Source organism: Abrus precatorius, unplaced genomic scaffold (genome assembly GCF_003935025.1).
Source record: "Abrus precatorius isolate BTA unplaced genomic scaffold, Abrus_2018 Scaffold7, whole genome shotgun sequence".
Lineage (NCBI taxonomy): Eukaryota > Viridiplantae > Streptophyta > Magnoliopsida > Fabales > Fabaceae > Abrus > Abrus precatorius.
This window is the reverse complement of record NW_020874417.1, coordinates 10,015,902-10,087,990: the sequence shown is the minus strand read 5'-3', so window position 1 is coordinate 10,087,990 and position 72,089 is coordinate 10,015,902. Positions and strand designations below refer to the sequence as shown.

The window sequence follows — 72,089 nt, the reverse complement described above, 5'->3', positions numbered from 1 at the left end:
CTTTCCCATAAAGCATAGAAATGGTTAATCCACAAAAGTACACAAGAACTGTTATACTTCCCCTATTACTAAGGATAAGCACGATCAATCTTGTAATACAAAAAGGGACTCAACTCACACAAAGACATCACCCATTGCAGCAACATTATTTTAATGCTAAGCAGCTAAAAGAATAGCAATAAATCTTTCTATTTGTATATACATAATAGAATGTCCTGAAGTATGGAAGTGTTTTAAAATGAGCACTTGAGCTAGAAATCTATTTCAAACTGTATACTTCCTGTTTTAACACAAACAATACTGTAAGCAATTAGAATGCATCGTTCACACCCTAAGCAAAATGAAGCCTTTATTGTTTCTTCCAACTTTCAGTGGATGATCAAAACATGTTTAATGGCAAATTAAAGATCAAGTAGCAAAATATATGACATGTCAAGAACATGGTTTGGGAAGTTAGTTTAAGGTTCAATGCACAAATAAAATATTGTCATAGTTAGCAAAGATTGGGTTACAAAGACTTTTCAATGTAAAAGCATATAAAACTTGTACCCAGAGAGTCATAAGGTAAATGGTTGTTAATATAGCATTTTTCCCAGGAGATGTTTGGTAGCTATTTTACATAGCTAGATAATGATGATCTTAGCCTAGAACATGGAAGTGAAAGTCAAACATGGAATAGAAGACCCTTTCTTCATAAGTGACTAACACCAACTGTCACAAGAAGTTCTTGCCAAACCACAAAATTTAATATCAGTATTGTTCAACTACCATATCCTTGTAAAGACCAAAGTAATGCCAAGATCATGACTGACTGAATAATCAATTAGAAAAGCCATATTTACATAGTACTTGATGAGCAGTCAGCCGCCTTCTGGGATCACGAACAAGCATTTTCCTCACTAAATCTTTTGCACTTTCAGAAATTCCAGGCCAGGGATCAGAAGAGAAATCAAGATCACCACGCAGAACCTGTTCAAATATTCCTTGTTCGTTTTCTACACAAATATATGAACCATACAAAAAGGGAGGGAAAATTAATAACGAGTAAATATATGCATAAAATTATAAAAACAGATTTCAAAATTACACTCAATAAATCCAAGAGATCTCACCAGCCCAAAATGGAGGTACTCCACTCAGAAGAATGTAAAGGATAACACCAGCACTCCAAACATCTGCTTCAGGACCATAACGCTTTCGCAATACTTCTGGGGCAACATAATACGGGCTGCCAACCACATCATTAAATATATCACCTGTAAGAAAAATATCATCAGTTTACCACAGAATCAAATTACTTAAAATTGTATGAAGCTTCAGTTAGTGCACAGGTTAATGACACAATTAAACCAATACAATAATTGAAATCTGATAAAGTATATATAAAAGATATTATCTTCAATTCAAATGAATTTACAGTCATATTATATATACTAAAAATAAATGAAGAAAGAATTTGAAAATTAACAGCAACTCAGATCCAACCTAACATTAGTAGACAGAATACAAAAGTCTACTAGGATGCATACCTACAAAATTGCAGGCTTGGCAGCACAGATCAAGGACACGCACATCCAAAATTTAGAACTCAAAACTAGATAGATAATCTATAACATTGCTTTTTACCCAAGAAGTTATAGCACTCCAGCAATAGTATTGCATTGCTTATCCTCAAATGCCAAGTGCCTAGAAATATTAATCCAGTTTTATAAAGAATATGGCATACAAAACATTCAGTAAATCATGAAATTCAAAAGCCTGATTCATCTGTCGATGATATCTCCATCCCCACCCCTGCTCCAATCCTGTCTAAGTGTATGTTTCTGATCATATAAAAATCTATTGAAAGATACTATTTTGGTCTTCAAAAGATATGCTTTTACTCAATTTGGCCACTCAACTTTTAATTTTACCCAGTCTTTATAAATATTTCAATTGATTGCAACAACCATGTCCATCGTGCCTTTAATGTTTTAATTCACCTCAACATGTTTGTCCATATTTCAATCTCATTTTGTAGTAATTGCACCACAAATTTGTGGAGCAAGACCAAATTGAGATGAACTAAAACTTTTAAGGAACAAAATGGTAGCTTAACTGTTTCTGTTTAACCTTAATACTATATAGTAACACCATCCAAAAATACCTGGCTTAAAGAACACAGATAATCCAAAGTCAATGGTTTTGAGAAGTGAATCCTCTTGCTGATTGACAAAGAGAAAATTCTCAGGTTTAAGGTCTCTATGCATCACTCCAAGCGAATGACAAGCTTCCACAACCCCAACTATAGTCCTAGTAAGCTCAGCAGCCTGTCTTTCAGTATAATGCCCTCGTTGGATAATCCTATCGAAAAGCTCTCCACCTGCACATAATTCCATCACAACATGAACAGCCACTGCATCTTCATAAGCACCTTTGATGGATATAACATTAGGATGGCCAGCCAAGTGGTGCATTATCTGAATTTCTCGTCTCACATCCTCAACATCCTCATCGGTTACCAGCTTCCTCTTTGCAATAGATTTACATGCATACTCTCGTCCCGTTGCCTTCTCCACACACAAGAATGTTGTACCAAACTGACCCTGTCCAAGTTTTCTCCCAAGTGTGAAGAATTCCTTGAAGCTTTCAGTCTCTCTTTGCAACACGGAATCAACTCGAAGTCCAGCACTAGAAACTCTCTTCACCGAAGCAGGCTTCTTGTGTTTCTTCTTCTCATGTTGCAGCTCTGGCTCTATTTCTGATTTTTTCTGTTGTTTGGTTTCCGGTTTTGGCATAGTTATCTGCTCAGGAGGTTTGCTTTGGACAGGCAAGGGCGATTCAGGTGCATTAGTCATGTCATCTTTTACAGATTCTCTATTAGACACTGATCCTTCAGGCAATTGGGACCGCCAAATTGCTGCAGAAACTGATTGAACAAAACCATTTTTTGAAATGCTAGGACCAACACATGTGTTCCCCATATTGCTTCACACTGAACAAATTTGTGCTACTGCTATCAAATGCCCAACTTTCATAACTGGGATCTAAGATCCTACATCATCTGTTAACACAAGATACAAGATCTGAATATGAACTTCAAGTCCTTAAATCGTAAGCATCTTAGTCAAACCCCATATACGGAACCAAAAATTTAGCATAAACAACAAATCCAAGGATTCAATATCATCCAACATAAAGAGTGATAGGTTGAACTAGAAAGCAGGAAGAAAAAAACTTTTTAAAAGAAAAAAGAACCTATTAAAAAAATTTAATAGCTAAAGATTGATTTTAACAAAAAGAAAGGAAAAGTGCTAAAAATTTAAAAATTAGCAAGAAAGTAGAAAAACAATGAACACACAAGTTCGTAAAAAGAACAAAGAATAGAACTTTATAGAATTCAAAAGCACTCCTTTTGAAAAAATAGCATTAATCAGAAATTATACATACCAAAAATGACGTTAGCGAAAATAGAGAGATTCAAACACTAGACAGAAAATAAAGGGTAGGAAGTAGAGAGAGAAGTTAGAATGCTGCATAAGAAAGTAGAAGAGGTTGGAAAAACCTTGAGTTTACCTGGTCAGTTGAGGTAGATGAATGGCATAGATGGATAGAAAGTTAGATATACAAATACAACTTTCTGGTTTGGTTTTTGGTTGTGTTGTATCTAATGGACTATGTTCAAGCACTTCCTTTCGTTTATTTCCAAGCTAGCTTGGTTTTTTTTATAGAAAATTTTATTTATTTGTTTTTTTATACATATAAAAAATAGAAAAAAAAAACTTTAACAGAAGACAGGACTCTTTGGTTTTTTTATTTATGAGAAAACAGAGCAATTAAATTTGAATTCCACATTTTTATTATTAAAAAATGAAATGTGAAGATAGTGTAAGAAACGTGTTACTTTTTTATGTAATAACGAAACAATAATTGCACATATTTTAACAATTTATTTTTTTATTATTATTACACTAAATTTTGTATTAACGCATATCAAAGAATTTATCTTGAATCTACTTTTAATTTCTACGAAGAAAGTTAGCACAGAATTTTATCCAACAATAATATACAAATTATTCAAACTAAAATATTTTATTAATATAAAAAATAAAAATAATTAATATAAATTATTAAATTTTATGTAAATAATGAATACTAAAAGATAAAAACACATTCTTTTAAGTATTTGTATAATTGTTAATTATCTTTTAATTTTAATATATATATATATATATAAATAATTGTATAGTCTAAGTTTTAAGTTAATATCTTATTAAGAAAGTTGCTTAAGAAAATAAAATAAAATATTTATTAAAATATATTTAAAATTATGATAAAAAAAATTTTTAACTTTTTTAACACCTTCTCGTTCCTTCTTAAATTTCTTTTAATTTATTGTATTTTTAAAATAAAAATTACTTTTATAATGTACATAATTAATAATAATATTTAGAGTATTGTTAGTTATTGGTTAAAAGATTAATATGTATAATAAATTTGATAAAAATAAATATATTAAAATCATTAAAAATTACATAGATAAGTAATTTTATATTTTAATAAAATATTTGTATTTTTAATTCTTAATTAGTATATAAAGGATATTTATTAATATATTTTTAACAAATATTTTTGTTTCTACCATGTTATATCATTTGTAGCATCTTTTATTTTTAATTTGTTACTGAATGTATATAGTTCTTATTTTTTTATTTGTTTATGTAAAAAAATTAAAATAATATTAATTGATATTTTTATTAGTTATCCTTTATTTATGTTAAAATTTTAATTGTAATAAATAAATAAGACAATATTAATTTTTTTTTTACTAATAATCTTTTATTCATATTAAAAGATTATACTGGTTTAATAACTGAAAAGTTATAAACATATTTATTGATACAATGATATATTAAATAATTATAATAAAATGATTAAATTTTTTAGTTTATATAATTTTTTCCTCTTTATACAAATAAAGAAAATAAAATTATATGTAAAATTAGAATTTATATATATACATATATATATATATATTATAATGATAATTTGTCACATATAATAATGTGCTTAAGAATCTACTTAAGTTGAGATATGTTATATAATATCTTTAATGTAAGTTTAATGATATATAATAAAAATTATTGAATATTATTTTTTATTAAAAATATATAATTTAATATTAATTACATATTAAATTTAATAATTTTTAATAAAAAATTATTTTTAAGTTAACATGTAGGATACAATATTTAAGACGGAGCATGTTTGTGCAAGTGAATGGGAAAGCGCGTTTTAGTCCGAACAAATGCGCTAATCCCGGTTTTTGCGCATTGACACAATTAGCCTTGGTTTTGTTTTCAGTTCAGGTATAGACCACTGTGCTATAAATTATTATAATCACATTTGGAATCAGTCTACTGCTATTTTAAAATGCTTATTATTAATTTTTAAAATAAGTTCTGTACATTAAATCATTTATTAATTAATTAATTAATTTAATAATAACAATAATATTTAAATAAAGAGTGACAATAAATGTATAATAATAACAATAGATACTCTTCATTAATTAAATATTTAAATATTCCATTAATGAGTTGATAATATAAAAATATTTAATCATTTAACTAATTAGTTGACTGACAAATAAAAAATAATAATTAAGTAAATAGATGAATGACAAATGGTGATGGTACAGTTCTAGTAGAGTTTTGTATGGCATATGCTGTAATGGTGTTGGTGATTAGCAATGGCTTAGGGAGCCACCACCATGGTTGGTGATGCACAAATGGATGCCACCCACAAACCTTCAAAACTTGTCAATTGATCAACCTCAGACACAATTTAGAGAGAAGCAAACCAACATTCATATGGTTAATTACTTTCCAATTGAGTGGTGTGAGCACAAAACTATCCCAAAATGACTCATGCTCGCCCCTAATTATATTAATATAATGTTTTAAAAAGTAGCTTAAATGTAGTGGTTTTCCTTTCTAATGATATTTTACTGGTTTATATGTAAATTATTAGCAATTTTTAATAAATGATTTTGTTTTTCTCTGTGTATTTGCACATATGTTACTATGTTTAGTCTATAATAAATCTGTCTAAAATGTGTGTTAAATTAATAATTTCCAATGTTTTCTTAACCATTGGTAATTAACCAGTGTTTTGGTTTTCTTCCACCGGGTTATTACTCTAATTCATGTTAAAAAGATTGATGCTGAAATAATTAACTTAAAAAGCTGAATAATCTAAAAAGCTTATTTTATGTTTAAAATGTTTTTAAAAAATAGTAGAATCAAGTTTGTTAAAATACCAAAATACTTGTTTGAAAGGTTTTAACAGAATTTTTAAGCAATTTTCATAATTGATACACGCCCAAGAATGTATAGTTATAAAACATCCCAATTTTTACTTTTTTTAAACTCTCGTCTTTTAGAAAAAATATATCTTCAAGAAATGAGTGTTTTTTCATGTATTTTTGTTTAAATTATTTTCCTTTTGACTTTATTATATTATTTTATACTGTTTAGAGACCACAAATATTTTTAAAAGATAATCTTGTTTGAAATTGAATAGTATCATAATGAATGACAAAATTTTATTTTTAATTATTTAACACAATTACATTATTAACACTCAAATTAGAATATGCAAATTAAACTTGAACAATCTCATACTATTTAATCTATGTACTTTGTGGTAACTAAATTTTTTATTCTTTTGGTATAGTGACATAATGTATATAATTATAGTCATCCTTATTTTCTTAACAAAATAACTTTTTTTTTTACTTTTAAAATTGCACAGATTTAATTCCTTTGTAGATTTTCTTACACCTTAAATACTCAAATTCTTATTTTTTTCAAAATATTAAAAAATTAAATCAATTAAATTATTTTAAATATTTATTTTCTCAAAATGCATTGATTTATATGTCAAATTTCAGTCAAAATATAAGGAAAATATTTTTTTATTTTCAAACTCTAATCTCACATATTAAAAAATTATTCAAATCTTATTAAAAATTCTCTAATTTTTTTTTATTTTAATATTTTAAAATGTTTCTTTTAATAAATTGATCATAAGCCCCTTAAATATTTGGACAACAAAAATAATTTGAAAATTTTAAGTAGAATAAAAAAAATTAAATTTACAATATTTCAAAAATAAAAAAATTAAACAAAAAAAATAAAATGACTAGAATTATAATTAAATTTAAAAAATTTCAATAGTACAATTTATCTTTAACTTTTTTCGGTATATAATTTAAGTTCCATTAATCTCACAAAGTATTCTACAACGCGTTTGGTTTTGGTTTATTCTACCATTTATGATGTACCTTAATTTGTTCACAATCAATGCGGGCCATTGATCATTTCAATGGGCAACAATAATCCTTGCTATTGGAGAATGAATGCCATTCTGCAAGCCACTACAGAAATCTTCTTCTTCTTTCTTTCATGAACAAATCCATGGACATCATTCCCCTTTTGGACTAAACTATTCCAAATATGAGGTTGTAGCTTTGGAAATTGGTATTAGTACTTTTTTTGGTCATTTATTCTATTTATTAATATTTTTAAAATGTAATTTTCAAAAATTATATCTGAATGAATTTAATTTTTGAAAATTATTTTATATCTATCAAAAATTAATTTTTAGAAGTTGAAAATTTTAATTCTTTTTGAAATTTAATATATAAAATATAACTTACTTTTTAAAATTTAAATTTTGAAAGTGATTTGTTAAAGACCTTTCAAATTTAATTTTGAAATGTTAAATAAATACAGCTAGAAAAATGAATAGTCAAGAAAACAAATCACACCATTTTGGTTTCGGGGCTGTGCATTATTTGGGTCTTGTTTATCATGGTTCAACCTATTTTTTCTTGAGAGCCCCACTAATGAAATGTTACACTGATTCTGTACCATGAAAACAGAAAACACTGGCATAGTCATAACCAATTATATACCACTAAAGTACAATTAGTTAGCTTGGATATTTATTAGGTGGTTATGTGTGTGCCTTGTAAGGTCATTTTTCAGTGTTTGTTAATACTTCCATGTTTTTCTTTTTTTAGGTCAAATACTTCTGTTTAAGATAGAGAATGATGCTTTTGATTTATATTCATGAAGATCTTTAATTATAGGGCACAATTTTGTCTCAAAATATAATAATGACAAGCTATTAAATTTGCTTAATATGCAAGGATTCTGAACAGGTAACACTTGAAAGGTGCTGGTCACCAATTTAGCACTGTATTTGAATGTAGGCTATTAAAAAATGAGTTTTGTAAGGCTGAGGTGAGTTGAAAGCATTAATGATCTCTTTTACTTTTAATGTGAAATATTTGTGGATTGATTAATAATTTGTTAATTAATTGTTCAATTTTTAATTTTTTACTCTCACTTTTCTTTCTCATAATATTATTAATTTTCTTCATATTTAATTTTTTTTCTTTGAAACTACCTTTTTTTTTTCTATGAAAAATTTGACAGTTGCTTCTAGTTGAAATATTAAATGGAACAATAGATGAATGAAAGATGCACAGAAAAATTGTAGATGAACAGTGAGTATGTGACTTTTTTACCGTAATATTTAAAAAAAATTAAAATATTAAAATGAACCCTGCTGCAATTTATTTACAAGACTAGAACATATTTTTTAGCTATCATGAGAATCGAATTTTGAGTCAGCTTTTGTTTTTTTTTATTTTTTATAAAAATATAATATTATTAGTTTAATTATATTTATATATTTATATTATTTTATTTTGTTAAAAAAAATATTTATAACATGTTATTTTAATAAATATTTATAAATATTTTGTTAGTTATATATAATAAAATAAGTTTTATTATTTGAATTATGTTTATATTTTTATTTTACTTTAAAATAAATAAAAATAATATTAATTTTAAATGTTTATTAAAATTTATTTAACATATTTAAGATAATAAATAATATTTTTAGAAAAACTAATTAAAATAATTAAATAATAAGTGAATTATTTTAGTTAATTTTTAAAAACTATTTAAAATATTTAAATAATAAGTATATTATTTTAGATAATAATGTTAATGCTTAAATTATTTATAGTTAAAAAATACTAAATATATTTTTCAAAATTAAAAAATATATATTAAATATTATTATGTTTATTTATTTATTTAAATATGTAATTTTGACTTAATTTTTTTAAATATTAGTATGATAAAATGATATTTTGAATAAAAATTTTATTTTAATTAAATTCTTTTTTTTAAAACATCATTATTTAATATTATAATTTTTAATATCCTAAACCCTTAAACTTTATTATTATAATTTTGAATAAATTTTATTTGAGAAAAAAAATTATTTTTAAAAAGTAAATAAAATATTAAATTATAAGTAAATTATTTATTGTTGAGATAAATATTTTGAAATTAACGTTTTCATATTATTATTAAGGTAACATTGATGAAAATAAAGTGCATTAATAAAGATGATAACAAATTCATAACAATATTAATAATTAACTATCTCCGTAATGGTGGCCAGTTCCACAACGAGGGCAGCGTCTTTGACGTGGTGGGTTTCGTCATTGTGGTTGTTGCTGTGGGATTTCAAGATGAACTTATGAAAAATTTAGATCATCATAAAGGTCTAGTTGTTGGAATGCATTTGATGAATTACCAGGTTCATTAGCAAAATCTGGTTGGTAAAGAGACTGCATGTAAGTTTGTGTTGAAGATGGAGTTGTAAAATCAACTCCAAATAAGTTTGTAAAAAAATTTCCCGATGTTATTGCAAACGAATGTCTTGTGTTAATTATGTTTACTTCTGGCATAATGTTCAGAGGAATTGATGCAGTTTCGTGGTACGACGGTGTGGAAGTCATACCCATTTCAAATGTGTTGGTGATTCTTAGTTGTTGGTCGCTCCTCCTTGGATCTTATAGTAGTGGTGACTCTCCCTTGATTGGCACGATACCGAGATATGTGTCACACATTTCTTCCCAGTCAAACATTGCTGGACCAATGACTGGTAAACCATCATTGACCAATGACCGAGATATGTGTGAGTTTCAGGTCTCCACCTCTTGATCAAAGCTGTTATCAATGCATGATCTACCTTAAGATGTCTTAGCTTTGCTACTCCAGCAAAACCAAGTTGTTCAAGTATAGGAACAATTAGAGGACTAGGTTCTGGCATTGAATGACAGAAAGATGAAATCATGTTCTCAGTTTCCTGCAGTTATTAATAAATTAGTAACATTATATGTAGAATAATAGATTTACATATTCAGTTAAGAATGTTATTGCATTAGACACATTGCATAAAATTTCATGCGACGATTCAAAATGTTGCACTGAAGAAAGACGTCGTTAATATGGGTAATTTTAATTTTTTACATACTCTATATTATCATTAATATTTTATGCATTTGTTTAACTAGTTATATTAATTTAATTTGTAATATTATTTTCAGCATATGGGATGACTAAACCGAGATTCTTTTACTATTACAACATAGTAAAAGATAATAATCTTGAAACTGCACAATGGTTGGACAACATCCCAAGGAAAAAATGGACACTGGTAAGGGACAACGAACGACGCTAGGGACACATGACAACAAACCTAGCAGAGTCAATCAATTCAGTTTTGAAGAAAATTAGAAACTTATCAATTTGCTCTATGGTCATGACAACATACACCCGTTATAATAAGTTCTTCATTGACACAAGCAAGGAAATAGATGCAATGATTAATGCTAGACATATGTACTTGGAGGTTGTAACTAAAGCAATTCAAGATGCACAATCAAAGGCAAACACTCATAGAGTCATCACCTTTGACAGAACAAGTACTAGATTTTTAGTAAAAAAAGCGCAACATCCGACAGAAATTTGATCTGTAAGAAGATTTACAATACGGTTAGATGAAATGTTGTGTGACTGTGACAAGTTTCAAAAAGTTCACATCTCATGATCGCATGTACTTACTTCATACTTACACGCACACCACAACTTTGATATCTACATATCTCCTGTGTATACCTTACAACAAATTTCTAAGGTATACAAAGGTCAATTTGGAGAACTCAGACACGAAGACTATTGGCCAACTTACACGGGCCTAATTTTGTGTCCAAATCCAGAACTGAAAAGAACTTCAAAGGGTCGACCAAGTTCAGTAGGATAAGAACAGAGATGGACATTAGAGAACAACAAAATCGGGCAAAAAATTATTTTTATTGTTATACCCCTGGTCACACAAGGAAGATGTGTCTAAATATCGCTCAAGCTTTTAGTTCCCGCCATTGATTTTTGTTGTTGTTATAATTTTTAAAATTTTCTTAATGTCATTTTTAATTTTATGAATGTCATTGCAACTTTTAAATTTTTAGTATTTATAATTTATATTAAATATATAATTATATATATAATATATCTACATAATATTATTTTATTATATTTATTAATATTAATAACATATTTTTTTAAATAAATAATTATGTATAAATTTTAATAAATATTAATATCTCAAAATAAATAAATAAACTAGTTATTATTTAATACTTTATTTATATTATAAATATATAATATTAAATAAATTTTTATTATAATTTTTTATACAAATTTAAATTTAAATAAATTGTTGTTGTAATTTTTATTTTTTAAAAAATATAATATTAAATAACCAAAAATATAATTTTAAAATTTAATATTAATATTATTTTCAAAAAAATTATATTGAATAATATAATAAGAAAAATAAAAATATTATTTATTATCTTAAATATGTCAAATAAATTTTAATAAACATTTAAAATTAATATTATTTTTATTTATTTTAAAATAATATAAAAATATAAACATAATTCAAATAATAAACTTATTTTATTATATATAACTAACAAAATATTTATAAATGTTTATTAAAATAACATATTATAAATATTTATTTTAACAAAATAAAATAATATAAATATATAAATATACTTAAACTAATAATATTTATATTATTATAAAAAATAAAAATTAACTCAAGATTCGGTTTCCAAGATAGCTAAAAAATGTGGTCTAGTCTTGTAAATAAATTGCAACAGGGTCTATTTTAGTATTTTAATTTTTTTTTGGTAATATTACGGTAAAAAAGTATGAATATGTAGACATCAGATAAATAATAGTGAGAAAGATGACGAAAAAAAAGATAAAACATATTTGGAATCACTTGAAAGGAGAATATATCATAAAAGAAAATCACTTGAAAAGAGAACAGATCATAAAAGGAAAGGTGAAACTTTTATTCAATAGTCAGACAATTTCAAATATCCATCTTAAATTTTTTATTTTTAATATCAATTAAGCTTGGATAAATTTCTAGAAAAATCTTTGTAAAAAAATTAATATAAAAAATGAATAAAAATTTTCTCTTAAATTATTTTTATTTTTTTAAAACTTTCATATAACTCCTCTAAAACTTGAGAAAAAAAATTTATACTATTTTTTTTCCTTATAAGATATTTTTTTATAAGAATTTCTTTAAAAGTTTGGTTGACAAAAAAAAAAGATGTAAAGTGCAAGAAGAGAATTAAATAGATTATAAAGATAAAAAAAATTATAATAAAAATTAAACAATTAATTAGTGTACTAAATTTTTTTAAATATTATAAAAAATACAATGAATAAATAAGTAATTAATTATTAATGAATGAAGTAATTAATTAAAAGTATCTCACATGTCATTTTTACAGAAAGTGAAAGACATCGTTACTGTTTAACCTCGGCCCTTATGCCGCCTGAGAATAACAAAACTTAAATTAAAGTTGTTATACAGTCTTACTCCTAATTTAATAATTCTTACTCATTCTTCGGTAATTTTTAATAAATTTTAATTGGAGTGTGTTCGTGACTATCCTGTGATGTTGCTTTCTTAATCAGAGTTCAGTTGTGACTATTCTTTTAAATGATTTGGGACCAGTGATAGGAGCAGCATTCCATGATGATAATTCCACTATGAGTGCTTGAGTAAGCAAGGGAATAAGTATATATAGATTATAGAGTTTAATTAAATCTGTTCATGTGGCTTTGTGCTTCCTTTAACTAATTGATTAGATACAGAACTTGCAAGTAGACTAAACTCTACAGGTTGAGAAATGTCAAAGCACTGAACCAGCAATTTTATTTAAGACTCCCAGTTATAGGGTGTGGAGGATGCCTCGAACCTGTAATTACATTTTTAGTTTAGCTTATTTTAAGAAAATCATTGCTTATTTTTAATGAACTTTTGGAATATAAATGATTGTTAGTCCCACATCGGTGGGAGTTCAATTAGGAGGACCTCATTTGGCTTATAAAAGGAGGCTTAAGGGTTCCTTAAGCATCATCCCAAAATCCTCTCTTTCCCTTTTATTTTGTATTACACCGAGCTTGTACTTGGTAGTAATAGTCTCATATTTTGAGGAGTAAATTTTAGAGTGAGGAGTAGTGTAATTTTTTCTTCTGTGATAATTTTATATTGTCTTTATTGGCTTTTATTTTTCATCTTTTATTTTAGTTGTGTGTTATTATACTGATACTCTGGTCCCAACAGTGTAGCAGAGCGGATGAACAGAACTCTTCTAGAAAGAACAAGAGCTATGCTAAGAACAGCAGGAGTGGCTAAATCTTTCTGGGCAGAAGCAGTGAAAACTGCCTGTTATGTAATAAACCGATCACCATCAACAATAATTGGTTTGAAGACACCAATGGAGATATGGAATGGAAAGCCACCTAATTATTCTTCATTACATGTGTTTGGATGTCCTGTATACGTGATGTACAATTCCCAAGAAAGAACAAAACTGGATCCAAAATTCAGGAAATGTATATTCTTGGGTTATGCTGACAATGTTAAGGGGTATCGCTTGTGGGATCCCACTGCCTGCAAGGTTGTTGTTAGCAGAGATGTAGTCTTTGCAGAAAATGAACTGTAAAAGGAGCAGGAAGATGACAGTACTACCAAAGACACTACTTCAATAGTGATAGAAAGGAAAGCTAAAGAAGATGACAACTCTGAAGCAGAACAAGAGCACGGAGAACAAGAATCAAATGATGCCAATGATGGAGAAACTCAACAAACAAGACGTGAGATAAGGAGACCATCTTGGCACTCAGACTATGTGATGGCAAGCCACGATGCATATTGTCTTCTAACAGATGAAGGAGAACCATCAACCTTTCATGAGGCTTTGAGGAGTTCAGATGCTTCATTATGGATGATAGCAATGCAGGAAGAAATTGAGGCCTTACATAAAAACAAGACATGGAAACTTGTTGAACTTCCAAAAGATCGAAAAGCCATTGGTTGTAAATGGGTCTATAAAATCAAACGAGATGGTAATGATTAAGTGGAGCGGTATCGTGCAAGATTAGTGGTTAAAGGATATGCTCAGAAAGAAGGCATTGATTTCAACGAGATATTCTCTCCAGTTGTTCGATTAACCACAATCAGAATTGTTCTGGCAATGTGTGCTGCATTTGATTTACATCTTGAGCAACTTGATGTAAAGACTGCTTTTCTACATGGAGAACTTGAAGAGGAAATATATATGCTCCAACCAGAAGGTTTTGAAGAACAAGGAAAGGAAGACTTGGTTTGTAGGTTGACCAAATCTCTGTACGGTTTAAAACAGGCGCCAAGGTGTTGGTACAAGAGATTTGATTCCTTCATTATTAGCCTCAGATACAACAGACTGAGTTCAGACCATTGTACGTATTACAAGAGGTTTGGTGATAATGATTTCATCATTTTGTTGTTGTATGTGGATGACATGCTGGTGGTAGGCCCCAGCAAAGATCGAATTCAAGAATTGAAGGCACAATTAGCTAGGGAGTTTGATATGAAGGACTTAGGACCAGCAAACAAGATTTTAGGGATGCAAATACACCGAGACAGAAAAGATAGGAAGATTTGGCTCTCTCAAAAGAATTATCTTCGTAAAGTCTTGCGGCGCTTCAATATGCAAGACTGTAAGCCAATCTCTACCCCACTTCCTGTCAGTTATAAATTATCCTCAAGTATGTGTCCTAGCAACGAAGCGGAGAGGATGGAAATGTCTCGAGTGTCGTATGCATCAGCGGTGAGAAGCCTTATGTATGCCATGATTTGTACTAGACCAGACATTGCACAAGTAGTGGGAGCAGTCAGTAGGTACATGGCAGATCCTGGTAGAGAGCATTGGAATGTTGTAAAGAGGATCCTTAGATACATAAAAGGAACCTCTAATATTGCATTATGTTTTGAAGGATCAGAATTTATTGTGAAAGGCTATGTTGATTCAGATTTTGCAGGAGATCTGGATAAAAAGAAATCTACTACTGGTTATGTGTTTACACTTGCTGGAGGGGCAGTAAGCTGGTTATCTAAGTTGCAGACTGTTGTGGCTTTGTCTACTACAGAAGCTGAATACATGGCAGCTACTGAGGCATGCAAGGAAGCAATATGGATTCAAAGGCTATTGGAGGAACTTGGGCACAAACAGCAGACTACAACTGTGTATTGCGACAGTCAAAGTGCTTTGCATATTGCAAAGAATCCAGCTTTTCATTCCAGAAGAATCCAGCTTTTCATTCCAGAACAAAGCACATAGGTATACAATACCACTTTGTTCGTGAAGTAGTAGAGGAAGGTAGAGTGGATATGCAAAAGATTCACACCAAAGACAACATAGCAGACATAATGACAAAGCCAATGAACAATGACAAGTTTACATGGTGTCGATCCTTGTATGGCCTATTAGGAATATAAGCAACATGTAATTGTAATATATATATTAGTAATGTGTGTGAAAATATGATTAACTTAATCATAATCTTCAAGTGGGAGAATTGTTAGTCCCACATCGGTGGGAGTTCAATTAGGAGGACCTCCTTTGGCTTATAAAAGGAGGCTTAAGGGTTCCTTAAGCATCATCCCAAAATCCTCTCTTTCCCTTTTATTTTGTATTACACCGAGCTTGTACTTGGTAGTAATAGTCTCTTATTTTGAGGAATAAATTTTAGAGTAAGGAGTAGTGTAATTTTTTCTTCTGTGATAATTTTATATTGTCTTTATTGGCTCTTATTTTCCATCTTTTATTTTAGTTGTGTGTTATTATACTGATACTCTGGTCCCAACAATGATTATTCCTCTTTTAGAAAAAACTAATCCAAACATGCACTAAATCTAATTACACAAAGCAAACAAAGGCGCATGAGCATCTATTTTGAAACCGCAAATGAAAATGAAAGAAACACACAGATGGACAAGTGTTTGGAACCAATTATATACAATCCATTAAAAGCATCAATATCCAAATTGCACACTGCTTGAGCAGTTATAGAGAACTTTACAACAACTGTTGGGAAATGAAAGTGTTGTTTTCAGCTACATCTAGATATGCATGGAAGCCAACAATGACTGATTATTCAAGTTCAAGGAGATGCCTTTCTCTAGCACAGGCACAGTTACAGACACTCATGCCTCAAAGTTTGTTCCTCAATATTCACTAGCTTATATCATGCATGGTTACTTTGCATGGCAGCTTTCCTTTGGGTCCAAGTAAGTGTAGCAGGTGTTCTTTTCAAAGCTTTTACTCCAAATGGATTGCCTTGGCTCTGATGCATGGAGGAAAATTAGTAACAAAATTTCTAATCTATTCTTAGCTACACCATAAACAAATCCCACATTAGTGAGAATTATGTGAATTTCATTTAATAATAAAGAATGTGTTGGCATGACATTATAAAATAGTGTGTTATTAGGAACCCTCAAGTGACAATTGATTGAAATAACTTAAGGTTATAGGAAAACAAATAAAAGAGAAGAAATTACCATTAGGCAAGTTCCAGCTTGATTATCACAGATGGGGTAATCAGGAGGGCAGCAACTAGCCTTGTCATCACAGCATGTTGCAGACTCAATGGGGCAGCATCCCCATCCAAAGCAGAAGCCTCTAAACTCAAAAAGGCAACAGCATGTGGTTCCAGGGGAGCAAGAGTAGTACTCATCACAAACAGTTGAAGGAGTTACCGGAGATGGAGGAGAAGGACCAGGATTTGGGGGGTTAGCACCATTCTTTATGGGGTAAGATGGCTCCATTGCAATTCCACACTTACCAGTGTTAGTTTCTAACACATTTCTCTCTACTCTAATATAACCATCCTCACCCCATTCTGGACCCCAAGAGTTCCTCACTAGCCAGTAATCAGTACCATTTTCTGTTCCATACCCAACTACCACAACACCATGGTCTAGCCCTGTTCCACATAGACCAGTGAAAACACCCTGCATCAACGCATCAGAAAAAGAATCAAGAAGTTTGGGAAAGGTGGAATACAATCATTCAAAATCAAGTCAACACCTTCAATAAACTATGCTAGCATGATTCCTTAGTGTAGTCATTTGGACCTCTTAGCTCACCAATTCTTATTATTAATTAAACCATTTGAATATTTGATCTTAGATAATCTTATCCGACCCTGGAACAATAACTTGTATCTAGAGATCTTATCCGCTTTCATTAGCTAAGTTAAATAATTAATATTAGACAATCAATATGAAAAAGGCTAACTTTGGTCACAGACAGATACATTACCGATTGATAAAGTTGAAACGCCCTGCCACCAGCTTCAAGGGCAACGCTAACAGGTTGGTTTGCAACGGCCTTCATCAAGGATTTCTCATCATTTGGTGGAACATCTTCGTATCCATCAATAGTAACAACTCGAGCATTTTTCTGATATACAATGAATTTTAAAGATCATAAGACAACAAATGGCTATAATACATTGTATAAAATTATACTAACATTAACATAAAATAAAAAACTTAAATCGTGAAAGAAAATTTGGGTTAAAAATGGATATGAGTTATTATAAACATAATAAAATATTAAATTTTTATCTAATTATTGTAGTATTCCAATTAGCATTGGTACAAAAAATGAAAAAAAGAATATTAAAAGTGTCTATGCTTGAAATGCATGTTTAATTATTGATTCATAAGGATTTGTTTGAATTCCATGGTATATTCCCCTTTGTTTTTTCAAAAGCATAAACTAACTATCACTGTCACATATCTGAAAACAAAAGCTCAAAGGATGGGACAAATGAAACGTACCCTGTTTGGATCACACGTTTGATCACGAGCACGATATGGATAATCCTCTTCAGTATCAATGCCTCCATTTTGTATGATAAACTCAAATGCATAGTCCATAAGCCCTCCATTGCACCCCATGTTGTAACCTCTGTCACAATCCACCAATTCTTGCTCTGATAGGGAAATGAGATCACCGGTTACAATTTTGTTGATTCCTTCAACCGCAGCAACCGTGGAGAATGCCCAACAACTCCCTTCAATGAGACAAGAGTCAATTTAACTCAATCATTACACACATTTCATATCACAAATTCCATCTTATGCACGTGAATTTCTCAAGCAAAAGGAAAGCTACCATCTTTCTTAAAACAAACAAAACAATTCACCAAAAACAAAAAAGAACGTAAACAAAACAAAGCCTTTGCTAGTGTTCATTGACAGAAAGATAATTGTCTAGACAAATGACAATAAAAGTCAACAAATTTCGCAAAAAAACACGCTTCATTAAATGAACTTTAATTTGAAAATAATATTTCTTTCGTTGAAACAAAATTAATTTTATTTATTAATTCCGTTTTAAAATATATTTCATTCCTAGACATATCTATTTGTTTTCCATATATCAATGCTTTTAATATTAATAATTGATTCATCCAAAATTTAAAAGAAAAATCTCTTAATCAAATGAGAAAACGAAATTAGCAATTCATCAATAAACATCGTTGTTGCCCGAAGAAAAGAAATTCTCCATTCCCCTCTACATGCACGACAAAATCAACATAAATTCCTCAAGTAAAACGTTATTTTATGGCCTGTTTGCAACTCCACTGCAAATGAAGGTCGGTTTCAACAAAAAAATTTCCGCTTTGAAAAAACCCGATTCTCAATACTCTTATCTCAAAAAGTGTGTAACTTCCGTTTCTCTAAGTAAATTTTCAAACTTTTAGCCATTCAAAAATTTAAAATCAGTCAAATCAATTCATAAAAAATATAAAAACATAAAATTGAACAACGTTTTTCATATTTTGTCATATCTAATAACTTAAATTTCAGAAACAAATTGGCATATTTTACTCAAAAATCAATGAACTGAGCAAGAAAAACTCACCACATTGACCTTGATTTTTTACAGGAGCAACAGCACCCTTCTCCCTCCAATCCACCATATCAGGTAATGCCTCGCCCTCACGATAAGCATAACGACCACTTTTCTTCCCAAACAGTCCCTTATCTGATCTCCGCAATCGCCCACCCAAAAACATAGCCTTATACTCCTCATTGGAGAGATCAGCGAACTTGTTCAGTCCCAACATGTAACCCTTTTCTCCCATCTTATTGTGCTCCTCAATAAACCTTAAATTATCCTTAAAAATTTCAAACCTATGTTCCTTCTCACCCAAAGCATTGTACACCTTCCCATGCTTCACCAGCCACGCCTCGTACATGTCCCTCATGCGTTTCTCGTTCATGCCCTCCACTTTAGCATCGTAGTCTATGATGGACATGTCTATGGCAAATGCAAAGGCCAAAAAGGAGAGACAAAGAGAGAGAAAGAGTGCATGTGAGAGAAAACGCGAGTTTGGGAAAAGGGTCGTCATGGTTTGTGAGGGGAGTGAATATTGGAAGGTGTTTGTGTGTGTATATATATAAAGAGAGGTGAGTGGATGAAAGGGAACGCGCGTGAAGTGGGATTGGTTAAGCAAAACGGAAGGTGCGTTGAAATAGGAGAAGTTGCACGTATGAGTCATGCATGCATGCCAATCGTTGACTATTCATAACATCTAATGGATAAGGTCGTTGCTGTGCTGTGGTTGGCTCTATATTTAGGATTTTGTTGCGTAATGGAATCCAACGTTACCTCTCCAGGACACAAATAGAACCATCTCTCTCTAAATTGTGAGTCTTAATTTTATCCCTTCAAAAATTAGTTAACATTTTTCTTAAATGGTATATTAAAGATTTTTTTCAAATATTTGTTTTATTCTTATTATTTAAATTATAAAATAAATTATTTAAATTAAAATATATTATTTCTCTGTTCATTATTTTGACATAACATGCTAACAATTAGGTTTGAAATTTAAATTGGATTTCAACTTTTATATGCACAATTTTTAAAAAGAGATTGTTTTTAAGATTATTTTTTTAAGTAAGTATTTTTAAGAGTTAGCTTTCTTTCTCATTATACTAAGTTAATTTAAATTATTTAACAGGTAAATTATAATAAAAATATATAATAAATCTATTAAAACAAATAAAAATAAGAATTGACAATATTTTTATATCTTATATTTTTTAAAAAACTTTTTTAAATATAAATAAATTATAATAATATTATTATTTAAATTTAATATATTATAATTATACTTATAACATATAACATATATATTGTATAAGAAAATATTATATAAAAAATAAAATGTAAATATTATCAATAAATAATAAGTTTTTTATTATAAAATTTATAATATATTTATTATTTATCATGCATTTTATTATTTAAATGTTAATATAATTTTATTTAAAAAAAATAGATATGAGATTAAATTTTAAAAAGTATTTTATATGTGTATCATATATAAATAATTATTTTTAAAATTTAATCTCATATCAATCATATAATAATTAAATTATTTTAGCCTAATTAAATAATATAAAATAATAAATAAAATTTTTAATTAAAAATATGGAAAAAATTATATAATTTATTTTATTAATGAATATATTTTTATGTTAATTTTATAAAATAAGTAAACAACATATGTTAGTATTATATTTTAAAATCAAATATTGATATCTTGTTAACTTTATTTGATATTCACGTAAGTAAGATTTATTACTAAAAATTATACTAAAAAATAATTAAAATAAGATCTATTTACATATAATAATTAAATTGTATTAGCCTAATCAAATAATATAAAATAATAAATAAAATTTTTATTAAAAATATAAAAAAATTATATTTTATTTATTTTATTAATGAATATATTTTTATGTTAATTTTATAAAACAACACATGTTAGTATTATATTTTAAAATCAAATATTGTTATCTTGTTAACTTCCTTTGATATTCACATAAGTAAGATCTATTACTAAAAAATTATACTCAAAATATAAAAAAAATATAAAAGTCTACAATATTAATATAATATTTTAACCGTGATATATAAACAGAAAATTATTTATATTCTAAACACACATTATGTGAAAAACACAATAAAAGGAAGAAAAAATAAAAAATAAAACCTAATTTTGTTGAAAATGACTTGATGGTTAATATTTATTCCTACTAAATAATAAAAAAATGCACAGCAAAGGTGTGTAAGCAATAAAAAAATTAATTAATCATGAATGCTATGTACATCATATAAAAAATAAATCAATATCATATACAATCACTAATAAAAAAAATATACTTATATAATTTTACATAAGTAGCATAATAAAATAAAATTTTAATACATAGTTGTAGAACAAAGTTTAAGTATAGATAAAATTTCACATCAGTAATTAATAATATATATATATATATATATATATATTAATATATACAGATATGGGGCAGGATGAGTACTTAGTTACCCGTACATGCACTTAACTTCATTAAAATTTGTCAGTGCACTTATCCTCATTAAAGTTTGTCAGTACTTCCCTCGTACCAGTTTAACGAATAAATATTCTACCTGTTATGTTAAATTTTAAATGTACCGATCGAATACTTTACCCATTGTCATTCCTATTCATGAGACAAAATAGAAAGAATTTTTTTGTTGCCAAATTTTTTGTATTTTTAAACTTAAGTTACAAATAAAATGTATAATAAGATAGAAACATTATTAAATAATAGTAATAACAATATGTATATTAAGAAAGGAGTTATATAATAAAAATGTTTTCATTATTAATAATAAGAAATCTGTTTTATTATTCGACAAGGTCAACCTCTAAACTTTTATATATTATTTCTAAATATGCAGTCTTAAATAAAAGTATTTAAGAGTTTTATTTAAACATGAATACTTTTAAATAGGAGTGTTCAGAAATTATTCAAATCATTTTAAAACTATTAAATCCATTAAAAAATAAAAAAATTGATTAAACTGAAAATCAATTAAATTGACAAAGAAAATCTTTTATTTTATATTGCAATTTTGTTCAATATTGAGTTCTCATTTTTAAAACTTAAACAAATCAGACCGATTTGCATTTATAATAAGAGTATTTTTAAGAGTTTTATTTAAACATGAATACTTTTAAATAGAGTGTTCAAAACTGAATCAAATTATTTTCAAAATATTAAATCGATTAAAAAAAATAAAAAACTGATTAAACTGAAAATATGCATAAATGGTACTTGAACTCCTAAATTTGGCAAATCTGACCCAAAATTAGCTCTTTTTTTAAAAAGAAAAAAAAAGATGATGTGATTTTAATTTTTGAAGTTAGCATAAATAAATCACTCACCTTTGAGTGTATCTTCAATATCTTTTATATAGCAATAAGCCAATCTATCAATTAGGAAAATCTAATATTTTTTCCCTACAATATAGACATGAGCACTAGGACATGTATTTTGAGAATTTAGGATTTTATCCTACTCAAGACCTTAGAAATTATTTAGGCATCCTATTATGTACATTATATTAACCTTCAAATGCTAAATTTTTTTTTCTTTTTGATGAGAAGGTTAAAACTGAGTTACAAAATTAGAAAAATTCTTCTTTGGCTCAATCATCCATTTACAAGATTCCTATTTACTACATGAAGTCAATGGGAATTCTCAAGGGCATATGATTTTACTTGTTACTTACCTCCTATAATTTCATGCTAAAATTGAGAGATTAAAGTTGCTATATAACTTTCCTTTATTACTTTATATAAACTTTTATTTTTTTTAATATCTATTATAATTTTTTTATTACTTTATTAAACTTCAAACTTCTCATAAATATTTATATTTATAAAATTTATAATAATTTTTTATTTGCACTACCTTCACTCAAAATTCTCAAAATTATATATATCTAATTTCGAATAAACGTTCATTTTAACCCTTGAAATATGCAGCATCATTTTAATTAATTCTCTAAATTTGAAATTTTAGTCTTTAAAATTAGAAATCGTCAATCGTGTTAATCCCTTTTGTCAAGAGATGTTAAAAGTGAGTAACTGTGTGATGATATGTCACGTTAAGTGACTCATGTCAATTCATTGTAGATAAAAAATAATGTTATTTTATAATTTTTAAAAAATAGTTCATTTTCTTTCCTAACTTTTAACATTTTTGGTCAACAAGATCCTTTCTTCATCTTTTGTTTCGCCATTCTTCTATGGTGTCTTCTTCCTCCCTTTTGCAATGGCTTGTATTGTCATATGAACCACCAAATCCAAGCCTCTCCCGAAAGGTTTGAAACAAATTGGATAAGAAAAGAGGCATAATAGAAAATGATTTTGTTAAAGTGGAGGATAATTTTCTATAATTGGATGTTAGAGGGGTTAAGGGGGTAATGGATCTAGGGAGTGTGGGTGTAAAGTGGGTTGACAAAAATGTTATATTTGAAGTTAGTTTTGACGAGTGTAGTAGTGGAAAGAGAGGTAGTTGAAAGATGATGTTTCAATTGATGATAGCTTGAGTTTGTTAAATTGTGTTTAGGAGAAAAAAGATGAGATTTTAGGTTGAATGGAAGAGAGAATTGTGAAGAAAAAGGAAGAGTAAGGCTGCTATTATGAAAGAAAGGTGAAATGAATACCATGAAAGAAGGAGCGTCAATGCAACCACGACAGGAGAAAAAGAAGAAGGTTAAATAAGGATCTTATTACTCAAAAATGTTAAAAATTAGGAACGGAACTAAGCTATTTATAAAATTATAAAATGACATCATTTTGTGTAAAAAAATAAATTGTCATGTGTCATTTAACATGACAAATCATCCCTCTATTACTCAATTTTAACATCTTTTAATTCTAAGAAGTAACATAATTAATAATTGTTAATTTCAAAAACTAAAATTTTAAATTTCAAATTTTAAGGATCAATTTCAATTAAATTACACATTTTAAGAATTAAAGTGATGATTTATTCATTTAATAATAAAAATATGTTTTTCTATTAGAAATTGTAAAATTATCACTTTCATCCATATTATTTTTAAAATATAAATTATTGTCAAATACTTTTTCTTGCATTTCTTTTTTTTAATTAATTATAACAAAATTATTTTCAATATTAGAGTGTCATTTACTCTTCTCTATCTATCACAATATTTTATATATATATATATATATATAATATGAGTATATTTTTTTATATTTATATATTTTTAATACAATAATACATAAGTAAATTATATACTTTATATACTTTTTAAGATATATATATATATATATATATAATATGAGTGTATTTTTTTATATTTATATATTTTTAATACAATAATACATAAGTAAATTATATATTTTTTAAGATATACACTATAATTGATAATAATCTATGTTAATGTATTATATTTGATTAATTTTATAATTTTTTAAAATTCTCAATTTTTATGTTTTTTATTTTTATTTTTATAAAAAATTATTTCTTTTAAGTTGCCTGGAAGGGTTAAAATTAATTTACATTTTCTTTACTCGCAAAAAAGATAAGTGAAGGATTAACTCGGCTATGAGCGTGATTTAGTGTGGGGTAATGCAAATGAGTCAGGTTGTAGCTCTAATTTGATATATAAAATTGAGAGAGTACTACTAGGCACCGATTTGTGGCAATTGACTTTGCATAATGGTCTATTGTAAGTGTAATGAGGCAAATCAGGAATAAGAAACCTATCACATGTCTCTCCTTCTTCTTTACATTTTCATGTTGGAAAATGTTTGTGGAACAGAAATTGTCCCTCTTTTAGGGAAAATAGTATTAAACCTCCTTAACCTTCACATTCTTGTTATAAATAGACATCTTCTTTTTTAGTTTTGTCCCTGTTATTGCTTAAGCTATATTTCTTTTAAAATTAGACATTCTAAACTTTAGTTTCATATTAATTAATCCTTAAATTTTACTATCAATTTTGTAAATAGGCACCTTAAACTTTAATTTAATTTTAATTAATTCTTAAACTTTAATCTACCATTTTTACAAATAACTTTTGTAAATTAAATATACGAGATACAAATTATAATTATTAATTTATCTATCTTAAATCCCAATCTTTAAATAATTTTTGTTGCAATTTAATTTAAAGTAAGTCTTGGGAGCTTACCACTCAATAATTTAATGTATACTTTACACGATCAAGTAATTAAATTGTGAGTCATTCTATGCTCTAATACTTTTAATAAGAGTATTTTAATAAAATTATTTTACTTTACAGTTTTGTTAACTTAAACTCTTAAGTTTGAGTTTAAAAATTTAAAACAAGTAAAATTTTATAATAAAAAATATTACTGATAAATTTTATATATTTTTTATTTTTTAAGAAGTTGTAAAAAACTCTCTTATTTGGTATAAAATTTAAAGATATAAATTATTTTTAACTTGTAAAAGAATAATGATTTTTTATTTTTAAAAACTTATCTTCACTTAAATAGGGCCATATCTAATTATCATAATTATTAAAATTAATTTTAAGACGAGTGAATACTGAAAAATAAAAAATGGTTTTAAACAATATCGTACGGAGAACAACAGTCCTAATACGTATAATAATTGGGCGAATGATTTTTACGAAATTCCTGAAATATCCTTTTGTGTGCGCTAGCAGCCCTTCTTACTGAAAACCATGGTCCGCTTTGCTTCTTAACATCGCTCACTCTCACTCTGTCCCTATATATATACCAACACAAACACAATTCATTCCTTCACTTCTGAATCATAAAAAAATTCACTCTCTCTCTTAAGTTTCCTCTCTCATTGCAGTGACTCTCTTCCTTCCCATGACTCTAATGACTCCTCCGCCATTAGATGTAATAGCCAGCTCTCTCTCTCTCTCTCTCTCTCTCTCTCGATCGATTCTGTCTTTCCTTTCTGCAAATTCAATTCAATTGAAATCACAGATACTGTTCTTGCATTTCATCGTTTATTTTTCATTTTTTCTGTTTCGATTTTTCTGTGGACGGTTGCTAGGGTTTTTGATGAGTGGATCCGTGTTTCTTGATTGTGACGTTTGTTTTTGTTGTGTGCAGCGACAGCAACAGGTGGAGCCGCAGGACGATGAGATGCTGGTTCCTAACTCCGACGTGCCCGAAGGTCCTCAACCAATGGAAGGTAATTGTCACTTTTTTTGAATTTCGGTAATGCTTGTTGTCGGAGATAAGTTCAGTGAATGAGTGTTCAAATGGCGTCGTATTGATTGAATTTGCTTGCTTTTTCATTCAATTTATGTGAGTTTAGTTTGTTTTTCATTATATGTGCGTCGGATGTGGCCGGTGGTGGGTGTGTTCCTTCAGAAGTACTTGGAAATAGGAATGTAAGTGAAAATAGAGTGATATTTATGTAATTATTAGTGAAAACAACAAATGTTCGTACCAAATAGCGCTTTGAGAGTGGGAGACTGGTGCCAATTTAGCTACGAGTTTGTTGAGTGAGTGTATGTGTTTAGGTTGACAAAGGTAAGTGCGAGTCTATAGGGTTGGTTGGTTTGGATGCAATAGTAAGGGTAGCAATGGCAAATGGTGATGTTCTTGCCATTTTGTTGGGCTTAACGTGTGTGGTAAAAAAGCAAACTCTATTTTACGCTGTATTTTTTCTTGATTGGGTAAGATTGGTAATTTGAACCTTGGGACTCTTTCTTCCATGTGGTGTTTAAAGTTCTGGATTTTTGCCCGGCGGGCAGGAGGTGCAGTTGATAGATTTTTGGTTCCATTGCTCCATTCTGCTTTATATTTTTCATATCTGGCACAACCGACAAATGGTTAGGTTTGTTTTTATTGCTTAGCTTCTTTTTTTTTTCCTTTTCAATTTTGGTAGCAGTCCAAGCAGAAAACATGACTACGGTTGATGCTCCCACAGTGGATGACCCCCCATCCGCGAGATTCACGTGGACCATTGACAATTTTTCAAGGCTCACAAAAAAAATTTATTCTGACATTTTCAGTGTTGGGGGCTACAAATGGTAAGTCCATTTCTACCCCAGTATTTATCTTATGTGTATGGGTGCCAAGTTATACTTGTTATGAATGTTGGCCCTGATTGACATTAATTGAAATGAGCAGGCGGATACTTATCTTTCCAAAGGGGAACAATGTTGATCATATGTCGATGTATGTAGATGTTGCAGATTCACCTATGTTGCCTTATGGTTGGAGTAGATATGCCCAGTTCAGCTTGACTGTTGTTAATCAAATTCATAGTAAATATTCAATCAGAAAAGGTAATTTCTCTGCAGCTGGTATTCATTGAAATATTTTCTTAACCGAGTTGAACAAGTGACAAAGGAGTTAAATATCCCTCTTTTTTATGAGGTGTATCATTTGAGAAAACCTTAATAGTGGTTCTATTTTGTGGACTGTAAATAATTTAAGCTAGCGTGTTGGGTTGCATGCAGACCTAAAAATGAAAGGGGATTGGGTCTTGACAATTTGATATCATTTCAGACATTTAATTCATATTAATTATTTGATGTGAAATGAGTTCCTGATTTACACTTCCATTATAAAAGCAAATACCAATAGTTTGTAGTCAGGCAAAAGGAATCCTTTATCTTTTAATTGTTACTGTAACATGAAGGTAGAAGGAAAGATGATGATTCATTGGAGTCTGAATGGATTATAATTGATTAATCATTCCTAGTCCATGGTTTGGTAACTTTAGGAATGGTTTATCTCTTCCGTTTTTTTGGAGCATGAAATCAATGTGAAGTGGTGAAATAATTGTTCTTCATGCATGTATCTAGTATTCACATGACTGTAATCATTGATAAAGGAGAAACATAATTATCAATTGTGGATAGTGGCACAGAGCAGCTTGCATTGAGAACACTATAGTAAGATGGGCACTATATTGAAGATTATAGATACAAGAGAAATAATTTGTGCTACACACATGGATGCTCAAAAATAAAAAATTACTCAAAATTAAAGTCATTCATAATTAATAATAGTGGTGTAAGGTGTTACTTGATTTGGCAATATAATGATTTAGAAAAGCCAAAGGGAACCAATTAAGTTGGTTTGGGTTAGTCCATATAGTCGGACTCAAACTGAATTCAACCAATGAAAACCAATTAATAATGGTTTGAGTCTTGGGTTCCATGATTTGGAATTGATGACTTGATATCCAATGAACCGGTTGCCTCATATTAATATTAGTATTGATAATGTTGTTGTTATTATTATTTTTAACATATTAGAAAATACGAGGTTGGAAAAACCCTTACCCGGTTGCCTTTTACCTGATGCTGCCATTCTGTTCTTCATTGTCTACCACTTCAAAAGTCCTTTGTATCTCTTAGTGCATGAACTTATCTTGTTCCATTGCATCTTGATCTTTGTGTTCAATCTTTGTTGTTCTATGTCTTCCGGTCTTCAGCCCCTCTGTTCTCTGTTGGTTTCTGTAAAGTTCTAGTACCCAAGATCAAATCTATCTCACATTGATTCTTTATATTCAAAATTAATACATTTTGTGGATTGATTTCATTTTTATTATTTTATTAAAAAATATAAAATGATTCTTTGAGAGGGGTTTATGAAATGCCTATTTTCCTTTTTTTTTTTCCTTTTAATGTTAATGGATTCTTGCAGCATAATGCTGGTGCTTCCATTTACTACAACACATGGAGGACCCATTTATTGGTGCGAAAAGAGTATAGTTAATGAAGAATTCCTTCAGCTGATCTTCCTTTCCTTGTGTTAGTTTTGGAATGTTATTTTTGTTGGCAGAATAAAAAAATGTCAAATCCTATCAACTGAACCAAACCAACCTACTTTTTATGGTTATAGTTTGGGTTTGGCAAAAAAAACTTGCAAACTGAACCAAATAGTTTTGATTTGTTCAAATTCTGTTTTTACTAAAACTGAACAAACCCAAGCTGTGTACACCTGAATTAATAAACAAAAGTTATAGATTAAATAACTAAATCAGCATCAATCAAAGGCCAAAGTAACAATTCAATAAAAATGGAATTAAGGATGCATAATATAGTAAGATGATGAAATTAATAGAACGAAAAACTAATTAAATTAAAATTAGTGGAATGTAAAGTACCCAACACATACAGAAAAAAGAGACACTTACCGTTGAGGGTGCGAATCAGAAGTCAGATCAAAGCAGATTAGAAGTCCTGCTTGAACGGAGGCCTGGACCTGTGTAGGTGAGCAGACCAGCAACAAGCAGTGGGCGTGCCAGAAATTTTGGGCCTGACTGGGAAAAATGTGAGTGAGTAGTGGGTTAGGGGTTGGTTCAGCTGTAGTTTCTTTTGGGTCTATGACAACCAGTATCTGTACACCACATTGGACATCCAACTATCTGGATTTGTTTCTCCATTAGTATATTATGAAGTTGGGATGGCTGAGTTGGTCCTAAGTGCCAGTTAAGGTTTAACTTTAGTTTGAAAAAAAGGTTGGTGTTTAAAATTAAATTTATTTCTGATACAAAAAGGAGGAAAAATCACAAAGATATAAAGAAAAGGTGGTAGTTGTTGTGTTATAAAATTAATGATGGTTTATTGGGAAAATAAAAGTTAGGATTAGGTACCATTTAGTGTGGGTTCGGATTAGCTTGTTTTGTGTTTAACAAAGCTTATAATCAAAATCTTACTGTGAGATGTTTTGAAATGTTTTGTTCCCCCTAAAAATTAGTGTGCATTAGGATAAGTGTTTTTTTTTTTTTAAAAGAGAGTGCTTTTATGATAATAGCTGTTTTTCATGTGCTACTCTTATTAACTTGTAAGTATAGTACTAAAACTTTTTTTTCTTCAGGGTTTTAGCTATTATTAAAAAAATTTTCTAGTTGTCTTAAATTTTTTAAGCACATTTTAATTGAGCAAGTTTTTTCTTTAAAGAAATACCCACAAAAATCTAATTAAAATACATATTCAACCAAGTATGTAATTTTGATCTTTCTGATTCCGTTCCATGGAATGAGGTCTGTAATGGTGTTATAATTCCATACTCTTTTACCCCTGACAAAAATAATTATTTTCCTCATTCCTTTTCAAAATGAAAAATTAAGGGCTCGTTTATTTAGAGAACTTTTTCTATTTTAATTGTTATTTTCACTAATAATCACAATATTGTCTCATTGCTTTCATTATATTTCTTGGTTTTAAATATATGTATAGAAATGGTGAAAAACCATTGTCAAAAGAGAAAATGAAAAAAAAATAATGTTTTTTCAAACTATACAGCTCCTTGAAGTTGTGAACTGTGATGGCAGCTTTAGAATTATTAAGATAAACTATATCAAAATTTGAAAATTAAAATCATTTTGTGTAAATGAAAATTTGAAAGAAAATCAGCTAGTATTCCACTCTTATGGTTTGTTTGGATAGGAAGTGAATTAGGGAGGAAAGAAATGAGAATGAAAGAAATAGGAAGAATGTAAATAAATTGAAAATAGAGTATAAATAATATATTGTTTGGATGGAAAGAAATAAGAAGGAAAGAAATGAAGAATTTTTCCCTTTGGTTGTTTGAATAGGTGGAAGAAAGAGTGGAATGCAATTAATACATATTATTTTTTCATAATATAAATTATTTATTGTTTTTCTGTTATAAAAAATAATTTTATATTTTAAACAATGGAAACAAAAATAAAATAAAATAAAATAATGGTCTTGCTGTAATATTTCACGTCAAATTGGAGGGGGTATATTTATATGGGGCCCTCCGAAGTTGTGTTTCAATTCAGCCTTTACACTTTGACCAAACAATGTTAGTGATGCACTTCTGGCTCATTTCAATCCATTGCATTTCTTTCCATCCTATATGAGCAAACAAAGACAGTGTGAGTTTCTGGGATATGTTTCTTTTTAGACACAACTAATGAATCAAAATCTTCTTCTTTTGCTTTTCCCTTGTATATATATTCTGTTTGTTTCCCCACAATACTGTTTCTTTACAAGATTTCCCTGTCTGATATTCCGGGAGGTTTGACGGTTATGTTGTATTTTGTATCTTTGGTTCTCTACTTTGTTTTTCAGTTGTTTCTGTTTGTTGGAGAATATCTTATCATCCTCTCAGGATGATTTTCTCTTTCTCTCTCTCCCTCCCTCTATTTCTTTATTTAGAAAAACTACTTTGATTATTTTTTCATATTCCAGAAACACAACACCAGTTCAATGCACGTGAGAGTGATTGGGGTTTCACTAATTTCATGCCGCTTGCTGAATTATATGATCCTACTAGAGGTTATCTTGTGAACGATACATGTGTTGTTGAGGCTGATGTTGCTGTGCGTAAAGATCTTGATTACTGGGCACATGACTCAAAAAAGGAAACTGGTTATGTTGGACTGAAAAACCAAGGAGCTACTTGTTACATGAATTCTCTGCTTCAGACATTGTATCACATTCCTTATTTTCGAAAGGTTAGCCAGTAGCGTATAACCTGGTAAGCTCTTATTTTTTCAAAATGGGAAACACCTAATGCATAAAATTGTTTGTTCAGGCCGTGTACCATATGCCTACAACAGAAAATGATATGCCATCAGGAAGCATCCCTCTAGCATTACAGAGTTTGTTTTACAAATTGCAGTATAGTGACACTAGTGTAGCAACGAAAGAGTTAACCAAGTCTTTTGGATGGGATACATATGATTCATTCATGCAGCATGATGTTCAAGAACTTAATAGGGTTCTTTGTGAAAAACTGGAAGACAAAATGAAGGTATTGGATTTTTCATGCTGGCTTCGTATTGTTATTTTGTCTTGTTAAGGTAGCTTTTACTCTTGATACTTGTGTATTCTTTTTTATATCTTGGAGATTATTTATTGAGGTCTGCTCCTGGCCAGGGAACTGTTGTGGAAGGCACTATACAGCAGTTGTTTGAAGGCCACCATATGAACTATATTGAATGTATAGGTGTGGATTATAAATCAACAAGAAAAGAATCATTTTATGGTATGCATTTTTACCTTTACAATGCTGTTGTTTACTACAACATTCCATGTATGCTTGGACCTTATAGAATTTTGGATATTTGATTATAGATCTTCAGCTTGATGTGAAAGGTTGTAAGGATGTGTATGCTTCTTTCGATAAGTATGTGGAAGTGGAACGGCTTGAGGGGGATAACAAGTATCAGGCAGAGAATTATGGTTTACAGGTAAAATTTGAACCCGTGTGTTTTTCTGCCTTTTCTTGTCAGGCTGAACTTCATTACTTGCATTATTTTATCTGTAGATACCTGCTGAACTTCAGGCTGAACCTGTGTCTTTATTTTGTTTTTGTTTATAGTTTACTGTTTACTTGAATTATTACTGACTACTGTTTGATTAGTTTTTTTACAACTTTTACTTTTGTTATTAATATTTTCTTTATTATTATTTTCACGTTTTAGAATGTTTATTTTCCTAGAACATGATTATGACTACAATTTCAGGATGCTAGGAAGGGTGTATTATTCATTGATTTCCCACCTGTCCTTCAGCTTCAATTAAAACGTTTCGAGTATGATTTTATGCGAGACACCATGGTAAAGGTTAGTTTAAAATTCAAGAATCAATAAAAATCTTTTTCCTTTTGATTTTCTCATATTTTTCACCTGTGTTTACCATTTCTGTTTTGGTTCTTCTTTGCTAGTTGCAGTTATCCTTTTTTCTTCTAGTAAATGATGTGGTTAATGTCATTTGGCTTATTTTTAAAAATTCAATGCACTACATTTAGAGTCCATTTTTTAAATTTCTAAGTAAATGTCCATTTTGGGGTTCTCTCTGACTTTCATCTAGTAATCTTTGTCTCACAAGAATGATATTGCTATTCTTATTTTTGGGGATTGTCTATCTCTTTAATCCAGGAATTTTTGTCCTTTATCATGTTATAGACTTTGTTTATAAATTAAAGCTTAATGGTTTTAACTTTCAAGTACTTGAGAGTTGAAACATACAATAGTTGTTTTCTGTCTTAGATGTGTATTAATTTTGTGTCTTGCCTTGATTATTTTTTTTCCCATTGCATATGGTTACTATATATGATAAATTGAATAATCTTTTTCTTGGTTTATTATACTGTTTGTAAACTTTTCTTTTAATTTTTGACACCTGTATCTGGCATGGCGATTGACTTGATTGGTGACAGATCAATGACCGCTATGAGTTCCCCTTGCAATTAGATCTTGATAGGGATAATGGCAAGTATCTATCTCCAGAAGCAGACAGAAGTATTCGCAATCTTTATACACTTCACAGGTATTGGAAATTTCTCTTCATTGATCTTAAATAATGGCATCTTCTGTTGTTTGGTGAAATCTTTTATGTATCTACTGACTGTGTCAACAACATTTTTCTATACAATGCCCCTTTGGAATTGCATGGTATGCTGGATCATGAAACTGAAGTTATGGTTTTGCTTGAATTGGTGAAAAAGGAGAAGGTAGAAAATTTAGAAAGAGAGCTGCTTCATACTCACTCAGTACCACCATAAAATGTAGATGGTCAATAGTAGAGTGCTATACACTTGCACTCTACCCCACAAGGTTTTACTCATGCTGGACAGGAAAGTGTAACAATGAGTGAAAATGAAAACCTATTTATCCTACATTTTTGTCACTGTCAGAGTCTGAAAAATGAAATGGAGATGGATATGTTTTATTTAATAAAATGGAAATATTACAAGGATGTTTACCCCTGTGATCCCAGAGCCTAGCTCCCTCGGAGAATGCAAAGAACCTCTGCCCAGTTTACAGCCAAAAGGAAAGATAATAGAATGCCAAAAAACTGCCGCACACTCCCATCTCTACCATCTTATAAGGATCCCTGCTTGTTACCTTGAATCTTGATAAGGACAACAATCAAAAGAAATGAATAAAGTATCAATTATACTAAATAAAAGAAAAGCACTCAAGGATGGTAGTCAGAATTGCTTGCTGATGTGTAGAATTGTGCAATTCTATGATCCCTGATGCTATGCTAACTTGCAAGCGGAATTGGAAAATGGTGGAATTGGGTGGGATTGGCATGCTCAATCGTAGGATCAGTAGGCAATCCCACTGTGTTTAAAAGTCGAATTTTGACCTGCTGACCAAGGACCCATTTTCTGACCTGGTTTGATAGAAAGGGATCCAGAACCCTAAACTCGTTTTCCTCTGATTTTCACTGTGATTTCACTCAGTTGGCCTCACTACAACCTTGTTCTGCTCTGGTGACCTGCGACTTGCCAATATGTGACTGCTGTTCTGCTAGTATTTTCTGGTGAGCTGCAAGCAGTTCTGGACTTGTGAGTGTTCTGCTCAGTATTTCTGTTCTTCTCATTTTTCTGTTCTCTATTGCTGTTCTGTTTCTGTTCATCTTCTACTGCTCTTGGATGGGTGCCTGGTCTGCGCATCCTGTTCTGCTTTGGTTACGTGCTGCTGTTGTGCTTGTGGGAGTTGTTCTCTGTTGCTGTACTCTGTTTCTGATCTTCATCTTCTTACATATGGTAAATTACTACAACAAAAACAACAACCAAGCTTTATCTCACTAGGTGAGGTCGGTTACATGAATCACATGACGCACGCCATTGAGCTTAGTCAAAAACTGTATTTTCAAAATTCTGTTTAATCAAAATGTCTCTTTTAATAACTTCGTCTAAAGATTTTTTGGGTGTCCCTCATCCCTTTTTAACTGAATTAAAAGTCATGCAATCTACTCTCCTTATTGGTGCCTCCAAATGTCTTCTTTGCATGTAACTAAACTACCTTAGATGATTTTCAGTTATCTTTTTCACTATATGTGCTACTCCAATACTCTCTCGTAGACTATCATTTCTTATCCTGTCTTTTCTGTCACTTCTACTTTCTTCTTGTGTTGTTCCTTTAAGGCCTAACATTTACTTCCATATAAGATTCATATTGAAGTGTGGTAAAACTTTTCTTTTAGCTTGATAGGTACTTTACGGTCAGATATTACTCCTAATGCCTTTCTCCACTTTAACTACACAACTTGTATTCTATGAGTAACATATGGTAAATTAGATATCTAAATTTCAGACTTTGGTTTGGATCATGTGTTTGAATATTAGAAACATTGGATATTTTGTATTTAGTTTGAAGTTTACTTAAATTGTTTCTTGTTTGATGAGTTATGTATGACCTTAAATGAATTATAATTTTCTGTTTTTCTTGAATATCTTTTTTTTTTTTCCTTCTTATTTATACTAATTTATATGAATGTGTAAATTTGTAAGATCTGATGATTCGTGTTACGATCCTATGAGTTATGATCTTTGACCCCTTTTCCGATCATATGTAGGATCTTGATTTTGACTAGGAACCAGAGTTTCCTTGCCCAAGCTTGAGGCTGAATTATGAGTTTTCTCCTTGTCCTACTTCTCCCCTCTTTCTCTCCTTAATACTGAATTCCCCTTCCAAACCCCATCATGGGCCTCCAGCACCCTTCCCATTCAGTGCAACTAACTTTCCTCCAAATAACTCATTAGGAGCAGAGTTCTGTTTTTGGCTTCAAAAAAGACTACAGCCGGACTTCAACATTTGCTTGTACTTACCTTATCCAAATCTTTGTTTGGTTAAGAGAATGGGTGAAGAATTGCTAAGATGTTCCATGTCAGCTAGGAATATGGCTAAAGTAGTTCTTATAAGACTTGACAATCCTCCCCTCTTAAGTTCCATTTTGGGATTGAAGGCTTGATCCATTTCTAATAAGAGAAGTATAAAGGAAAACTACATTTTTCATTGTTTGGTTGATTAGAGAAGAGGAACAGGAAATAAAAACTAATGTGAGGATTTTTTCTCCTATGGTAGAGAGAAAGATAATATGTGGAAATGATAAGTTGTCCATCAGCATACCTCCCCACTATTATATAAAAAAGATAGTCATTTAACATTGTGCATTTTATTATTTCCTCTCATTTTTCATTCCAACGAAACAAGAAGAAAATAATCAATTTCTTTCTCTTTTTTCTTTTCCTGAAAACAACAGAAGAGGAAAATAATTTTTCTCATTATTTTCTTTTCTTCTATCTTTTTTATCTCATTTTTTCTCTGCATTCAAGCGCAGCATAACAGTGCTGGTGAAGTGAAGTTTTTTGTTTTCTGTATTCCCCTCTGTATTCCCCTCCCCTCATTAGTAACAGGATTTTTTTTATTATTTGGGATAATTTGCTCAACCCAAATTCATATTGTTGTCATATTCCTTATTACCATGGCTTCCAAATTTTATTGAGAAATTTTTTGGTTCCTATGATAATGAACTCATTTATAAGGTTGAATTCTGTATGGGTTGGCTTCCAGCACACCATTATCATATTCAATTAATGGATTTGTTAAGAGATGTAATTAAAACATTCACTTGCCTTTACTCAACAGCATTATTTTTTAGAATTATTGGTTCTTGACGTGGAATTGATGCATTCCTGAAAAAGTGGTCAATAGTTTCATTTTTATAAATTAAAGTTGAGTTAAATTGGGTTGTGCATTGTTCATACTTTTAGTCCAAAATACTCTTGCATGAAGAATTTGTTAAGAGTTGTAATAAACATTTACATGCCTTCACCCAATCTCTTAAGCTTTTGAGATAGTTGGGTTATGACAGGATTGACCATCTTGGGTTCTTTTACATACCCAGTTGACTGGTAACTTGGATGCAATTTCATTTGTTGGTACTATATTTTAGTGGATTGTTTTGGATGTTAGAATTTCGAGCAAAGTGTGGTTTGTTCTAGCAAGGCGTTGTGCAAAATTAAAATTTATTCTTCTCTATAGTTGTTAGTTAGGCTATCTGCTCATTTTTCCTTTGCTTGCCATCCTAAATTACTCAAATTTCATTAATTGACTGGAGATCTTTTAGTAATTTATTATTTAGGTATTGTTGAAATTTTAGTGTTTACACAAGGAGTTGATAACAAGTTGTTATACCCAAATACAATAATCTAGTGTGCCTATTTATAATATCAGTTAGGTTATTAATCAGACAAATTACCACGATGTCTTGAGAAAGTTATCTTTGTAGGCTTCAAAATTTTTGCTTATGTGGAGGGTGTGAGGAATCCGTATATTCTATCCAAATGTTTTCTTTGTGTAAAAAGTTTACTGTGGCATCATCTGTATCGTGGTCCTCTGATTTCAAGACATCACCAAGGTTGCCTCAAGTATCAATATGAATCAAATATCAATATAACTAGCACTTGCTGAGATATTATGATGCACGGACATGGTTTTGAAGTGAGGTGTCATACTGTCAGACACATTTTTGACGTTGACACCTTCACACCACTTGTATGGAATGTGTTAGACACTCATGTATCTCATCAGAAAATTTGTGTTGCCAGCTCAAACACTCCTCAGTAACTGTTATTATAAAAGAAAATTCAATTTTTAAATATTAAAAAAAGGTATCTTAAAATCTAATTTAGATATGAAAATTTGTTTAAAATTTCAAAAGTTCAAGATACCTCAGATTCGGATTCTGTTTCCCCTTTCATCTATAAGCTTCTTTCTCGCACTTTAATCTCTTGTCCGTGCATATTTGATTGAGTCAATTTCTTTAGGTTATATAAGTTTGTATTAATATTTCATTTAGTTGGTAGATACTTTGGTTATGAATGGCTAAGTGATAATCCTAATCAAGGCTTGAAAGTTACTTTTTAAAGAGTACTTTAAAAGGTTCTTCTTTGATGCAGATGTGAGGAAACATGTAGACTTTATTAACTTGAATGGAAGAAGGCATTGGTGATATTGATTGTCTAAGTGATAAGGGTATTAATACAAACATTTTGGTAAACTTTTCACTTTTCAGCAATGATGATGAGGAAGGTGAGAGGCCCTTGATTGATTAAATCCTTTGTTGATACACCCACCCACATATATGAATCATATCTTTTAAAACATTTTGGTAAACTTTTCGCTTTTTTTTTCCTATGATAATGAGCCTCCCGTAAAATACTAAGAGGCATCATTTTACAGGGGAAAAATGTAAAGCTTAGGAAGTTGTTTTAAGACATGATTTGCCTTAGGATTTTGTAGGTGAAGATACAAAATTCTTGTATAACAGATGATGCCTCTTAGTGATTCTGGGCCCGTGTCACGGTTATGTATAGTAGTGGCTGTCATGCCACAATTCACGACCATGAAAGGTGACAATTGTGGCCCCTATATTAAATAGGGGCAAAAGGGCAAGTTAGCTCTCTCTTTCTAAAAGTTGGAATGTTTTTTGTTAAGATGAGAGAATGAGAAGGTATGTGATGAATTCTGTGTGTCTCTCAACTACACCTTAGGTTGTGTATTTATATTAACAAAGGTAATCACAATCATACCTACGTAATTAAGAATAAATATATGTTTACCTAATTATTATAATTACATAGATACTATTTTTCTAAATTACATATTTACATGTATTTAACACTTTATATGGGGCAATCTTGGGATTTCACCCCCTTTACATTGCAATGCTTTGTGCTTCTCTTCTGTCTTCGCAAGTTGAGATCAAACCCTACCTCCATCTCTTGTTTTCTTACTTTGTCCTCCATCTTTGATGTCACTTTCTTGTGCTGAGTCGCCATTTCTAGCCAAGTTCCGGTCTTCTTCATCTCCGGCAAAACCGAAGCTATATCCAACAAGATGTAGACATTTTTTTATGATAGTGAGACATTTTTTGGCTAGATCATATGCGTAAGAGCTATTTTCGGTGATTGACCGCTCTTTGAAATATTTTTCTTCTTTGTTTTGATTGTCTTCAAAATAGCGGTCATCCTGCTATCTGCAATCCTACTATAACATTTTTGGGGTTGGGCGCCTTGCTCATCATCTGTGATTGGCTACCCTGTTTTCAGAAAACAGTGACATTGAATAAGGCAGTTTATTGGTAGATAAAGGCAATGCACTTTTGAAGAAGGTAAGGTAGATGTGGGACAGGGGATAGATATTAGGATAAAAATATAATAATTGTTGGTGATAGACCATAAACATTTTATTAATGGTGGAATGAAAAAATCTTGGACGTGGAAGGATGATATGCATCTGACTGATGAAATATGGTATTTGCTTCTAGTGCTTGTTGGGCTTTGCTGACATTAAGTGAAGCTTGAGCATTGAGGTGAGGCAGCCATGAGCTAGTTAGAATTTGTTTAGGAAGTTTATAACTGACCTATGTGTACAAGATTGAAAATGAATTTACTTGTTATAGTATGAGTGTGGCATTATTTTATGAGGTAAGGCAGCATTGAACTGTGTAATAGTTTACTGTTACTAACAGTTTTGCCTCAGATTGCTGATACCCATGTGGACCCTGTCTGCCCTATTTGTTTGCAGTGTTTTGGTTCACAGTGGTGGGGTGCATGGTGGACACTACTATGCTTACATTACACCAACTCTGTCAAATCAGTGGTATGCTCTGTTGAATCTTTCAGTGTTTATACATGTATTATTATGTTCATCTCACCATTTATTGTGCACTTGTTTATTTGTCATGAAACAAGTAATGGGACGTATTGACACAGTACTAGTGATGCTAGAATGGTAAACATGACTAGTTAATCACTTTGACTCACTCATTCAATTTCATTACTATCAAATTTATTCTATTGTAATTTTATCCTGTTTGTTACATTGAATTGAAAGAAGGTTTGGAGGTATATGGGCCTATGAGGATAAGACTCGGAGAGTGATGAAAAATCAGAGTCTGGAGATATTGAGTTTTCTTAAGTTTTTGTAATATTATTTATATGATTTGTTGTGTGTCATGAATCACTGTTTATTTATATATTTATTTTCCTGGTTGATATGGTGGGATCAGAGGGTATTGTTATTTGATTTTCCTTGTACTTTGTTTATTCTTTGTTTCAGTTTTAAATAATCTCTGGCTACTTTTGGATTGGTCAGACGCAATTGTAGAGTCAGCACAATTTAAATATGATATTCTGTTTTATAATAGCTGTTTTCTTCCCTCTACCAAATTCTGGTCTCACAGTTCTGACATCTGTGTTTATGGTTTTGGGATATAATGCTGCATAGAACTGTCCTTGTAGCTTGATTAGTTGGTAAATGTTTTATCATTTAAATGTCCATATAAGGCTTATATCAGGATTACACAGTTCGAAATATTTGTATTACTGTTGTGATCTTATATCTTCATATCCGTCTCTTTGATTGTTTGTTTATAATTACAAATTTGAAAGGAAAACATTACTTGTTTCAGGTTTAAATTTGACGATGAACGAGTCACAAAAGAAGATACAAAGAGGGCTTTAGAAGAACAATTTGGTGGTGAAGAAGAGGTAATATTCTGTAAGCATGTTTTGGGCTTGTATCTTATATTTTTTCTTGATATTTATTGTGTAGGTGAATTTTCTTTTTCTTACATCATTGTGCTTTTTTTTTTGTTAGCTTCATTATATTTTTCGTTTGTCTACAGTTACCTCATACAAATCCTGGGTTCAACAACTCTCCTTTCAAATTTACAAAGTACTCAAATGCATATATGCTTGTCTATATTCGTGATAGTGACAAGGATAAAGTAATCTGTAATGTTGATGAGAAGGACATTGCTGAACACCTCAGAGTAAGATGCTTGGTTCATTGATGTCATGTGGTTTTTCTCTCCTTTTTCCAATGTAAGAATGCTTCCCTTTTAACTACATATTTTAGATAAGATTAAAGAAAGAACAAGAAGAAAAAGAGCTGAAGAGAAAGGAGAAGGCTGAGGCTCACTTGTACACCATCATAAAGGTTCAATATTAGTATGCTTTCATTTTTTAGTTATTTTCCCTTAGAATGCTTTGTATGATAATATGATATTGGTGTGCATAGTTCATACAGTGAGTTCAATATTAGCTATTGATTTGTTGGTCCCAGGTTGCCCGTGATGATGATATGCATGAACAAATTGGAAATGATATATTCTTTGATCTTGTGGATCATGATAAAGTTCGATGTTTTCGTATTCAAAAACAAATGCCTTTTATCCTTTTCAAGGTATGAGCAGTGGTTTTATTATGTAAATCCAATTAACATTCTATCTTTAATTTTTTGACTATGTATATTTCTATTCTTTCATTTGGCTCTTAGATTTCGCACTTATGTACTGATATAAGAAAACTGGACCAGAATGAGATGAATGAATAATTTTTATTGCAAACAATCAATCTAAGAATTAAGTATTAATGTTATACAAAAATGAAATCAATAACACAAGTAGTACAGAAAAGAATTCATGCTCTCATACTCCTCCCTCTATCTATCTCAATAATTGATAACTCCTCTTTTTCTAAATTCCAGTCTCACCCTTTATTTCTAATTTACACGTGACAATAGCCTTCATCTTAATCGTACAACAACAATAACAAAACTTTATCTCACTAAGTAAGGTCGACTACTTGGATCACTCAATGCTATTGAGCTCAGTTAAAAATCAAATTTTTAGAATTTTGGTTAATCAAAATGTCTCTTTTAATAACTTCATCTAAGATTCTTAGGTCTTCCTCGACTTTTCTTTATTAGACTAAAAGTCATGAAATCCATTCTTCTTACTGGTACCTTTAAAAGTCTTCATTGCATGTGACCAAACTACTTTCGACGATTTTTAGTTATCTTTTTCACTATAGGTATTATTCCAATATTTTCTCGTATCCTATCATTTCTCGTGCGTACACATCTATTTTAACAATCTCATATCTGTCACTCTCACTTTCTTTTTGTGTTGTTCCTTTAATGCTTAATATTCACTATCATATAGGATAACATGCTGTATTGCAGTATGGTAAAACTTTCCTTTAGGCTTAATAGATACTTTATTGTTACAAATAACTGCTGATGTCTTTTTCCATTGAAACCTTCTAGCTTGTATTCTGTGAGTTGTTCATTAATTTTCTTATCATTCTGTATAATTGGTCACAATATCATATATAATTTTAACTTCTAACGCATGATTTTCATCTTTTTTTTTCTGAACTTAGAATGCATATACTCTGTCTTACTTTTATTTAAGCAAAAACTATTAGATTCTACAGTCTCTCTCGATAACTCATGATTAGTATTAACCTCTTCTTTTGAATTCTCAACCGGCACTATATCATTTGCAAAGAGCATGTACTAATGGATAATCTTTTGTATGTCACTTGTAGCTGTATCTAAGACTAGATTAAACAAGGACTCAAAGCGGAGCCATGATATAAACCTATTTTTATTGGGAAGTCCTTAGAAGTTCTCACATGTAGTTATCCCTTCATACATTTTGTATAGCTCGAATTTATGCTAAGAGTTTTTTTTTTCCTAAAACCTTCATCACACTTTTCTTAGTATCTAATCATATGTCTTTTTTAAATAAATAAAAATCATATGTATGTTCTTTTCTTTGTAGTGATGTTTTTTCATCATATTTTGTAAAAGATATATAGTTTCATTTGTAAACCTTCTTGACATAAAACTAAATTGATTTTCTGCAATCTTAGTTTCTTCTCGTAGTCTATGTTCAATCACCTTTTCCTACAACTTCACAGTGTGACTCATAAGTTTAATCCTTATATAGTTTGCATAATTTTGGAAATTACCCTTATTCTTGTATATAGGAACCAAATTGCTCTTCCGTGTATCTTGCATATTCTTAAATTAAGAAGTCTCATTAGAGTTTAGTGAGCCACTCAAGTCCTTGTTTTCCCTATAGTAGTCAAGAATAAGGGATAGTGTTGTGCAGAGTTGTCTCATGTTCACTGTGTAATTTCTCATCTAGCGATAGTGTTGATTGACTTTTAGCTTTTGATATACTATAAAACTATTTATGATTTTGAATTTACTTTTTATCTTTCTGACAATAAAGCTTTTATCAGGAAGAAGTTGCTAAGGAGTTCGGTATACCTGTCCAGTGCCAACGTTTTTGGTTGTGGGCTAAGCGTCAAAACCACACATATAGGCCAAATAGACCACTGACCTCTCAGGAAGAAGCACAATCAGTAAGTACACTAAAGAGGTTCCTATACTGTGTATGTTTCATAAATAGTGGGGTGGTTGGCATGTCTTCATAAGCTTGATATTAAATATAGTAACATTACTCTTAATCTTTATGGTTTGTTATTTTGAAGATTGATGTGTCTCTTCAATAATATGGTTGCTTATTTTCTGCATTCTAATGAAGATGTGTCCCCAACCACAAGTCTTGTGTTGACAAACATGACAAGTAGATCTATTTCTGATAATTGATAAAAGAGAACAGGTTAGACTCATTGTTATTAGTATTGTGCTATACTTGTGGAGTGACTGGCCCTTAGGCTGCTACAGAACTTCTGTTTTCTCGTGTTTTTCAGCTGTGACAGTAGCAGCCACTTCCTTGTCAAATCACCACCATCGCAGCCATTATCTTATTGGGAAAAATTCCATATTTGCCACCTGTTTTGTTGTTGAACTCGTTTGTCTTTTGATGCTCTTGTGATTTTCCTTCTTGCATCAAATGAATTTACGGTTTATGTTTTGATGCAAAAAACACGTGACCTCTGTTTTGATGGTAGAACACAAAGTGTGACCTCTGTTGTTTCTTGCTACTGATCCATGTCCCTGTATCACTTTGGTGTCAAGCATGGTATTTTCTGACAGTCACACTGCTCTCGCCTCACCGACATCCAGATCTTTATTCTCCCTTTGGTCTTTGTTCATGCATCACAGCACACTTCCTGTGGTCCCTTACTATCTAACTCTCTGTTTGCATCCATAGCTTGCAGGTCTCAGTTCTTTTTATTTTTTTCTTTACATTTTGCAGTTCATATTCTCCTACTTGGTGTATGCCCTTTAATCCCTGGCCACCACAGATGTGCTTTGGTCTTTCTTAACATATCTACAGTGTATTCTACTGATTAGAATCTAATGTGTTCTGCTTTTTTGTATTCGTTTTTTAACTTTAATTCCTATGTTCTTATTATAATAAATAAATATGAATATTATTCTTATTTTTGAGCATTTATATATGCATAGTATAATAAAATTATAAATTGTTTATCTTGTATCTACAGTCTTTGCTGTAGGCCACAACATACTATTTGCAATCTTGCTAAGTTGCTACAATGCTTTTGGAATTGGTCATTCCACACTTTGCTGCAGATTGAAAAGCTATTCAGTCTTATCTTATTTGGAAATATTCAGTAGTTGATTACTTTTTTCCTCTTAAATATGATAGTGCTCTAGACTATGATTCTGTGTATTTAGTAGATTAATCTAAACTATTTATATAAGGCATTTTTTCATTCTTTTTGAAGTTTCAATAAAAAGTATTCATTTCAAAATTCCATTTGAACATGTAGTGAAAGTTTCATTTCTTAAATGGCTATTTTCCTTATCCAGTATATTGTAAACTTATTTTTTCTGATAATGATTTGTGTGATATGATTGTGCTGTGGCACTCTGAGCATTGCAGGTTGGACAAGTAAGAGAAGTTTCCCATAAGGTAAATCCTGCGGAGCTGAAGTTATTTTTGGAACTGGAAATGGGGCAGGTAATTTTTCCTTGGTAATTTCACCTTCTGGGACAGTGGTGTGACTATTAGTATATTTTCTTCCCTCCCTTTGCAACTGAGTCACTACTGAGTACTAACATGGATTTGTTACTCATACCTCACACATTGATACTGAATCAGGATTTGCGGCCTATTCCTCCTCCTATGAAGTCAAAAGAGGAGCTCGTACTTTTCTTTAAACTATATGAACCTTCCAATGAGAAGCTGCGGTACTTGCGCTGTTTATTACTTATCAGAGTTGAGAGTACATTTTATTACTAAAATGTATTTTATTCTGTTTCCTCAGGTATGCTGGACGGCTTTTTGTGATGGGGAGTGGGAAGCCAGTAGATATATTGACAAAGCTAAATGAAATGGCTGGATATGCTCCTGATGAAGAAATACAACTATTTGAGGTTAGTCAATCTGCATATTGTGTATAATTATGTTCCATGATTGCAATATCAATGGAGTGAAATAATGCATACATTCTGTTATGCTCATTCAGGAAATAAAATTTGAACCTCATGTCATGTGTGAACAAGTTGACAAGAACTCAACGTTCCGTGGCAATCAGGTATTAATTAGTAGAGTAACTTTATATTGGGTTTCTAGTGCTTTAAAGTATGTTTTTAGTATTTTATATTTCATATTTTCACTTTAGGTGTTCAATATATTGCTTTTGGTTTATAATAATAAACCTTTCCATCTATAGTTCTGACTTTTGCTCTCACTGCTGTGATTTGAGCAGCTTGAGGATGGTGATATTATTTGCTTCCAGAAGCCCCCCAAAACTAGAAGTGGAGAGCAATATCGCTATCCAGATGTTCCTTCTTTCTTGGAATATGTTCATAACCGTCAGGTGTGAACTGTTTAAATTAACTAATAATTTCTTCTTGACTAATATATTATTTTTAAATTGCTTCCTCAATTTCAATATCTCCTGCTCTAAGAGTTATTTATACACTTTATTGATTGTGAAATGAATTCTATCTTCAGGTTCTCCTTATGTATCAATTTGTCTTGAAAAGTATCATGTGCTGTTTGGTTCTAGGAAATGTTTTCTATTTTTAGTTTAATTTACAAAATTACTACCTTGTTTTTATTCTTTTTCCGATTTTCAAATATTTGTATAGGAAACAATGAAATTAACTTTTAATTTTTGATTTCTTGTTTTGATTGTTATTCTATGATTGGATGACTTTTTTAGTTATGGATTTCGAATTTTGGTCTTGACTGTTTTTTTTTTTTTTTTATCATTTATTGCTGCTGGTTGAATCGTTTGTTTTGTTCTTTCTCATTTTTTTTATTTGACTATGAAAAACAGAAAAGCAAACAGATTCTTAGCATAATTGATTATATTAGACTTGCCAAAATTAAACATTAAACAGTGTTGTGACTGAATTGATGATGTGATTTCATTCACAATATAATAGCCCTGCTGTTTGGAAATTATTCCTGTATAGTTTAGTAATTTGACCTATTCAATTAGTTACTTCGCTTTGATGTACAGGTTGTTCGTTTTAGGTTTTTGGAGAAACCAAAGGAGGATGAATTCAGTCTTGAGCTGTTAGTTTCTTTTAAATCTACTATTCTCTCTCTCTAAATCATAATCTTATAATTGAAGTATAACTGGTAGTAGTTCAATTCTGCTCTTTGATCATCTAGGTCAAAGCTTCATGCCTATGACGATGTTGTTGAAAGAGTTGCTCAACATCTTGGTTTGGAAGATCCTTCCAAAATCAGACTCACATCTCATAACTGCTACTCTCAGCAACCTAAACCACAGCCTATCAAGTACCGAGGAATGGAACATTTATCTGACATGCTGATTCACTACAATCAGGTCATTAGTTACAGAGTGCACAATTTTCTAAGTAGAGGCTGTTATCTTCTAACATTCTTGCATAATGTTGCATGGACTTAAAATGGCTGTTTGGCTTTTGCTTAAGCTTCTAATATGCTAAATTATTGTCTTTTGGTTTTGTTTCTAGACTTCTGACATTCTATACTATGAAGTATTGGATATTCCTCTGCCAGAATTGCAATGCCTAAAAACTCTTAAAATTGCTTTCCATCATGCTACCAAGGATGAAGTGAGTACTGTTGATTATTACTTTCATTTTATACACAATTATTTAGAGCAAGTGTTGTACTTCTAACTAAATTATCCTTGTTCAGGTGGTGATTCATACTATTAGATTACCAAAACATAGTACTGTGGCAGATGTAATTGATGATCTTAAGTCAAAGGTATGATGTTAAACTCACAATAAAAGTTCATATATTTGTTTTGTAAGACCCATGGGTTATAGACACATACAATCCATAAACTTGTAGCTTCAGATCATAGCATGTGTTTTGAGCTTGCCTGCCTAATTCAACACTTAATTCACGGTTTTTTTTACTATTATGTATGAGTGGTTTTGAAACAGCTCGTTACCATTGATAAATTCCCTATTCAAAGCAATTGGATTTTAGAACTTTTTATGTGGTTATAGTGTATGAGTTGAGCTTAACACGTGCCAAAAATTGGAAGCCTAGTGCTTTCAGTATGTGAAAGGTTCTTGGAAGGGTCGGACCTGCTAAGTGGGTCTTTGGTAGGCTGCCCTAACTTGCATTTGCAATAGGCCGATTCCTTGACTTCATCTTGTGATCTAGGTCACAGGCCCAAGACACCCCTGCTGCGATTAGGTATCCAGAAACTCACTAAATTTCTAGGATTCTCTCACCCCCCCCAAACACATGCACATGCAGATATGGAATAGTGAAAAAAATGCAAAAAGACCCATTGGAAATTATTGATATTATGGCGTTTTAGGTATTGAGCGAGAGAATTTAGAGAATAAAGTTTTAGTTTAAAAATCTGTTATATAATCAGCTACCCTGCTCATTTGTAGCTGAGACATGGTGGAAGGCTTTAATATTAATTGATAGGAACCTAGGGCGGAGAACCATATCACAAAAGCTAGCTGATATAGTTGGAGAGTCCAAGACCTTCTATACCTTACATTAGAATCCCATACTTACAATGGGGAACTCAAGTTTCATACACATCTTGCAATTGGATCCCAACAAGTGCACACAAAAGTAGATAAGAGAGAGAGAAGTGGAGAGATACTCAAGCAAATCAAAATGATGTCATATTTTCTCATTATTCCAATGGGCTATATTGGTTTTTATATGCTGATGATTCAAACTGGCTGAATCCTAACAAACCCCTAGTTCTGAACCATAGTTGTCATCTTGCTCAGCAGAGCATTTTTTCTGTCGCAACCAACGTGGCTGTATTTGCAGCATTTCGCGGTGCAATAGCAGCACCATAGGGAAAGATACCAACTGTCCTTTTCTACCCTCAAAAGGAAGAAATTTTAGTGTTTTTTAAGGGTAAAAAAGACTTCTAATCTTTTAGAAATAAGCTGATTTTTTCTTTTTGCCCTTATGATTACACAAATCTTTAGGTTTTTTTAAGGGTAAAAATAATAGTCTTAGTTTTCAGACCTAACCTCACTTTTTCCTGTGTTTTTCATCTTCCTTTCTCTCTTCAACACCCGTTCCTCTCATCTCTATTGCCGTTCTGCTTTGCTACTGGAGACACATTACAAAACCCCACTTTTTCTCCACTTTTTTTCTTCTACCCTTCTTTGTTTGATGCTCTCTCCTCTCATCTTTGTCTCTGTTCTGCTTTGCAACAATCTCCAATCCAGCAGAGTCACTCGTCTTGGATGACTTCTCTGGAAAATTCCACATCCTTTTAAAAGAGATTTAGAAATAAATATTATCTTAGAGAATTTGATTTTTAACTGCAATTAATGGCATTGTGTGATCCATGTAGTCAATTTCTCCTAGTGGGATATGGCTTAATTATTGTTGGCATTTTGTAATCAAAATTTTCGCAAATTGAATTGATTAAATCTTTTTTGACCTTTTGCTCAAAAATCATTGACCAAACATCAAATTTTACTTTAAAATTTTACTTAAAAAAGAATATCTCTTTGAACTCTAACCTCACAACCTAAAATTTCCTTTCAAATTTATCGAAATTTTACCAAATTTTTGACTTAAACTTTTAAAATTATTGCATATTCCAAATTTATTATAAACCAAATATATGGATCTAAAATGAAAATAGAAGACCTTAATTAGTTAAAATAATTTAGAGGACCTAAATCTTGCATAGTTGAAACTAAAGGGACCAAAAGTGCAATTTAGAGGTTTCCAAGCCACATAATTTCTTGGTCTTGAGGACATTCCACAGTCAGTCCCACTCTCTGCAACTCCACTAGATTGCACTTCTTTCCCTTTCGACTGCCACCAACCTCATTCCTGGCAGTCTTGGAATTGGAGGCCATGAGCCCAAACACAATAGGACAAAGGACAAACAGAGGACGGACAAAGGTGGTAGAAGAGAAGAGTGCAGCAAGAACAGAAGAGCAACAAAGATTGCAGTTTCGCAGAACAGGTACAAAATGGGTTTTTTCAAAAAATGTTGCCGAGGAAAAATGGGCTTTTAAAAATCGGGTTGTGAAAAACCCAACCTGAAAACCTCCACTCAAACCCGAAAAGCTGAGGCAAGAGGATTGGATCATTGATCTTGTGATCCAAAGGAGAAAGATTGCAATCTGACATGATCCTAGCAGGATAAGATCTTCTTTATGATCATGATTGCGGGGAGGGTGGGATATCGCAAGATCACATGATCTGAGGATTAAGATTGTGATCTTATCAACATTGGAAATAACCAAAAACACTCAAATTATTAGTTTTCACATTTTGATAGTAAAGCTAAAATCCTAAGATGCATGGTATGCCTTATACTGCTAATTCTCACAGCCTTAATTCTTTTGACACATAACCGGGAAATCCTTGTATAGAATAGAAAATAAAATCTTAATCCAATGAATGGAGAAAACCCAAGAGCTAGACTTTTAAACCCTTTATTTTCAAATTATTTGTAAAACCTATGATGTGGAATTGCATTTCCACTCATAAGTTGGGAAGAATGGGCCTCAAAGTGGTTGATTGCTGGAATCTCTCATTGGGAGTCTTTCTCTGAGAACTGTGATCTTGTTTATCTCTTACATGATCCTATTTACAATGGCCAGCTTTTGTGGTATGGTTCTCCCAAGTTTCTTATCAACCACACTAGGAAGTTAGCTGTTCTTGTTAGAGAGCCCAAGGTCTTACAATCCCCACTCTATAATTTCATACTTTGAATGTGGGACTCAAGTCCCATTACTTGCAATTGCTTCCTAACATTATTTCATAAGGTGGATGAGTGGACATACGAGAAATGATAATATAAGAGAGAATATTGGAGTAACGCCTAGTGTAAAAGATGATTGAAAATTGTCTAAGGTAGTTCGGTCAAGAAGAACTTTCGAGGCACCAGTAAGAAGAATGGATTGCATGATTCTTAGTCTGGTAAAAAAGGGTCGAGAGAAACCCAAAAAAACCTTGGACGAAGTTATTAAAATAAACTTTTTGATTTACCAAATTTCTGAAAATTTGATTTTTGATTGAGCTCAATGACGTGTGTAATTCATGGTGCCTACCTCTTAAATGGGATAAAAATTGGTGGTGGTGGTTGTTGTTGGGTGACGACTCTAAATTTATATTTTGGGAAGATACTTGGTTGGGAAAAGTTCTTTTTTCTGAGTTGTTCCCAATCTATTCCAGCTTTCTATTGTGGATATTTCTCTCTTCTAAAGTTGCTTTTATGATTTACATTAGAGTATCTGAATAATATCCAGTAGTATCTTGGTTATACACATTTGAATAATTTAGAATGTCTAAGAGATTATATCTTAGCCTTGAGTTCCATATTTACTTGTATTTCATGATTTGTCTTCTTATTTTTAGTTAGGATTATGGTATAGTATTAGTATAAATAAGGGTTAATGCTTTATGTTTTATCATCATACTGTAATATATCACATCATATCAAGTTTGATAGAGTTAATTGCCCAGATAGGGCTGCAATTTCTATATATTTGTAATGTATGGCTTTCTTTTCTGATCTGATTCCTTATCCTGTCTTTTCTTTCTAATGCTAATCTAACTTTAATTAGTAAAACTTATATTGTTTAGGATTGGATTTTTGTGTACCCTTGTGATGTCTGCCTTACAAGAAATATGGAAACTGACAGTTTTTTGTTTTGCGAAACAGGTAGATTTATCACATCCTGATGCAGAACTTAGATTGCTTGAAGTTTTCTATCACAAGATCTACAAGGTACAGAGAATGTGTAGTTTTTGAATTTCACTTTCAAATGCTTGAATTAGGGTATTAGTAGTGAACAAGATTTCCTGTAGTTGCTTAGTTGATGGTTCAGTATCTTCATGGGGTGAAAAGTAAAATCATGTGGTATTCTTGAAAATGTGATATACTGGACAGGTGACGTGAATGAATTATTAACATGACACAGCCAGTTTGAAAAAAGTAGTATAGTAGTAAAGTCCAACATTTTGAAAATTGTAGAAAGGAACACTAGGTTTGTAGCCTTAAACTTATGCCACAGATCAAATTTCTCAACAGTGATGTGTTTTTGAGCTTGTTACAAATGTACTCAATCCAAGGGCCTCTAAAGGACTTGATGAACATGTTAGCCAGCTGATCGCTAGAATTGACGAAATCAGTGATGATTTCTCCAGAAAGCACTTTTTCTCTCACAAAGTGACAATCAATCTCTATGTGTTTGGTTCTTTCATTAAAGACCAGGTTTGATGCAATGTGAAGTGCAGCTTGATTGTCACAAATAAGTTTTGTTTCATAGATGTCTCTTACTTTTAGTTGTAGTAGTAGTTGCCTAAGCCACGTAAGATCACAAGTGACTGCTGATATAACACGATATTTTGCTTTTGCACTGGATCTGGCAACTATGTTTTGCTTTTTGCTTCTCTATGAGATTAGGTTTCCTTCGATAAGAACACAGTACCCAAAAGTGGATCTTCTATCTGATAGTGATTCTACCCAATCCGCATCAGAATAACAAGTAATTTTAGTATTGTCTTTGTCTTCATACAATAACCCCCGTCCCGGAGCATTTTTTATGTAAAGAATACATGTCACAGCATCTCAATGGCTCCTTTTGACCCGTAAGAAGCTTGATATTGGGATCCATAGGAGTATCACAAGGATGACAGTCAAGCATACCAGTTTCAGTAAGAATGTGCATGACATACTTACGTTAATTAATAACAATGCCAAAAGAAGATTGGGCAACTTCAATGGCTAAGAAATATTTGAGAGGGCCCAAATCTTTAGTATGAAATTGTTGTGAAAGGTGCTCTGAGTTGTTGAATTCTTGTTGCATCATCACCAATGATGACAATGTCATCAACATAAACAAGAAGATAAATGCACCTGCTAGAAGAAGAATGAATGAAGACGACAAAATGATCAGTCTCACACCTAGTCATGCCAAACTGTATCAAGGCAAAACTGAAACGACCAAACCATGCCCGAGGAGATTGCTTCAAATCATAGAGACCGATAAAGCTTACAAACAAGACCAGAATCACCAGGAACCATAAAACAAGGGACTTGATCCATATAAACTTTTTCCTGCAATTCACCATATAAGACATTTTTAATATCGAGTTGATGAAGAGGCCAATGACAAATAATAGCCATAGCCAGAAAGAGACGAACATAAGTTATTTTGGCTACAAGAGAAAAGGTGTTCCCATAATCTAGACCAAAAATTTGTGTATATCTTTTGGCAACTAATCGAGCTTTTAACCAATTAACATGTTCATCTGGTCCAATTTTCACTGCATAAACCCAACAACAGCCAACAATTGTCTTGCCAAGAGGTAAAGGAACAAGTTCTCAAGTGTCACTGAAATGTAAGGCTGCCATCTCCTCTACCATTGCCTGACGCCATTCGGGATCAGCCATGACTTCACCTGTAGTAATCCAAAGAAGAAATAAAGGAGAAATAGGATGGAGACAAATGATCATAATTAATGGTAAAAGCATAGAGTTAGGATTACTAGTTGAACGAATACCTTTTCTTATCGCAATAGGAAGTGCAGGTGCAGGAGGCGTGGGCGGAGGGGTGGTTGGAGCAGGAGATGATGTTGGAGGATCAGTGGAGTGAGTCACATCCAGATTTTGAGACCGTCTGTGGTATTGAAGCAATGGAGGTAGAGAAGCAATTACTTGGAGCCAGAACAGGCAAAATGCACGAGACTTCTAAAGAGTTTGTTGCAAAATTGGCATCCAATACAGTAGAAGTGGAGAAGGGAGTAGTCTCAAAAAGGGTGACATTAGCAGAAACAATATATCGTTGAAGTTGAGGATAAAAACAATGATAGCCCTTCTGAAGGCGAGTAACCAACGAAAATACACTTGAGAGATTTGGCAGAAAGTGCAACTAAAGACACGAAGAGGGATGGAATAAAGATCTTGTGTTGGATATAAGAGAGAGTGAGGAACCAGATTATTAAGGACGAAGGAAGGCATGTGGTTGATCAGATAACATGTTGTGAAAATGACATCTCAAAAGCGAAGAGAAACATTGTGGTGAAGAAGAGTATGGGCAGTCTCAACCAAGTGTCAATTCTTTCGTTCAATGAGATCATTCTGTTGTTGTGTGTGAGAGCAAGATGTTTGATGAAGAATACCCTGTGAACTCAGAAAAGATTGAAACTAGGAAGACATATATTCATGAGCATTGTCAGTGTGTAAAACTTTAATAGATGTACCAAATTGATTTTGAATTTCAGTCGAAAAACCTTGGAATATAGAAAAAACATCAGAACAATTTTTCATTAAGATTAACTAAGTACATCGGAAAAAATCATCAATGAAAGTAACAAAGTAATAAAAACCTAAAGTTGAACTAATATGATTAGGACTCCAAATATCTGAATGAACCAAGACAAAAGGTGACAAAGCACTTTTATTAACTTGAAGACCATAGGTATGACGATTGTGTTTTCCTAACTGACAAGACTCGCATTGAAAAGACGAACTGTAAGAAAAACTTGGAACCATTAGACGCATTTTGGTAATACTAGGATGACCTAAGCGTTGATGCTCAAGAGTTGGAGGCGCAATGGAGAGACAAACAATCGATTGTGACAGATAGTATAATCTTCGAGGCTCATGTCCTGCTCCAATCATCTGTCCGGTATGCCGATCCTAAACAAGAACAGAATTATTAGCAAAAAGAACATAGTAATTTTGGGTGCGAGTGAACTTGCTGATGAAGATTATATTAAAAGGACACCTGAGGATATAAAGCTCAGAATCTAGGGTAAGATTAGAAGAGAGTCGTGTTTGACCAATGCCATGAACTTTTATTCTTAGCTTTGTTCCAGACATTATAACAGGTAGTAAAGGCTTGGTATTGAGGCTGCAATTTGACATCAATGGACAACCAGAAAACGCTACACAAAGAGGCATCAGTTTGCTTCCATCGGGCTTGATCATTGCTAGGAATATCCTTGGTCTGTTTGGTCAAGTGGTCATCATTACCTTAACCCTCAAACCACAGCTGGACAGAAGCAGCCCAAGAGCTGTAGTTGCTTGTCCTGGTCAGTTTTTTATGTGAAATCAGCAAAACAGTGGAAAAAGTTATTGCAGAGGCAGTATTTGAGTGTGAGCTGTCGGAAGCGATGAGAAATAAATCTGAAATAGGACTAAAAAGGGGCATTGGGGTGTGAGAGTGCGCTGGCAAGTGGAAAAACCCACCGTTTGATACGGGCGTGTGCAGCAGCAGATCAGAGCGGCAAACAGAGCTTGGTGGTCGCCGGGGAAGGTGGTTCTGGTCACAGTGCTCACCGGAGGAAAAAGGCACAGTGGCCGTGGGTACTGTTCACCCAGAAAAAAAAATTGCTGCAGATCGAGAAAAAACCTAAACTACTAATACCATATAGAAAAGTATATAGAAAAGTATATAGAAAACTAACAATATGTTCATGACTCTCCTGCACATGATGCTCTAGCAACATTCCCTAAGTCTAGTTATCATCAACTTATTGTTGAGATTAATGTAAATAAGTAGGGTAATATTGTAAATAGGGTAACTATATAATTGTAAATTTCATTGAGATAAGTTCCCCAATGTTTTCATACGATCAAATGTGTCAAAAGATTTCATATAAATTGGACAATGCACCAAGAAAATAATTAAACTTCTTTTCTTGTTATTAGTTGACAATGAATCTGGCTCAATGGAACAGCCGTGCTTTGTCCATGATGCTTGTAGTTCGTCTAAAAGTCATTTTTATATGCATACTCTTTTCAAAGTTATATGTTTTGAGAGTAATCTAGCATTTGTATGCTGAATTTGTTATTGGGCCAAGCTTGAACTAGAATTGCACTTGTACGTGACTAGGGTACAAGTAGGGTTCTGAATGTTATGCATTGGATTGTTCAAAGTAATTAGTAAAATATTGTTTACTTTATCTCATGTCTCCTTCTTGGGTAAATAATGAAACCCCTAAATCCTTGCTTGGAAATTTGAGTTCAGGACGATGTGCTTGAGCTATCTGAAACTCTTAATAGGCTATTTGAATATAATCCCAGCTTGAAAAATTTGTCTCATTTAATATTGAATTTCATGATCAAGCTTCCTTATCTCAATACACTAAGTCACTGAAAAGATATTGCCTTACTACTGGTATACTTTTGATTTAGGCATGTCAACCTGCTTAACTTATCACCTATTTCCATTATATTTCAGTTATGTGCTGCAGTTTTCATCCTTAACAATGAGAAGATGTTCCAAACTTTGTTAGTTTCTAAACAAATCTTATGATCTCTCTTTTGCAGATTTTCCCTATCAGTGAAAGGATTGATAATATTAATGATCAATATTGGACTCTTCGAGCAGAGGAGGTAAAGATTCGAATATGCTTTTTCTAATAAAAAATGTTTTAGTGGTTAAGATTAGTTGTTATCAAATATCAATTATTATCTGAATACGAGATGTTGAAATGACATATACCACGCCCATTGGGCTTGTCAAAAGCCACCTTTGTTGATAGACTATCTTCCATTCGTTCTCCTTTTGACACTCAAGAGAAGGAGCTGGAGAAAGTGAGATAGCAAAAGTAGTTAACTTGCATAATAATGATAAAGGTGGGGGAAAATCAGGGAAGTAGTTTAAGAAAGAAAATTTTCAGATAAAACTGGAGATGAAAACTAGATCATTTGACATCACTATGCTTGTCAAACTACTATATTTAACAGATTAACTGCTGTCTGATGTACATTTTTCACTTGAGATAAGGAGCTGGAGGGAGGTGAGATAATAGAGTTTATTTACATAAACATTAGAAACAACTACAACCATGCCTTATCTCACTAGGTTATCCCACTAGGTGACGTCAGCTACAAATATTAGATAGATAGAGGAAAATCAAGGAAGTGAGGATTGAGGAGGATACTTCCCTTTACACCTATATTGATTGGATATGTATAACTGTGTTTCACCAAATTGGAGAAGTTGCCTATATCTTTAACATTGACATTCTTGTTGATTCTTGGTTGTATTAGTTTGAAAAAATTGCATATATTTTTCATTATTTTTTAACTGAGATATTTGGAATGAAGTTTATTTATGGTCACTATAATGGCTACATAAGTCTTCCTATTCTTTCATTTTGTCACCTTACCCTTTTGGTGGTTATTACATCTGCTGCCTGTTCTTGGTCTTGGATGATGTCTTGTACTCTGCTTCTATATCTTACCATTTTTTGAGTGATTTTATTCTATAAAGGACTATTATTACTGCTATTTTATTTGTAAAGTTAGTGTGTAGTGAGTAGGAAGTTAGGTGACCTAGCGATTCACGTATTAAACTTGTAGATAAAGCCCAAGAGAATGTGCTTGATATGTGGAGGATCAAGTTGTTGCGTGATACTGCGGTGCAGGATACCGTGGTGCAGCAATGAGGATTCCAGACAGACCTGAATTTAGCTGTCTTATTGAGAGAACGGTTGAGATCCTTCAAGAGCTATCTATTAACAAATATGTACATGATTTGTTATTCTAGTGAGTGCTAGTTGCTTGAGTTCTTTGGTTAATGGGTTGATTTCTTAAGTTATTTATTTTTTTATTTTCAGCTTATTATTTTCTTAGTTGACGTGTTAAGGTTATAAGTATACCGATACTGCAAAAGCTTTGGGCATATAGTATACTGTTAGGAAGTTACCTAATTTTGGCTCATCTGAAGTGAAGGGTTTATGAATCCTGGTGCTAGTCTCAGTTTGTTAGGACAGAACAGTAGCTGCTTGGAAGAGTAGAGCGACAGCAAAGGATTCAATTTAGATGGTTAGAGAAGTGTGTTTTAGTTAAGAGGGATCATTCAAGGAATTATATTTGAGAGAACCAAGCAAATGCTCCTTTGTTAAACAGGAAATCCATTGTCGAGGGGAAATCCTTGGATTGGAGGAGAGATCTTCATCCTTCTTCAAGCAATTAAATCACTCTCTTCATCATTGTTCTTGAATCTCTTGATCAAAATGGGTCTCATTTCATTAAATTCTTTTTTCCCAAAGATATATCTCTAGTTTGTCAGTAATGTCTTGAGATGGTGTTGTACCTTTTTTCCTAGCACATTATTCTTCTCCATTTAATAGTTTTATTTCAATTTCCTATTCCTGCAGATTCCTGAAGAAGAGAAAAACCTTGGCCCTCATGATCGGTTGATCCATGTTTATCATTTTTTGAGAGACATTATAAATCAGGTGCTTTGACTCCAAATCTATCTAAAATAAATTTCTTTTTTAAAATTACTACCTCTAAAATTTTCTAACGTTTGCACTGTCTTTTTCTTTGTGTTGGGGGGGCTTTGCAAATAAAGCAAGTTCAGAATTTCGGAGATCCTTTCTTATTGGTTATTCATGAGAGTGAGACATTAGCCGAAGTCAAATTGCGAATACAGAAAAAGTTGCAAGTTCCAGATGAGGAGTTTTCAAAGGTAAATATTCTAATGTTGAATTATGTGCTGTTTTTAGACACAACAAATGGACTAATAATTTCGTTTTGTCCAGTTGATTTTGAAACACTTCAAGAAACTAATTTTGAGCTTTTAAGTGTGGGTAGTCATTTTCCACTGATATTTAAGCATGTTATTATTTTGACACATTATTACGGTTGTGTCAGATTGGTATGATTGGTATTATTAATTAATAACACAATAAATTATAGTGTGATCTTTGTGTTCTACACACTGCATATTGTGTCTAATCTAAGACATCAGGTTTGCATGGTTACTTATATTGTCTAGTAATTGAATTTTGAACTTCCGCGGAAAGTTGTTTCAATATTGTATTCCTGTTATTTGCCCATAATCATTTTGGTGGAAACTTTTTAGCTTCTCTATAATGATTAATGTATTTCTTATCTTTTGCTTGGTCCTTTTCAGTGGAAGTTTGCATTTTTGTCACTTAATCGTCCTGAATACCTTCAAGATTCAGATATTGTTTCCACTCGGTTTCAGGTCTGTCAATCTTCTCCCTTTTCTGATTTTATCTTTTGGCTGTGATTGATTATGAGTAGAATTCAAAGTCAACATGTTTCTTTTCTGCAAAATTAAGTTATAATGTTGATTGTTTAGAGAAGAGATATCTATGGTGCATGGGAGCAATATCTCGGGCTGGAACACGCTGACAACGCTCCTAAAAGGTCCTACACTGCCACTCAGGTATAATATTATTATGATTAACTCTTTGTTTTTAGTATGGACTGCTGGTGAATTTATGTGCCTCTTATCATGAAATGGGTTTATCACGTAGTGGACAATGAGTAAATGAACATATGACGGAGGAAATTTATAAAAGTTGCATAACGTTTAAATTTTAAAAGAGGAGTAAGTGAACTTATGAAGGAGGAAATTTATAATGAATGCATTTGCATATAAATTTAAAACAAAATGATAATGACAAGAATAGACGTAGATGATTTTAATGTCGCAGGAATTAATTTTATTGTGGGTTTCGGAAGCCTGTATGACTATTTTTTAATTTTGCAGTATCGTCACTCATATGAGAAGCCAGTAAGAATCTACAACTAGTAAAACATGTACATCTCGATCCGTCAATTTTACAGGACCATATGCCAGCTGCACTTGAAGCTTTCTGAAGGTTACAAGAAGCATGGAGAAGCTGTTAATCTTCTCCAGGATTGTCTGTCAAAATCCATAATTTTTTTTGAGGGGATGGCGGTGGGTATAGGTTGAACAGGGATTTGAACACATTTTGTCTTTGAGCAACCAAATCTTCGGCGGGTTAGGAGGTTGAGTTTTAAGTTTCCCTTGTCATTTGGTACATAAGATTTTTGGGTTGGGTTCTGTATAAAAGGTATAGGACTATAGGTATAGTTCACTGTTTTCTATGGCCCGGTTCACCCGTTGTGGGTTTTTTATCTGATTCAGATGGAGATGCTTCGAGAGGATGGGGGAAATGTGTATAATGTTTCTGCAGGGGCTAACATGTAAATTTTCCTTGTGCCTTTTTCACCTTAATTTTTGTTACCATACTGATTTGTGTTGAAGGAAAACATTACTTTTCGCTCTTCACCTTGTGTAGTAGGGTCTTGCCTTTTGCGACTTCCGTTTTTTCTATCCGCACCTCCATAAATATTTTTTATAATTTGTTTCCAATGATATCCTCAATTATCCTTCTTCCTCTTGTCCGTTCACTTTTCTGTTCTTCTCTTTTGATTTCTCTCATTTCGTTATTCACTAATTCCTCCGTTGACAAACTACTCTTCAATGCTCTACCAACATATTTGTGTGATTCTTGAATGGTGTTAGTTATTTATCATATTTATAGTTTCTCATTACTTTTCACTGGAAGAAAAGGCTTCGGATAGGTGAGTAGTATAGCTTCCGGAAATTAAACTTCAGAAGTAAACTTTCCAGAAATTAATTTTTGAGAGTATCTTTAGTAAGTTTTTGAAAACTAGATTACAAAACATTTTAAACTGAATTCTGGAATTTAAACTCAAGTGAAAACAAACTTTTGGAAACCAAATATCCGGAAGTCCATCATGCATGCTTCCAGAAATTAACTTTCGAAAAGTTTATTTTAAACTGAATTTTGGAATTTAGTTTAAAATAAAGTTCTGGAATTTAGTTTTGAGAAGCATGTATAATAGACTTTTGAAAAAAAAATTAATTTTTAATTTCAGAATCTTCTTAATTATGCTTCTAGAAGTATAATTTTCAAAACTTTATTTCTGGAAGCCGATTTCATTAATAAAATTTTGGGGAAAAAATGGTTTTTAAACCCAAATTTCCACATACTTTAAACAAATTATACCCTCTTAAAAAGATTAATGCAAATGATTAATGAAAGAATTTATAATTGACCTGTCTATAATTATTCTAATTTGAACGATTAATAGATAAAGACAAAATGTTAAAATATTGATAATTGATATTTAATTTTAAATGATTTAATTTATAAAAATTAAATTACTAAAAAATCTAAAAGAACCGTAAATAGAAAGAAAGGGGTTGCTTTTGTAGTATGTGTCTCTGCGCTGCAATCAATCTGTCCTCGTGTTATACACTCAATAACTGATAATCTTTGGTTGAATTGCCCAAGGAAAATCTCCTTGGCCGAGCTTTATGTTTATATACAGGAGTCAAAGAGTTGCATTTATGTAGGGCTTGTTTGTTTCTAGTTTTATAAAATTAATTTTACCAAAATGAACTCGAGAATATGACATTTCTGTTCTTTCATGTTTTAAAAGAGTAATTATGGTCATAGATAATTTGAAAAATAATATTCTAAAGTTTTGTTTGATTTTTATTTTATGATGGACGGTGAGTCCTTTTGTTTTTCATGGAGATGTTTGGCAGTTATCACGCGATTCAATTACTAACATTTATTCTCATTATTTGATTTTCTTTTTAAACATAAATATGAAATGCTGACAACACATGATTGCGAATTTATCAAACAATAAGCTTCCTGGCCGTGTTTTTGGTATCATGACTATAAAATGCATTAAGGTATATAGTAGGTACCTTAACATTTATTACAATTCCCACACCACACGAAATATTACACATACAAAATGTAGAAAGGGTGAGAGTTTGTCCAATTCTGAATAGAGTTAATAGAGAAATAATTTTCTTTTGCAATAAAATTATTTAACTACAACTAAAATCAAGCAACACATATATGTAATACCACATTTTAATGTAAAGTTAATTAGCAACTTATCATATAAACTTTTCAGGTTAGCAATCACGTATCTTATGGGTCTTTTAATTCACTCTGATAGTCCACTATCTATCTGGGGAAGATAGGATTGGAGACCCTGCAATCAAGAAATTTCATTTTAAATCACAACTCTTTAAACTAAAACACCCACCACACTCTTATGATTGCCCAATAATATTGATAATGTCTAGTCGAGATAGCTTCACCTTTCAAACTTCTTGTAATAAGGTCTCCAAGGGCACCCCTAGTTACTGTTTTGATATAAATGATCCGTATACTGCATACTAAATTCGTCGTACTACAGATTGCATACCGAATTTTTTTTAAAGGAGGTCTTGTAACAATAATATAAAAGGTGATGAACTGCATATCTATACGATTCACTGTATCAACACCACATATTTGGTCTCTCTGGGATGCATTGGTGGAGCAGAAGAGGTTCTGATCTGTTTACATCTTTGAAGGAATGCCAATAGACTAGTCTAATGATCATTGAAGAAAATGGACAAATCAGTCAGTGCCCAAATTGGAATGAGAATAGCTTGATTACATTACTATTTGTCTCCTCTGTTCCGTCCTAAAGAATATCAAGTAGTGGCGTCATACAGTTGTAGGCAGCTGAATCTGTGGTGATTTGGCCTTTTGATAAATTCATTTTGGTAAAGTAGTTCAAAATTCTACTACTAATAAATTCAATTTGCTTTTGTTTGGACCTGAGTTTCTACTTAACAAATTTATTTTACCCGTTGAAAGATGTGAATATTCTTATAACTACTTAATTTAGAAGCATGTGGAATGTCTTTTTTTTTTTGATATGTTGGCTAATTTCTATTTATTTTCTAACGTTTTGTTAAAAGGATAGTAACAAAAACACGAGAAACAAGAATATTCCAATAACAGCAGCTCATGTAACATATTGGATCTTCAAATTACTTTAGAGGCCTTGTCTCCCTCTAAATGCTAGTCCCTTCAACCATAAAAGGTATCAACATAAGAAATAGCTCCAAAAGATATTAACATCTTTGAAATACTATTCCTACAAGATGGTAAATATTTCTAACTCCTATAACATATCCAGAATCGTGAGAACTCTCCTCTTAATCTATTTTGCTTATAAAAAGAGAGGAGTAGGATTTTAGTAGTAGGCGTCGATGAAGCAAATGTAACTCTGTTACCTTTCATCTACTCAGTAACTAAATATGCTGCCATTATTTATGAAAAACTACACACTTATTTTTGGTCCGTGTGTTTCAAGCTTGCAAACAAAAAGCACAAGCTACTTTTCACAAATTCAATGTTAAGATACTACTTGATTTCGAAAGTTTTTCTCTTACTGCATTGACCATGAAACATTTTCTTCATTACACTTCTTGGCAGAATATTTCAAAGCTTCTTTCTGCACTATCTTTACATTGAAAACCAACAACGAAGCCAAACTCACCAAGTTGTGGCCCAGTCAGATAGATTTCCATGACTCCATCCAAATACAATCAGCCCAATTGAATCCTTAGCTAATTGAGATTGCTTACCCTGGCTACAATACCCTTCTTTTTCTTTGTTAGGGGGTATTATGGTATTCTAGATTAATAATGATTATTATACACTCGCTAGGCATATACACCTAGTAAGAGATAGGAAGAAAAGCCAGAGAAGCAAAAGATGTGATAGGTGAATCCAGTGTGACCAAAATAAAAGAAATAGAGAGAAAAATAAGGTGGAAGAGAAGTGAAAGTACTATACAAGTGTATGAATATCATTGCTGATTCTTCACCCACTCTAAATTTCTTCTAATCATGTCTTGTTGCCAAGGGAACTTGAGCAAGAGGAGTAGGGAGTGGCGAATTTCGACACATGGGGCATGAGAGGTTTACCTGCAACCACCTATCAATGCAATCTCTATGAAACAAGTGACCACAATCAGGTAGAAGTTTCAACCAGTCTGAATCCTTGTAATCTGCCAAACATATTGAGCAGCACGATGATGTTACTGTTTCTGTATCAGGCTTATGCTGCTTGGCCTGGGAATACAATAGCACTGGATAACTGTTCACAACAGCTTCTCCTTGATGAACTTGTATAGTTAAGGCAGAATCTAGCTCCACACTGGTGTTGGCAGTAGCACTTACTTGACTGTTTTGCAAGCTTCTACGGCTACAGTAATAAGAAATGAGAGTTATGGCAGTGATCACTAGGATAACCGCAAGAGATAACCCAACTGAGTAAATTGCATATCCACGCTGCTCCTCTGAACGGTTGTCATCAGAATTGGAAGTGCTGTTCATGATCCTTTGTGTTGGGGTTGGAAATTTTCAAGAGGAAAGGAATGAGGGACAAGGAAGCCCGCTGCTTTATAAGGAATTCAAGGAAAACTTTCTACTCTTCATTTGTTGAGTGGACAAAACTTAGATCGAGTTCCTTATATCTAAGTTATCACATTCTCAAATTAAACAATTACATGTGGATGTTCTTTTCAACAATAGTTCAGCGCTTATTGATCAGTAAACTTTTAACCCATGAGGGTTTATACCATATATTTAAAAATGACATTCTTTAGAATTAAGCTGAAAGGAATTATTTTGATAAGTTAAAAAGGGCTTATTCTAATAAGTTATATTGAATAGCTTATTGAAATAAGTTCTTTCAAACAGGGACAAAATAGTCGCTACTAAGAATATGATGCAAAACTAAATTAAAAATCATGTCATTATTTGATTTGAGAACTGGATGACAAGAATATATATAAGCAACATGATGTAAAGTTTATCCTTATTTAGTAAGCTTGCATGCCATGGGGTTGAATTTTTGCTCCGAAGAGATTAATGCAAGTAGTGATTTTGCGTTTATATTTTTCTATTTGAATTGGAAAGGAAGGTTATATTGTTATCATATTCATAGACAAAAGGAATAAGATGGCAACTTGTGGGAAGTTGTCATGTGGTGGTGGTAGGACATATAATAAAAACATGCAGCTACAAGCTGGCGAAGGCCAAATATATCTGTCATTTGACTCTATTTTACCCTCAACTTGCGATTCTTATGCCAAGAATGGCAATGAATAAAGCCATTTCAAGAGAGAAAGAGAAAGGAGAGTGCTAGGTGTGACTATTCTATTGATTCATATAAGCATGCTTCTGGTCTACAAAATAATACATAATTGGTGTTAGTGTCATTACTATATTCGACAAATCAGAAACTGAATTGTGGAGTTTTGTGGTTGTATATATTATTTGTAAGTTGTGTTATTGGACGAATATACGTATGAATGCTTCATGATTTGTCGATAATTTTGACTTTGGCCTGTAATCACGTGTCAAGGCTGCATATATAAATTATAAGCGAAAAATTAGTAGTGAAAAAAATGGGCAAAGGTTCCCCCCCAGAAGGAACCAGTTCTGATTGAAAATTTCTTTTGGTATGGTTATTCCCCCAGAAGCCGAATATTATCTGGGCTGTTGCTGACTACTTTAATTAGGTTAATTTCTGAACCAGTTGTATGCTACAAAATATTATTTGAAGGACAAAATGCACAATTGGGAGTTAAAGTAGATAATATATATATAAGTCAAACTCACTATCGCTAAAACCATGTTAGATATATTTTAATCAATTGTAGATGTTTCAACATTAACTATGTGGGGATTTCTTCTTCCTAATTCTTTGGGGTCAAACGGTTTTTCTGGTCTACAAGAGAGCCCCACCGTTGAAGGATGACCACGCTTCGAGTGAAACCATATGAAAAGGGCAGGAAACTGGAAATAGTCAGTTTATTTTTGGAAATCAAAGTCATTTTTTGCTTTTCACTCAATAGGAAATACGTACCATCATGTCTTCCTTTTTCAATCCACCGTGCCATATTTTTTTATGGAACGTTTCTTTAAACAAAATGTAATTCAAGAGTTTTAAAGAAATCTTGCATATAGAACTAATTGTACGTGTATTCTTCTCAATGTTTTATTGCTATGGAATAAAAAAAAATACAAAGGAATGTATATACTGAATGATGCACACTTGATCAGCAGCTAAATATGTGACAAAGTAACTAATCACTTACTACTCGTAATTGAAATAACCAAGAGAAATAACCTCTCAAATAACCATATTTATCTAAAGTGATTTTGTATTGTTAAATTTTTCCAACAAGTTAGAGTGTACAATGATGTAATAAGTATTACTTATAAAGTTTATAAGTATCTCATAATGGAGGTAGGCTACCATGAAAGAGTAGCAATATAGAGAAAAGGAAATAACAAGAGAGATGAGACCTTAAAGAAGAGAATAAGAAATCACTCATTTTACACCTTCCTCTCACTAAATGGGTATATATCCTTAATGGTCCCACAAAAAATTCTTTCAATGTGAATTTGTTACCCACATTTTGTTACTTTTGCCCACGCCCACAATTGTTGGATCAACTGCCACATCTCTAGATGATGATGTACCATCATTTGCCTTCATGTCATATTTCTCAATTACCCTTTGATCATTTGTATGTGATAATATCACCCCCATTAATATCAATACTGTCCCCTAGGTTTAAGTCTGGACATGCATCAATCAGAGCAGAATGGTCTTCCCATGTAGCTTGTGATCTTGTCAATCCCTTCCATTGCACTAGGTTCTATTGAATTTGTTTATTACCCCTAAGTACCATTCTTATTCTTAAAATGGCAACTTGTTGCATGACATGATTGAAGTCATGGGTAGTGATAGGAAGTGGAACATACAATTGTTGATGATTGCCATGATGATATAATTTGAACTCAGAGCGATGAGAAATTGGATTATTACGGGTAGATGCAAGTAGGAATAGTTTACAAGAAACCTTCCCAATGTTGTCTAAATATGGTTGTAATTTAGCCAAAATTAGATCACTTATATTAAACTCAACATGAATCTTCTTTTTATCAACGTACTTCTTCCTATATTGTTAAGCCTTGTGCAAGTGTTGTTTTTAGTTATCCTTTTGCATGAGTAGCTCTTGAATTGAAGGATGGTCATTCTCTTGCACCACATACATGGCAAGGAAATAAGGATCACAACCATACACAACCTTGAAGGGTAGCTGTTCCTGCTGGGGAAAACACTAATCTTCTAATCTCTGTCCTGGTGGAATGATGTCCTTTTGTACGCTGTTGAAGTGGAGAGGCCACCTGCAAAAGGCACTCTGATGCTCAAGTCAGATATCGATCTTGAATAACAAATACTATTTTCTTTTAATAATATGCCAAAGAGAAAATTTTTCATACCCGTGCTCACTACCTTTCTTTTATAGACTTTATTATGAGTTAATGGACTTGAGTTATACTTAATTTTGGCTTCTTAATTAGTTTTGGCCCTTTAACATAAACAATATTTTGGTTATTATCATCAATTACGCTAACTCCTTTTTAATCTGATAAGAGTATTCGGTTATATTAACCGAATGGCGGTTCTTTTCCTACAAGTTAGTCCGAGTAAGGCCCTATCCAGCACACTAGCCCCCCAAGCCCGACGAGATACGAGAAAAGGGCTTAATAATAATATCAACATCTAAGTTTAGTAGGCCGAAGGGGTAGTCGGTTTCTTCTTTCTACAGTTTGGGTCAAGTAGTGTTCTACCTGATACACTAGCCCCCCTCGTGGAGCGAGGATGTAAGGTGAAAGGGCTGGAACCACTGGTGGAGTTCTCGGCCAAGAGACGACATGGTAGTCAGCTTTCTTCTGGCGATATGTGCGCGTCAAGTATACGGTGTGAGCAGAAAGATATTGATGGTGTGACGTCAACGTTAATGAATTAGGGTTTTGAAGCTAGGGTTTCCTCGTGTGTAGAGCTTCTGTCGTCAGATCTGAGGAAGATCTAACAGTTCAGAGAAGGCGTGACCTTTTGCTTGTCTAAAGCCCTAGATTCTATAAATATGTGGTGGACCATCCCTCTATTCACACACTTTTGCTCTACACCAAAGAGTACCTTTTGTGCATTGCCTTTTCCGCTTTTGCATAGTTATTTCTTCAAACCGAAAGGTACGCTTTGCTTCTCTCATTCCTTTTTTTCTATTATCGTCATGGCTAGTTCAATTGAGTAGGTGGACTTCTTGTTGGACCCGGTGAGGCCGACTACATCTGCCGAGGACGAGAGCCTCACAAATGATAGGTTTGAAGAAGTGTCTTCACGACCAAATAGGGATAGTTCTGAGGTTACTACAAGGGAGGATGAAGGAAAAGCCGAAGCCGAATCATCCCAAGCAGGTGCTGAGTCAGATGAACCTCTACCGAATGCGAGCCCCCCCAAGAGAGAGACCTATCTTTCCCTCATGTTCCGTACTTGGATACGAATGGGTGCATGGTGAAGTTGCCGCCTACTTTTCTCGTTTCCAGAGAAACAAATGTCTTCAAACCTTTGTAGATAACTGTGACATATCTTTGTGGAAGGGTTCAGATTTGTATCCTATAGCAATAAACACCTGTCAAGGCGATGGGACCGATCACCCAGACTTTGTATTTTTAGGGGAGGAGGTTGAAGGGGTTGACACCTTTTATGTATACGAGTATATGTTCAGGGAATTAGGTGTTAGACTCCCTTTTGACGACTTCCAAATGGGTGTGTTAAGGGTGTTGAACGTTGCACCTACGCAACTGCATCTGAATGGGTGGGCGGCCATGCAAGCGTGCAGGGTCCTTTGTAAATTTCATTACATAGAACCTATGGTAGGTTTATTTTTGCATTTTTTCTGTACGCGTCCATTTGATAAGGCGAAGTGGGTGTCTTTAATAAGGCAGGCCGAGTTGCCCTATTCAAACCTTATACTGCATTCTTTAAGGGTTTCAAAACCAGTTACTTTAAGGTGACCGTAAACCCTATAGGTAAAAAATATTTTTTTGACAAGGAAAAATAACCTCTCTTTCCTTTCTATTGGACCTGGGTACCTCGTCACTATGACCTTTATCCCGAGGAGATGTTGTCGGCTCTGGAGTATATAAAGACTCTACTTAGGGAGCTTCCTGCCCGCTCTTTTGTTCTTTTGTTGAAGTCCCCCCAACTCCGGGTGGATCTGGATGGTATGTTTCATATATTTGTGTCTATTGCGCATGACCGTCGATTTGTATTGACTCGTCTTGTATATATTGCAGGGTTAATGGCATAGAGAGGAGCCGGATTGGGTTATCGTCGTGGTCTTAAGCTGAAGGCTCTCGAGGATACTCCAGCTTGGGTTCACCTACACCTAGTAATAGATCAGTTGCCCCTCGTAACTGAAGCTCGTTCTCCACCTCAAGACCCACCTCTTGTCGAAGGCCAGGCAAAGAAAAGAAAAGACAAGGGCAAGGAGAAGGAGGTAGAGAAGGAGAAGCGACCCAAGCATGCGCTTGATGCCGGGTCAAGTGGCCGGGAAGGTTCCTCCACCCCCACTACCCTGTCGACTGACACCATACTGGAATCGTTCTTTGTTGAAGGCTTCCGGGTTAACCGAATGGTGTGTCCGAACTTATTATCGGAGTCTGCACGAGTCCTGATAAATAGGCAAACCCATAGAACTTGTTGGCAATGGTATTACGAGTTCCAGGCACGGGCCATGGTGATGGTACGCAGCTTCGCATTGGAGCCCCTGCAAGAGTTGGAAAGGGTCCAAGGCTGACTCATCTCCTGCGACTAGGCTCTTGCCCAAAGTGAAGAGGTCCGATCAAGTTTGGTCGAGACCAATAAGTCCCTGGAGGAGGAAGTTGCTCAGCTGAAAGAGCACTTCTATATCATGGGTAACCGGCTGCGGGCGGCCGAGGAGGCGCTGGAGGTGAAAGACTTCAAGCTGAAGGCAAAGAGTTCGGAGTTCGAGGCAAAGAGCTTGGAAGTGGACAGAGAGAAGCAAAAGTTTGAAACCGAGCTGAAGGCACTAACCGACGAGTGTAGCATAAAAATTGTTGCTGAGCACGAAGTCGGTTTTAGTCACGTTGTCCGCCAAGCCTTTGAGTTCTGCCAGATCCCGTCGGGCTTCAGTTTCGAGCTGACGCGAGACTTCTTTGGTAGGAAGTTCCTTCCCTATGATGAAGTGGACGAGGAGGTAGAACCTGACGCCTTGGCCCTAAGTCAACTTATGAACCCTGGTGAAGAGGATACCTCGCCTCCTCAAGGCGCCGAAGCGGGGTTATAGTTTTTTTTTTTTGTGGGCCGATAGTGCCTAATTTTTTGTATTGCTTATTGACAAATGAATATCAATGTTTTCTTAAATTTTCTTCTTGTGAGCTGAATAGTAATGTTTGAACACTAATGTTTTCGTAAATTACCTTGTTGTGAGTTGACTAGTAAAATGTATAAGCAATACTGACGTCAACCCGTTAAGTGATTAACTGCTAACGAAATGTTGGAATAGTTGACCGAGTAGGGGTACTCGGTATAGGTTTTGCTTTTGACCTAGTAAGAGTAAATGGATTCGATCTTGGATAAGTATTTGGGGGGTTGTTAACAACCTGGACCGAGTAGAGGTACTCGTTAGGAATATGTTTAGGCATGGCCAAGTAATAGAGCTGGGGAGGGAATGCAATAGACAAGTCGTTCTTAGCCTAGTGGTATGCGGGAGAGGGTGATACAAATAATTCATTCTTAGCCGAGTAGGAGTACTCGGGAGGGAATGCGATAAATAATATTTCCTTGGCCGAGTAGGAGTACTCGGGAGGGAAATAAAATAATTTAAGACAACCAAGTAGGTGTAAGAGATATTTTATCGATAATGTGCCTCGTTAAAAACCTTTCCAGGAAACCCTTTTTCACATTCTTTTAAGAGGACAAACCCTGGGTGAGGAAAAGAGTGCACCGATTATATATTACAAATGTTTAACTGAAGTAATGCTTTAAATGTGTGCTATTCCAAGTCCTCAGTATTAGCTTCCCTTCTAGTGTATCTAGCCTGTATGACTCGTTGTCAAGCCGCTCCATTATCCGAAAGAGGCCTTCCCAATTAGCAGCTAATTTTCCTTCTCGCCTGTCTTGACGTGCTTCCCTTGTTATTCGCCATACCAAGTCACCAACGTAGAATTGTCTTACTCCATTATCCGAGAGGATTCTCGCTGTAGCAAGAGGGCCTTGGGAGGAAGGACTAAAATTGTCACTTTCAGGCTGTAGCGAAAGACGTCTCGCTATAGCGAGAGAGCGACAGTTTGTGGTACATTTTTGGGTGCAATCTTGTTGTAGCGAGATTTTGCAAAAACCAAAGTGCAGTTTTCTCTGATTTTTTGCTGTAGCAAGAGGGCGTGTTGCTGCAGTGAGAATGTCTCGCTACAGCAAGAGTGACGCAACTAAAAAAGGATTTAAAGAGGGTTAGGGTTTGAGAAAAGTTATTTCTCCCTCTCCCTTCGAAATTCCTTTGATCCTCTCGTTCCCAAAGCCCTATTCCACCGATTAATTGCCTCCAAAGCCGTTCGGGAGCTTGATTGAAGGTTGAATCCGTGTGGGGAACGCTTGGAGGATGAAATCCGTGAGGGGGAACACTTCTTGGTGGATTTAGCATGTGGGTCTTCAATCCAAGGTAAGGGGAGACTCTATCCTACTCGTTTATGCATGAATTGTTGTTGTTTTGCTGAATATTGTGTTGTGGCTGAGTTAGTGGGTAGGAAATTGCTGAGAAATGTAATGTGGGTCAAGTGTCGTGATGTGTGAACATTATGTGTGTTGACCTGAAATTGATGGATTGTATGTAAATGTTGTGTGATAGAATGATGGCATGTATGCTGAGTGTTGTAAATGAGTATATGCACTTGTGCTGTGTATTTGAATGAATATTGTGAAAATATGGGCCTAAGGACCGTGTAATATAAATGAAAATTTTAGGTTATGTGTCGTGTGCTGTGAAATGGAATGTGGGCTGTGTGTAAGCATGATTACTATATGCGTGAATGGAATATGTGCGATTGGGCGTATTAGCGCCGTTGTAATATGTTATGAATGGTTCAGCAATACAGTGGGGATGTGGGAGATGAGGACTGTAGAAATATCTTGGGGAAGAGGGAGTGGCGGTGACACCGACTGCGGAACGGGTGCACCACGGGCCACACACTCTTTTCCTAACTAGACCTCTGACTATTATTTTTGCTGAGCGACTCGTGACTGCCCACGTGGTATCCGTGAGGCAGGGGTAACCGGCAACTATTCATGGTGTAAATATGTGATCACAGTACTATAGTGAGTGGCTGGTATGCGTATGCATGAATTTGTGTTTTGTACTTATGAACGTGAATTGTTGCCTGTGATTGTGTTTGTTGAATGTATTGGGAAGGTTCTGGAAGTGAGACTTTATTTTGATTGTGTGTTTTGGGTAGTGTAGAGTACTCACCCTTACATTCATTTTTCAGGTAATCAAGACGATCAGCACCAGACTCAGTGAAGGAATGGATGGACTGCTATAGGACTTAGTTTTTATTTTAAAATTTGTTGTAACTAAACTAGTCTTGTAGCAGTCATTTGATATTAATTTGTAATCCTTCCCTTATTTTGAAGTATTTTATGAAAATTAGTTATTTGAATTTGTGAAATTTTGATTAAATTAAAATTATATCTAAGGTGTTACACGCTCCAAACAATCAATTTAATAAATCATATCCTTGTTGGCCTATTGTGGTTACACCTTTTAAGCTTCCTCCTGAAATGAGAATGAAAAATCCATATTTATTATTGACTTGTATAATTCCTGGTCCAGAAAATCCAAAGGCTAAAATTGATGTATACCTTCAACATTTGATTGATGAGTTGAAAGAGTTATGGTGTGAGGGTGTAGTAACTTATGACCTATCAAGGAAACAAAATTTTATCATCAAGGCAGCACTGATATGGACGATAAATAATTTTCCTGTTTATGAAATGTTGTCTGGATGGATGACTCAAGGGAAGTTAGCATGCCCAACTTGAATGGAGGATACAAAGGCATTTACTTTAAAACATGGAGAAAAAATTTCATGGTTTGATTGCCATAAGAGATTTTTAGATATGGAACATCCTTATAGGCGTCAAGCCTACAAATTTAGGAAAGCAACTATTGAGAATGAGGACCCTCCTGTCCTTTTAAATGGTCATCAAGTATGAGATAGAGTTAGACACTTGTCAAAAATAATAGAAGTAGGAAAATCTATTAGGTTTCCTGGTTATGAGATGACACATAATTCGACCAAACAAAGTATATTTTAGGAGCTCCCATATTGAAAGGATAACTTAGTTTGTCATTGTTTAGATGTGATGTATGTGGAAAAAAATGTATTTGACAATATCATGAATATTGTAA

At 32.6% G+C, this 72,089-nt stretch overlaps 4 protein-coding genes across 17 annotated transcripts in view; 1 reads left to right on the top strand and 3 right to left on the bottom strand.

Moving 5' to 3' along the window:
* Positions 1-3,696, bottom strand: part of LOC113870857 (calcium-dependent protein kinase 1-like) — a 6,342-nt gene extending 2,646 nt beyond the window's left edge. The window contains exons 1-4 of one of the 4 annotated variants that reach the window (XM_027507365.1): positions 3,556-3,696; positions 2,147-3,043; positions 1,113-1,256; positions 843-995 (exon numbers count right to left, since the gene is read on the bottom strand). In XM_027507365.1, coding sequence (XP_027363166.1) covers positions 843-995; positions 1,113-1,256; positions 2,147-2,963 — 1,114 coding nt within the window. In that variant the 5' untranslated portion in view covers positions 2,964-3,043; positions 3,556-3,696. Of the gene's footprint in view, positions 1-842; positions 996-1,112; positions 1,257-2,146; positions 3,044-3,429 lie in introns of all 4 variants that reach the window. The other 3 variants (XM_027507368.1, XM_027507366.1, XM_027507367.1) reach the window with 3 other exon arrangements.
* A 12,809-nt stretch (positions 3,697-16,505) lies between these two features.
* Positions 16,506-19,700, bottom strand: LOC113871453 (low-temperature-induced cysteine proteinase-like). Its single transcript, XM_027508550.1, has 5 exons — positions 19,211-19,700; positions 18,121-18,356; positions 17,597-17,737; positions 16,834-17,286; positions 16,506-16,616 (listed from the first exon to the last, which is right to left on the bottom strand). Exons 1-5 carry the CDS (start codon positions 19,698-19,700, stop codon positions 16,518-16,520), a joined length of 1,419 nt encoding a protein of 472 aa, XP_027364351.1. The 3' UTR covers positions 16,506-16,517.
* Positions 19,701-25,885: 6,185 nt separating this feature from the next.
* On the top strand, positions 25,886-59,300 carry LOC113873580 (ubiquitin carboxyl-terminal hydrolase 13-like). 11 transcript variants are annotated; one of them, XM_027511759.1, is made up of 32 exons: positions 25,886-26,060; positions 26,280-26,361; positions 27,067-27,208; positions 27,309-27,466; positions 31,355-31,620; positions 31,701-31,919; positions 32,045-32,153; positions 32,243-32,358; positions 32,635-32,733; positions 33,330-33,439; positions 39,496-39,570; positions 40,382-40,460; positions 40,598-40,744; positions 40,831-40,911; positions 41,038-41,157; positions 43,008-43,130; positions 44,582-44,659; positions 44,801-44,889; positions 44,967-45,075; positions 45,168-45,236; positions 45,411-45,521; positions 46,173-46,228; positions 46,328-46,505; positions 46,654-46,755; positions 46,841-46,912; positions 50,829-50,894; positions 55,446-55,511; positions 57,284-57,364; positions 57,481-57,597; positions 58,045-58,119; positions 58,237-58,323; positions 58,651-59,300. In XM_027511759.1, exons 1-32 carry the CDS (start codon positions 26,031-26,033, stop codon positions 58,690-58,692), a joined length of 3,354 nt encoding a protein of 1,117 aa, XP_027367560.1. In that variant the 5' UTR covers positions 25,886-26,030; the 3' UTR covers positions 58,693-59,300. The 11 variants fall into 11 exon arrangements, 9 of the variants coding, with proteins under 9 accessions (XP_027367560.1, XP_027367562.1, XP_027367557.1 ...); XM_027511761.1 differs by having other exon boundaries at positions 26,298-26,361; positions 27,064-27,208; positions 58,651-59,200; XM_027511756.1 differs by having other exon boundaries at positions 26,286-26,361; positions 27,064-27,208; positions 58,651-59,200.
* Positions 59,301-62,640: 3,340 nt separating this feature from the next.
* On the bottom strand, positions 62,641-63,135 carry LOC113871452 (RING-H2 finger protein ATL70-like). Its single transcript, XM_027508549.1, has one exon. The coding sequence runs from the start codon at positions 63,133-63,135 to the stop codon at positions 62,641-62,643; it is 495 nt and encodes a 164-aa protein (XP_027364350.1).
* Between the last annotated feature and the right edge of the window lie 8,954 nt (positions 63,136-72,089).

Bases quoted from the DNA above. Each gene is read 5' to 3' on its own strand.
- LOC113871453 (XM_027508550.1), bottom strand. From the start codon at position 19,700: ATGACGACCCTTTTCCCAAACTCGCGTTTTCTCTCACATGCACTCTTT. The intron at 18,357-19,210 runs GTGAGTTTTTCT...GTCTCATTGAAG, and splicing joins AAAAAATCAAGGTCAATGTG to GGAGTTGTTGGGCATTCTCC. The intron at 16,617-16,833 runs GTAATTTCTTCT...TCCATGCATCAG, and splicing joins AAGCTGGAACTTGCCTAATG to AGCCAAGGCAATCCATTTGG.
- LOC113873580 (XM_027511753.1), top strand. From the start codon at position 26,031: ATGACTCTAATGACTCCTCCGCCATTAGAT. The intron at 40,745-40,830 runs GTAAGATGCTTG...TACATATTTTAG, and splicing joins ACATTGCTGAACACCTCAGA to ATAAGATTAAAGAAAGAACA. The intron at 58,120-58,236 runs GTCTGTCAATCT...TTGATTGTTTAG, and splicing joins TTGTTTCCACTCGGTTTCAG to AGAAGAGATATCTATGGTGC.
- LOC113871452 (XM_027508549.1), bottom strand. From the start codon at position 63,135: ATGAACAGCACTTCCAATTCTGATGACAACCGTTCAGAGGAGCAGCGT.